The following is a 72,089-nucleotide window of genomic DNA, read 5'->3' as shown; positions in this document are numbered from 1 at the left end:
TAATACGGCAGGTAACCTGCCGAAACTCCGTTGGTCACATGGGTACCATAAGCAGCGTTTACAATGTTAATAGCGAGTTCACACAATATACAGGTTCCGAGATATTTGATTTGACGCTTCAACCCCGTTGACCTTTTAGCCCCGGTCTCCCCTATAACGTTTAGCAACGCTCCAGTATTTTTCTATAATGGCAATTTCTCCTTCTTCTTTTAGATCGTCGTAAGTGTGTTGAAGTAGATCTAATAAATATTTTACCTGTCATCATACAATAATTTTCTATGCTACTTTTTACTTGAAAGTTGATACGAGCTGTATCAACACACTGTATACGACACGCATTTGTTCAAATAAAGAATAATTCTTATCACTTACAAAATCCATGTTAAAGTGGAACGAGAAGTATGTTATCACGAAGTTAAAAAAGACGGTTGTGACAGAGAGATTTCAATAAACTAATTGCAGAATCGCATTTTGTGGTCGCAAAATGTTGTAAACCTAGGGAAATGATTTTGCTGAATTATTTGTATTAAAGGAATATTTTGCTTGTCACAAACTAGAAAAATTGAAATTATCAATTGCTTTTCTACGCGGAATAGTTGAACAAAAAAGCGCAATGTTATGTATAATCATACTTACATCACAGAGTAAGTATAGAATAAAAATATACAATACTATTTTAATATATATATACATATATATATATATATATATATGTATTATAATTATACATTTAAATTTAAATGTGAGACAAGTTGCTATCAATAGCAATGTGGTAATTAATTAATAATTAATACATTATTATTATTATTAAATAAGAACATTTCTCGTAAAAAACTACTAAAATATATTGACTTACTTGAAATATAATAAAACTTCCCAGAATTCCATAATGCAAAGTCAGTTGCAATTGAACAAGTTTGGATTGTTTATTAAGGCCACAAGCCAATCGCGAGCAAAAGAATCCGATTGAGACTAAAGTACCGATCCTTCGCGCTGATCATCTCTTCGAGCATCGAAACACATGTGACTGCGAAGACGTCGGGGACATTCCGTTTATCCCCTCTTTTCGACCGATCGATTGATATTCCTTCTTTAGCGTAATTTACCATTAAACTAATAGTAACCATTAAAGACATTATGAGGAAATTCAAACACTTACAATTTTGCAATTTTACCTTTGAAGAGGTCTATGATTAAGCGATCGATGCGACGCATAGGGGAATACAACAGGGGTCCGTTCCGTTTCACGCATATGCGCGCATTTTCTATAGTAAACGTTACGTATGCTATAGATAAATGCGCACATATGCGTGAAACGGAACGGACCCAGATGTCTTCTTCCCATAAAAATGAACAAAAAAGGACTTTCGTGAAGAGATGTTGTTTTCGGTTGTTGCTGGGACTTTACACATTTACACATTACTATATATCTATATGTTTGACGTTTAAAAGAGAGTAAGTTATCAATTTGAAATATATCGACACGTTTTTATCAAGTTCGTGTTGTCGCATGTCACAAGCAGATAATATCACAATAGAAATAGTTATATGTTTTGTACCTTTTTGTATTTTTCTTTACTGCACATACCATTCATGTCATTTATGAAAAGAACATTTTAAAAAATTGTAAATGCTAGTATATATGTATAAACTAAATTAGCATAAATTATTTTGTTATGGCTGACGCGTATCATTATAAACATTGCTTATAGAAAATTAATTATCGAAAATACAGTACAAAATTAATTGTTCTTATATTTTATATATTTAAAGAATGCGACATGTATACATACATTATTTTCATTTTTAAGTCCTTTTGCAAAAGCCTAACAAAGTAATATTTTGGATTAAATAATTTTTTTACAACACCTCCACGGAAAGTTCGACTTTCCATGCCTGTAGAAAGGGGCGAAAATGGCCAATTTCACGCCAGGGCTTACTTTCCTCCGTAGGGAAGAAAATTGATACTTTCCATCTGGTATAGCGGGCGGAAAGTATCAATTTTCTTCCGTAGGGAGGAAAGTAACCCCTGGCGTGAAATTGGCCACTCTCGCCCCTCTCTAAGCATGGAAGTCGAGCATTTCCGTAAAGGTGTTGTTGTGAAAAATATCGTGTGTACCTCGGGTCGAAAGCTTTTTCAGACTCGTGTGATTTGCCGCCCTCGCTTTCGGCTCGGGCGGCAAACTTCACACTCGTCTGAAAAACGCAACTTTCTCCCCTTGGTGCACAATATACTATTATTTTCCATGTTTTGCTTGAGCGAAATCTCCAGCTAAACTACATGTTCAAAAGTAAGGTTTTTTACTTTTTCAATAATATAAATAATATAATAAGTAATATATATATTGTTACATTTTAATTAATTATACATATACCATGCTATTAGATTCATTTTTTCAGTCTTTTTTATTGTATCGAATATATAACAGCAAAGTAAGATATCGAAGCCTTCACCAGCTGCAATAGATTATATCATTTAACCCACATTTATCGTATGCTATCTTAAGTAAATTCTGATATACGATATATATATTTTTTTTACCGTAGCGAAACATTCGAACGATCCGTCAAATAGTCCTTTGAGACTCAAAGTGAATTTTTTGGTGCCTCTTTGCAATAGAAACAGTATCGTTTTTTGTATGTATAATGTATAAGGGAGTCATATACCACTGAACGCTGTACCTGCGAAATTATACGAACAAAAATTGGGAGTTTGAAAAAGAAAAAAATATATTTAATAATAATAACAAGAATAATAATTAACACATACACTCTAATCATTCTATAAATATTATTTATAGGTAGATCTTATTTATTAAATAAGATATTTATCTTTATTTTTAATATAAATATGCACAAATTGCTTATGTGTACGCACATATAATATATATATAATATTCTATATAATAAAATTTTCTTACGCAGTAACAAATACGTAATTAGTATGATCAATAACGTTCTGCCCGGCATAGTTGGCTAGGAACATGTATAAAATACAAATTGTTACGAATAAAAAGGGAAATAATAATTCTTTGACATTATCTTGAGATGAACCAATCTGAGAAATCTAAAATACGATCATTATAGAGAGTAGGTATTACGGAGAAGAGAAAGAATTTTCTACCTACGTTTCATCTGTTATTCTTTACATGGTAAGTTATCTCATTATAACCGGAATTCTGACTCACACACATGTAATTGAAGAAAAAAAAACAGATTTATACGTAGAATTAATTATAAATATCAATTAATTAAAGTTATTAATAAAAGTACATTCTCTCTTGTTATAGAACTACATTATGGAATATTAAACACCCTTTCCAAATAAAGATTTATCGAGACTTACTACTTGGAAGAGATTAAGGCTCAAAGAGACCACTCCGACTGCTATTAGACAGAATAGCATTGTCTCAAATTTAGATACCAAGAGTTCAGACAATCTTTAAACACAAGTAAATATTATTATATGACTTATATGTATAATTCTTGCATACTAACTTCATAGCTTGCCGATGCATATCTATAGCACAAATTATCCCTTCGAATATGACTTTCTCATTCTTCTTACTAATGTTTTTCAGCATATTGATTCTCATTACACGTTCAATACGATAACTATAAATAACATATTTATCGAGTACATATACTTTCTTTGTTTTTACAAGATAAACTTTATTTTCAGATCCTTTTTTCGAAATATAACAATTCCTTTTGTTTAATTTATAATTTAAGGTAACAAACAGAATTTCTATTCATAATAATAATATAATTTCCTTTATAATTTGAATTTTTGTAATCATTTCTATATTTCTGGCATACCTGGAGATTCTAAACATTCCACATGTAAGTTGGAGATACACAATAAGCATTGTTCCCCTAGCTATTATTATAAACAGCCCTATGCAAAATGCTACGTTGATATGTAATAGAATTAAAGAGAAATATCTTTCTTGATCGACGAAGTATTCCGTTATGAATTGCATTTGACGTGCTTGAGAAACATTTATTGGCAAAACATCAAAAGTACTCGATAAAAATTCAGCAGCAGTAGAAGTAAATACACTGCAAACGCCAAATACTAAAGAATGTTCGAAAGTAACTTGTATAATTTTCTGTCATATAATATCTTAAAATATTGCTTTACGTATATGTATATTCTATCTCAAATTTTATATTTCATCAAACTCAATTATAATCGGCTTCTACTATTATTCAACTCATAATTCTACACGTTAAAATTTTATTCTTCATATTTAAATATCTTTAATCCAAAAATCATTATTTCTCTCCCAATATATATGTACAACATGTATTTTAATGGAGTGATGTATCATACATATGTGTGCAGATAAATTATTGTTATTTGTCAAGATTAATTTGTCTTCCACTGAAGTCTTAGCTTGCACGTATAAACAAGAAGAACTATAAGCAAATGCAAATCTAAAAATATTATCTTACTTGTAAGTACAGCCGTGTAACGTTTTCCATTATAGCCATACTTTTCCATGATAGTGTTTTCACATTTATCTTGTAGTTTATCGTATACATGCTGAAGTTGCGTCAATAAATTCTTTACCTGTCAATCCAGTAACTTTTATACCACCTTTGTGTATATTTTTTCAGAAAGATCGTTGAGTATAAAAATTTGTCACAGATATTAATTTAATCATGTATTGTAAAATGTTAACTTACAGCTTTCATGTTAAAAGCAAAAGAAATGTAGTTTATCATAAAGATAGCAAAGAAAAACGTGACAGACAGAATCTTGACGACGAGATCCGAAGTACATTTCGAAGTTAAAAATGCGGTGAACTGCAAGCAATAATTTCATTAAAATGCTTGTATTTGAAATTTGTTTTTTATACATTTTATAACTTCTAAATTATAGAATTGTTACTTTATATGTATATAATAATTTTACAAAAAAAAGGTAATAATAATTATGTACGTGATGTCTTGCAACTATTGTACAATATTTAAATAGAACAGAGATTTTAATATAAAAGACGAAAATTATAAAAATCAGAATTACAAGAATATTCAAAAAGTAAGCAATCAAAATCAGTAAATAGTATTTTTTAAATCTTAAGTGAAATTTTTTACTTAATATTAGTATTTTTTAAATTTTACAATATCAATTCTGATTACACGTGTACGCGCACCTATCATTAAATATCGATCTTCATACCTAAGGTAATATTGATTTTCTCTGTTCCGCTGACATACAATGTTGGTTTCTTATATACACTGCTTCTATGTACATGTATACATTTTAACAATCAGTTATACATTAGCAAGTTAATTATCAATGGCAGGGTTTACTCGTTTCATGCAAATTATTAAAAATTTTAGATTATTAAAAATTTAATTGTTTATTTAAAAACAATTATTAGATGTAGTGAATTATTAAATAATCTAATGTTTGTTTCTATTGAAAAAATAAAGTTAAAACGTATTTTGTTTTTGTCGAAAAGCAGAAATGAATATATACATATATTATTGTCCTTCCTAAATTTTTATTAAGTGGAAAAGATTTAAATCACACATATTCAATCAAATGTTTACATTTTCTGCAGCTAATCAATCTTCTTTTCTTTGTTTATCAAAATTACAAAATTTTGAATTTTATATTTGAATAGATGAATCTCACGGTAATCATCACGGGTAATCATCAATGCTTTGATCGCTTATAATTAACATTGATATTTCTAAGACTTCTTATAGAAATTGTACTCTTCAAAAGATACTGTTAGAGTGTTACACGATGAAGTGGAACATATTGTAACACAATTAATACATATAATTATTTTCTATTTTATATAAATTATGATATTAAATTATGTATATGATAATAAAAGATGTAATATAAATTATCTAAAAGTATAACTTATATCAAATATACAATTTATAACTTATCTAAAAGTAATAATATTTAAAAAAAGAAATATAGTCTTACTTGAAACAAAACAGCAGTCGTAAGAATAATCAGGAAGAAAATAAACCGAAAACGTACGAGTTTCGTTCGTTGATAAGGCCACAGCCCTACAGCGAGTAAGAGAATCTTATTAAGACTAAAGTATTGTGCTTCGATAGAGATCATTTCTTTGCGACCTCCAAAATAAGACTGCGAAGATATCGAAGGCATGATTACTCCCTCCTTTTTGCATTCATTAAACAGATATTCTATGGCTGCTCTCTTTTGGAATAAATTTTAACGCAATTTTCCTAATGTCGTTCGTACGCAAGACGGCACGAGACACTATCGTGAGATCGAAACATTCGCATTTTAATAATATTTCTCACAAAAGCTATGATTAAGTAATCGATTTAATACCAGTGAAATTCAGCAGATGTTCTATTTCTCATAACAAAATTACTCGTGAAAGAACTATTTCCGCGAGAACAATACAAGAGTGGCGCATGCGTATTTAGCACTTGAAATTCATGCCTTTACACGCTTTATTCCTGTTCGTGCAATCGTAAGAGTTTTATCTGCAAGGAGAATGTCCATCCCTTCAGTCTCAAGTATGTATTATTAAACGTTCAAGTTATTGTTCAAGGTAATATTATTCTCTTTTCCTTCTCTATCAAAGCGTAAGAATACGTATTTTATGTTCTTCATAACTCCACCGTCGTACCAACAAAAAACTTAAATTTAAAATCTTAAAAATATTTATGCTAATAATAATTATATTTATCTAAAAGTAATATGTTTCGACAAATATATTTCTAACAGAGATAATCAAGTTTAAACGCAATGCAATGTTAATTAAACAGTACAAAATAAAAATATTTTATTAAAATATTTAATCCAATGAGGGAATACAAGGTATTTAAATACAAAGTTTATATATGTATTTTTCAATAGAATAAAAGATTTAATCACAAAGAATTACAGAGATAGTACAAAATAAAAATATTTTATTAAAATACATAAATTTTTCTTGTAAAAAAACTTGGCGCTGCTAGACCTGGAAATTTTAAATAAATAAATAAACTTATCCTATACTTAATTATAAGCCGCATTATTCGCCGTCGTCGTGTGATATAAGCGATCAATTGGTTAATCAATGGAAAGAGAGATATCCGCATGTGTCCGTCTATAAATACGACTTATATGACTGACTAATTTGAATAGTTTTTTTTTACTAGTTTCGGACATATTAATTTAGTTTTTACTTACGTTTACTTTTTAAATTTTTATACTTCCAAACTTACTTTGTAAAAATTATCTGGTAAATTAAGTTGTAAAAGAAGTTAATGTCTAATAAAAACGAAATATTCATATTTATTTATATTTTTGTTATTTTCGAGCAGTTTTATTTTTTTTTATCTTTTTCATAATTCGACTTTTTGGGCGATGGTGTCATTTTTTGCTTGGAATAGTTTGGCGATATATTGCAAAAACTATATTAATAACATCATGAGTAAATACTTGGTATTTTATTCGCAACTGCATGTCTTCCAAGAATTTATTTAGAAATAGATCTTCTGTGATACTTTTTTTAGCCGCAGTTTTGAAAACAGAAATTAGTAATAATTAAGCATATAAACGTAAATTTATAAATTCAGTACTTGTTAGATATTGCAATAAATATTACTTATACTAATTAGTAACTTATGAATTTCTGTAAAATAGTGCGTCACAATTTTCTCAAATTATACAAATGCATTCGTTTAGGGGCAAGTAGGGGAATAGTGCGCACTTTAAGTGCTGTGACGACACGTATGTGTCAAAGTTTCAAAGCTCACGTCAATTCTAGATAATATAGATACATTTTATCCGAGCTCAAAGCTTCGCTTGAATGGAGGAAGCGAAAAAGAAACGCGCCCGTTTTCTTACCATTTTGAAGCGACAGGAGTTAAAGCTTGTAAGTGGGCAATTTTTATTTGCTACTGTAATTGGTATCCATCTAAAAAAAGACATTAAAAATGTAAAAAAAAGACGCCAAGTATACTTTAGACAAAATAATTTTATAAATAATATTGGACAAATAATGAAAATATATATTTAAAGAACACAAAAAATAAATATAATGGCATGAAAAAGAAGTAAAGTATTATTCCAAGTATATTTATTAGAGTAAGTAATATTTCGCAAGGTATGTATTTTGTGCGTGAAATTGAATTTGAAGGAATATAAGTACAATATTTTATAAACTATCTCTCAAAATTGCTGTAGACTCAATATAGGATGCATAAGACATTTAAAATGTATGAAATACAACGACATAATAAAATGAGAAGATATAAAATACAATAGATAGCGTAATGAAAGGCGCAGAAATTGAAAAGGGTTTAATTGCATCGACAATATAAGCACCAAATTATATGAGAAACAACAATCGAAGATGGACATAATGTCCAGCAGCATCCTTTACTTGTTGAAAAATTTAGTATCATATTTTTTCGAAACTAAGCAACTCATCAAAGCTATTACATGATTACAAATATTTAAAATAATGTCTGGTAGGAACTGAAAGACCTCCTCGTTGCAAATAATCAAAATATTTATCATTATAATAGCATAACCTTTATTTTTGCGAAGAATAGTTTTACATTGCTGACATTGTTGCTTTGAATAAATTTTATGTATAGCATGTGTACCAACCAGCAATGTAATTAAGCACTGCATTATTTTTTTGTATGCTTAAATAATCTTTAATTAAGACATGATTAAACTCATTTTCAGTTTCACAATGTTCTGGAATTTTATCAAATTCAATATCTGAGTTAATTATATCTTTAGCTGCGTTTGGCATTGTAAATTGCTGGGATGCGAGCTATAGCAGATGACGAGCGTGATCACGTAACCTTCGAGCAAACTGAGCATAAAGGTAAATCTCGAACGATTCAGAGCTGTCATTACGATAACTCACTTCAACCTCAACATAAAATTATGAATTTGCAAGAATTTGCCCTTTTTATTATATAATAAATGTTTATCATTAATTTTCAATATTTCTTAAAGATTGCTTTTTGGTAAAGATAAAAATCTTATCTTAAAAAACAAAAAAATAAATTATTTGGAAGTCAAATTAAAAAAAAATGTTACTAAGAATTAGCGCCAGGCTAGTGAATGCTTCACCGTTGTATTTTATAAATATAGCTAATTTATTGTAGACAGATGTTTTGTGAAATTTTCAGATATTTTAAAATACTTTAAGATAGAGAAAAATTGCGTCAAACGTGACAGATTCACGTTTGCACTGAAAAGGTACCGAAGAAATGTATGTATACGGAGAAGGGTTAAGCCGCTTACCTTCTACCGTCGCGATTGAAATGATTCGAGACGTAGTTCGAGCAAATTTTGCGTCAAGAGGCTAAACACTTGTTCGAGAACTTCTAAGTCTTTCGCTACATCAGTATCCGTTGCTATTAAAAAATCCATATACGCCACAACATTCTCGTCGTAATCAATCAAGCATGTCAATAACGTACATTTGAAAACGTGCGGGTATGTTTTCCAGATCAAACGGCATTTTTTAGTACTCGTATTCGTATTGATCCGACGCGAAGTATCGTCGCTTCACTATAAACGGCCGGTTGCTCTTTCTCTTCGACTGCTTCCTCGTCCATCCAAACCGAAGCGTCAAATTTTTAGAGGCGGTAAATTTTAGAAAGAATTTTAGAAAGAACGTTACCCGGGAAAAAATGATTAGATATAATCATATATAATTATATCTGGTATATATATAATTATATATAATTATATATGTTTTTATATGGGGTCATATCTAATTATACATGGCCACATGTGCAATCAGTGGTCCCACATACAACCAGATATAGCACCATATCTACTTGTATATAAATGTATATAATTTTATGTGAAGCCAGATATAATGATATGTGAGTAGTGCACTCTACATATAATTAGATATAGTATTATATACAACTATATATGCAGTCATATATAGCCAGATATATTAATGTGACTAATCTGGCGCTATATACAACCAGATATAGCACCATATCTAATCGTATATAAATGTATGTGAAGCCAGATATGATGATATGTGAGTACTGCACCCGACATATAACTAGATATAGTATTATATACAACTATATATGCAGTCATATATAGCCGGATATATTAATGTGACTAATCTTGTCCTATGTACAACCAGATATAGCACCATATCTAATCGTATATAAATGTATGTGAAGCCAGATAAAATGATATATGAGTAGTGCACCCTACATGTAACTAGATATAGCATTATATACAACTATATATGCAGTCATATATAGCCAGATATATTAATGTGACTAATTTGGCGCTATATACAACCAGATATAGCACCATATCTAATCGTATATAAATGTATGTGAAGCCAGATATAATGATATATAATGATATATGAGTAGTGCACCCTACATATAACTAGATATAGCATTATATACAACTATATATGAAGTCATATATAGCCAGATATATTAATGTGACTAATCTTGTCCTATGTACAACCAGATATAGCACTATATCTGTATAGATATAGATTCGCAAGTCATCATATATGCTGCAGATATTTAATCCTAAATTTAAAAATTTATTTGAATTGTTTTTATATATATTATAGATATTAAATTCAAAAATTCGTTACATAATATTATATAATTCAGTATTATAAAATAATATTGCAGGTCATGTGTGCGTATGGAACTTGCCCGGGAAAAAAAAATTATATATAATTATATATAAATATATATGATTATATATAATGCAATTATATATGAATTTTGTCTCTATATGATCATATATAATTATATATAATCATATATAATCATATATGACCATATATAGTCAATATATATTGGAAAAGAACTGTTAACTTTTCGATAATAAAGCATTGATAAATTAAGATGTATATTTTTTCAAAGGCTATAGAATCAAAAGTGAAATAATTTATTCCATATATTACAACTTGGCACTGCTTGACATGAGATAGTGCCGTGTCTCTTGATACCGTTTTTATACCACTGTCCGTCAAATTTTAAATACGAGAAACGAATCCTATCGAATATATATATTATATAAAAAGTTTCACATACATTTTGACATGATTATATATAAGTTCATATAATTTATATATAAAGTATATATATAAGAATTAAGCATTTATCCATGTAGATTATATATGATTATATATAACCATATATAAACTTAAATTCGGATTATCCGATAGGTGGCATCCGATAGGATTTATTTCTCGTATTTAAAATTTGACAAACAATGGTATAAGAATGGTATCAAGAGACACGGCAGTATCTCACGCCAAGCAGCGCCAAGTTATATGTAAATCATTTCACTTTTGATTCTAGCTTTTGAAAAAATATACACTAAATTTATCAATGCTTTATTCCTTAATCGAAGTTAACAGAATTCTTTTTTAATATATATAAAATATTTATTATGTTAGATATAATCACATATGATTATATATAAAATCGACATTAGATATAATTAGATATAAAAAATGAGCTGATAAAATTGTATATAATTGTATATAATTACATATAACCACATACAATTATATATAACCATATATGGTTATATAATTATATGTGGTTATATATAATTATATATAATTATATACAATTTTATCAGCTCATTTTTTATATCTAATTATATCTAATGTCGATTTTATATAATTATATGTGATTATATCTAATCATTTTTTCTCGGGTAGAGATAGAATAACGCTTGACTTTAAAAAATTTGATTCCATTTAATCTGGGATTTCAATCGCATTACAATTGGCTTTTTGACTTGAAATTTTAAATATATATTGCCAAACATTAATGTTGTATTTCGATTGCGCTTATGTATTGCAAGCACTAACTGCACAGCAGAACGTAGTTTTTCTACCATAAAGAGGGTAAAAAACTATCTACGCTTAACTATGCGACAAGGAAATAAATTCACTTTTTGTTCTTCACATTAAATTCGAAATTACCACGTGTTTAAATTACAATGACATTATTGATAAATTTTCTATATTAAAATGTAGAAAAAGAGTATTTTAACTTAATCTACTTATTACATTCTTCTATCTTTGAATTCTTGTTGTGTTTTTGTTTTTTTTTTGTTTTTCAGCCGAAATAAATAAAGGATTTCTTAAAATAAGATTTCGAAAAAATTAATTTAAGGAGGTTCGATGGCTTCACCGGAGGGAGTAGTGGGACGCGGGGGTTCTGGAAACAGCGCACTAGCGTTTGAAGTAGTGGGAATGAAGGGGATTGCTCTGATTGGTCGCCGCGTGTATAATGCGTGCTGCTGTTCACGTCGTTCACGACCGTGGCAGTCTAGCAGACGAAAAATCAAGCAATTTATGCTTTAATAATTAATTTTTCTACGAAATGTGCGGTAACCTTCCCCTTTCTTTCGCTCATTTATTTGTAAATTATTAAGTTACATGTGCATATTTTTTTTTCCTTATCATTTGCATTTTTTCTTGCACTTATTTCATTCTGAAGGTATATGCAATATGTCATTTCCCATAAAAACCTATGTTAAAAATGCAGCCAGTTTCATGAAATTTTAATATGTTGTTCTGGAATGCAAAATAGAATTATGTGAATTTTTTGGGAATTTTTCACCGTCCCGTTTTGAAAAAAATCTAATCTAAATCTAATCCAATTGTACTTTTTAAATTTTTGGAGTAGATTTTTTTCAAAACGGGACGGTGAAAAATTCCTAAAAAATTCCTAAAAAATAATTTTATTTTGCATTCCAGAACAACATATTAAAATTTCATGAAACTCTCTGCATTTTGTTGTAGCCATCGAACCTCCTTAAAAAATTCGGAATTTTGTAAAATTTTGATGGGCATTTGATAAAGAGTTAAGATTTGGAAATATGTAAATAATAATAATAACAATTTTAGCAATATTTTTCGACAACAATATTTATTGTCCCGATCGATGCTCTCACCGACCACCTCATCGGACAAGAGCGAGGCGGACACTTGTGGAGTCTCACTCGCAGAAAGTCGCATGGTATTTTTAGAAACATATCTTCCATATACATCCATCATCCATCTATACATCCTTCACACCGCATACGCTCAATAATAATAAAGCTAAAATATGAATACAATCTCCGAGCAAAACAAAAATAGAAGTTGGTAACATAAAACTTATTTGCCGAGAAGTACGTTTCGATTTACTTATCGTTAGTCTTCATCAGAACAGTCTTCATCAAACTGATAAAATTACATTACAAAAAATATAGAAAAATCAAGCAGAAATATAAAAATAGTCTCATAAACAAATAATTAAAATAATATGTCAGGAATAATATGTCAAACGCATGTCGAAACAGAAATAATGGCTGATAGTCAATTTTGAATACAGAAGTCAAACTTTACTGCAGCGATCAAAAGTGTGGTAACAAAATAGAATTACAAATCAATCGATAAAAGGTATAACAATTTTCGCCGTTGATAAAGCGTGAAAATGGAGTTCCATAATTTAAATAAATCCAGTGTGATGTGTAAACCGACTTATTGATCAATATGATAAAAGGATCAATATGATAAAAGGAAAGGATTCTAACAATTAGCCAATAGTTTCTGAATTACAGGCATTTGAAAATCTCCTACACAAGAACCGTTCGTACGTTTGTATACACGAGTTTGCATTTGTGTACCTACATCTGTGTATGAATGTCCGTGAATGTTTTGCCGGCAAAACATTCACACAGATGCGAGCAGATACACAAATACAAACTGGTTTTTCAGAGTTTAATTCTATCGTACACTACATGTAACAAGAGATTAATGAAGAAGCGTCCACCACATACATAAGTATCGCACAATCATTATAATATTCTATAGGTAAGGTATAAAACAAAACTAAAGGTGAGTTACCTTATTAGTATGCTATATCTTAGAAGCTATAACGTGAGAAATACGATTCAAACATAATATAAAACAATATTACCGAAATTTAATAAGTTCTGTTTTATTTTTTAGTACAATAACTGACCATAACTGACCTAACCGACGTGGATGCTTCACATCGCAAAGTATGAGAGGAAGGAAAATACCTCCGCGGAAGAATTCCTGCGATAAAATTCCGCAGATAGACGATGCCAAGCATCCAGATCTGTAAATTTGCAATTACACTACTCAATAAGAAATTACTTTTTTACGCACAAGAACGAGAAGAATCGTTTTCTATAATCGTTTTCTTTACCCCCGGTCTTCCCTTATTGCGCGGGAAATTAAAACTTCATCTTGTGGAAACTGGCAGACATGCGAAAACAAATCTCTTTTCTTTTATCGTGCCGCTGAAATCCCGCGCGTTCCTTCCAGGGTAGCGTAAACTTTTCCCTTAAGGCGGAAACGTGAAAAGTGAAAAGTTTCACGTAAATTCGTTATCATGTAACTCGATGAAACGTGGAGACGTAATCTCGTCAATAACAAAGAAGTTATTTACGCGGAATGGAAAAGTGAAATGTGAAATGTTTCACGTGATCGATTCCCAGAAGGAGAAATATGATCTAGAAATTAACTTCAACTTTAAATCCGTAAAAACATTTGTAAAAGATGCGTTAATTACTTACAAAATGATTGATCTCTCGGCAATCAAGAATTCAATGAAGAGGCGATGCTCAGTGTTAAATGGATTAATCCAGCTATCCTGCAAAGTTTTGAGATTATCGATACAAACTCTCTAGCACAGCTCTTGGAGTTTATCTATAGTACTTACGACCAGTTACTCTGTACGTGGATGCAATTCGGGCTTCAAACCTCAAATTACTTAAGAGTTTCCCTTAAATGCATGTACCTCGATCAACGTAAGCGCATCTTAAGATAAACGTCTTATTGAGAGCTTTAATCTGTATGTCTCGCGACAGCACGAAAGGGATTGCGAAGCTGATATGCAAATCTAAAGAAGGATTGCGGCCGGGCAAGTTGCGAGTCATCCGAAAATCTACGACGTCTCTTCTATTACGTTCTGAATCAAGTTTACAACACACTTGAATTGAGATTGATATTCGTACCGATAGACAGCCACTGCTATTATGTTAATTTCGCGAAGTTTAATTTGTAGCGAACATTACTTCGTCTGGCCATATAGAATAATATTTTTCCGTGTGCAGCCTTGTAAAAACTCTGACGATATGGATGATACAGACAGAGTTAATTTAAAGTATGTTTGCGACAGACCCTCTCATCAAGGAAACTTATTCCTGTTGCATTAAATTAAAATCTTTTCGCCGGCGGCGAGAATTTAAAAACACGCAGTTCTGATCCCCTTTTGAATTGCAGACCTGCCTGAGTCTGCAACTCTTAACAATCAGTTTCGTTTCGTTATCGTTCCTACATTGAACAGGTTTTTTTTTACCATATAATATCTGCACAACACATACACACACACACGACAATATAACAAAAAATGTTATTAAAAGTTACAGCCTGCAGGACTTTAAAACGTGTCTGGCGCTCTTCTATATAATAAACTTCGAATAAAAAATTTAAATATAAAACATCTTCTGCAGCGAGTATCTAATCCAATTGCAAGTAAACTTCATCCTTGTTTGTTTATGCTACCATGCACAATAAAGGGATACGTATTTTTTTATACGCGCCCAATCGCATGTTTAGGGGATAAAACATTCCTTTAAAAAAAATCGGTTTTTGTACCCAGAGAAACTTTATTTTAACGTAGATAAAATTTTAGCGCGGTAACTTATTTTTCTTTTTTTCCCAATCCCATCTTTCTTCTCCTTTACGGAAGACCTTCATTTGCGAGTTTGTATCGATATTCAGATAATTGTATTTTCCGCTTTGTGAATCGGTCACTGACAACCACAAATTTGTAATAGGCGTTGGATTCCTAAATCAGATTGAGAGTTAATCATTAATACGCGATACGTAATAAAATTAAAATGTCGCGAAAATTAAAAAAATACGTTTAAAATTCGAAAAAAAAAAAAGATATTCTCGTACCCTGTTTTAGCAAAATCTGTCCACATTTGCGTTAAACAATTTATCATCTTATAGTCTTCCGAATCAACTGCAGGTGCTGACAAGCCCAAATCTTTTATCATATAAGGATGAAATAAGTACGCCAATTCCTCAGCATGAGTCACACCTATAAAATATTATCATTTAACCGTTAATTAAATCCGTAAATTAATCTTCTAAATGCTTTAAAAGACAGATTACTTTTTAAATTAAATTATATAAAATAAAACCATTTTTGTTTCCTTAAAATCATACCTATAGATTTAAAAACTAAGAAATTTAGAAATATTTGGAGTTATTTTATGTTGTAATTGCGATATGTGTAATTACAACATAAAATGATATATACATACTCTCTAAAATTAAAAGTCGTTAGATAGTTTAATTTGAAGTAATTACAAGTTGTTAAATAGTTTTAAATGAATTAATGGCCGCATTCAGGAAACACAACTGTAGAGTGAGCGGTCAGTGATTCTTTAATATGATTGGTTCTTACCTTTGGTTCTTCTCTGGATCTAAGTGTAAGAACCAATCATAATGAGCGCTCACTCAACAGTTGTGTTTCCTGAACGCGGTCAATGATAATACCTGGGATCTGAACTTTAAATAATTTTCTCAAGGGATTAGTTTCACTCTCGTATGAAAATTGATACAGATACGTCGCTTTGTTATCATTATTATTCAACTTTGTCTGAATATCCACCACTTCCATTATGCCACGACAGACGAATTCGTCGCTGATAAAATCAACGTAATTCATTAGAGTTTCCTCTGACACTGCTTTGTCACCAAAATATAAAGATTTTAATTCTTCGATTGTGATTGATATTTTTGATAATGTAGATAAACATCTGGGCAATATAGTTTTCTTGAAATCGGAATTGATTGTTCCAAGATCCTCTTTGCTTATCTCTAAAATAATTTTAAAAACATTTTAGTATTATTTTCTATATATATAAGATTGTTGCGTGATAAGTAATGAATATTTAAAAAAATCTTTCTTTCAAGCTAAGAAAATAATTGATTTAAGCACATTTGCCAAAGAAAATATGTTGTCAAAACATTATTTAACATTTTTCATATAGTGTGATCTGATAAAAAAAATGCGACATGAGAGAGATACATATATTACATATACATATATTATACATAGATAATACGGCATATGAAAATATACATTTATCTCAACACGCTCTACGATAACGAAACTTAACTATAGACAAACGTACAATAAAGTTATCTTGGAACAAAAATGTTCTAGTAATTAATTATGATTCTTATATATGTGAATTCCAAAATTACGGATTAATAAAATTTACTAACTTTATATAGATATATGTACAATATATTATTCGTGAAAATTTTATTTAATTGTAAGCATTGACAGTGCATGTTTGCTAGGTCACCTAATACTAATATTATATTATTTTGAACACAACACATTGTATGAAAATTCGAAGCGATTAAAAATATACTTTATAGAGATAAAAATAAAACTCACGTCCGTTAAAGCTACTGCCTATCATAGCAGATCCCTCGCAACTCGTAAAACCTAAAAGAAATGGTACTTTAACCTTGCGGCACATAAACGTCTCTGGATCTTCCGGGAAAAATGGATTCGATGATTCGTGATCCAAAGAGGGTGTAAATATCAAGGGAGATTGTTTACGCTCCTGCGAAAAAAATATTATCAAAGAAAGTATTTTATTCGCATAGACTAAAAATAGTAGCGTGCATGCATACTAATTTATTGCACTCGTATAATTACGATTAAATGTTCAGATAATTACTGATTCCGTCAAGAGAAACTTCCGTTCAGTTTCTATAAGCTTTTTCGCATCGATTGTTTTGAGGAACTCGTAAGCGACTTTCGGATCTGCGGTCGCTTTTCCAAGTTTCTCGGCGAGCCGAAAACCTTTCTCCGAATGTAGTTGTTGTTCGGTAAAAGCCCAAGGACACCTTATGACGCCGCTTTGCGATATCGCTTTATGAAATAAACCTGTAAAACAGTCGTAACAAATTAATTCTATACATCTTGTCATCATATAATCTTTCTTCTTTTTTTTTTGTAATATACAAATTATTTTAGAATCAATTCAAGTTTTTTAAATCATTGAATCCTTAATCTTTGTTATTAATTTTACATTAATGCCTCGGAAATTTGTTAGTTATTTTATAAATTTTAATATTTTATTGATATGACTTTGTAATTAAAATTTGAATTATTTATTTAAAAACTACAAATAAATTTTTTAAAAAATATATCTTATTTGAAATTAACTGAAAGAGAAAAAGAGAATGAATTTATTATCTATTTAATAGATTTATAGAGTATTTATTTTCCATATCCAAACGTACTAGTGTTTGTATGTTTTTGTTAATGAAAAATCGCGGTTGAAAATTATGAATAAATTCATGTTTAAATGGGATAAGATTGGAAAATTCTTAATTATTGTGAGTGTATCGATAAGTCTACTATATCGACAAAATATATTATACCTTTAGCTAATGAAGACAGAGTGAGATAATGTACGAGGGCTCCACCAGCACTTTCACCGAAGATAGTGACATTTTCTGGGTCTCCACCGAATTTTGATATATTTTTCTGGACCCATTGTAACGCCATGATTATATCCTTCAGACCTTGATTACCCGTTGCCACTTTGTTGTTAAGGTTTAGGAAACCTGAAGTCATTAATGCATCTTTTTTTCATAAAGTCGATTTGTTTAAATTTAAAAAAAATGGTTACTTTATATCCCAAGGAAAAATCGCGCCATAACTTGTTTCTAGTACACTGATCGTATGAGCGGCAAATATAAATATTAGTCTTGTATACAAAAAGTAAATAACGTATTGTAAACGTGATATAAATAAATGTGGATTTAACTTTTTTTCTTTTATAAATTTATATTTTTGAAATGTTTAACTTTGGGAATGAAAGGTCTGTAAGAAATCAACATATCCAAGTGAAATAATCGTTAAAATAGATACAATATAACCATTTACTATTAAATGCCACAAAATGACATACAATGATTGTATACTGAAACGAATAACGTACCTAGAACGCCTAGTCTATAATTCAAGGTAACCAAAACTACGTCTTTTTGCACGATGTAATCGGGGCCATAGAAGAGTGCATCACCGGAACCCATAAAAAAGGTACCGCCGTGTATCCATACCATAACGGCACGTTTTTTCGAGGATTCAATTTTTGTTGTGTACACATTTAAATAGAGACAATCTTCATCGCCCTCAATTTCGCCTGTGAAATCATTCAATTGAACAGCGATATTTCCGTACTTTGAGGCGTCTCTACCACCGGACCATGGTTCCGCTAGCACTGGATCCTAAATACGTAAAATCCGTTCATATATAGAATTTTTCAAAATTTGTGCGCACCGTGCGATTCTCTGACAATGAGTCAGAAGAAACAACTTTTTCTTTACGTAAAATTGCGTTTGAGTAGTACTTCTTACATAAGAACAATTTAAAGCTAACGAATGAGCTGTAAGTTCCGCATGAATCAGGAACGGCCTGCACTGGATGTCTATGCTAGTTTATCTTTTTTTTGTGACTAATATCTTTAAACTTAATTACTAATTTATATTATCAACAAATTGTTTAACAAATTAAAAGATTAATTTATGTTACAAATAAATTGTTCGAAATCAGTTATTTCTTCGAACAATCGCGCATAAAAATTTGTTTATCGTAATCTTTAGTTTATTAAATTATTGTTCTAAATAATAGTATTTTATTATTATTATTTCATGTTTAAATATCGCACCTCAAGAAGAATACTGTCACAACTAAAAAAATTCATAATTTTAAACAAATCTAATTCAATTTCTGTGAATTGTGAGATAATTAACGCAATTACAATTATGATATTTTGTTGTAATAAAACTTATATTTTTTCTTGAAGAGGTCAGCTATGATTCACTTGTCAATTCGCTTACAGCGCTATTTATTCAAGAAATCACAACATAACTGGTTTACAAGAATAACGACACTTTAGCCCCATGCAGCGGATTTCGCATATAAACTTGTAACACTATTGTAGCACATAGGTAACATTTTGGGCGTACTTTTTATGGGCTTAACTCAAAATCGAAATTTTTTAAGTTGTGACAGTATTCTTCTCAGGGTGCGATATGTATAGATAAAGAAAAACCGATTGTACAATATAATAATTGCATGCATAACGCAACTGATAAATAGCTTTATCAGTGTCGTTTAATCGGATTTTTCTCTAAAAGAGTTGATTTTTCGTATTTTTCTAATCTTCTTACGGCATGATAAGCGATTAGTTGAGCCAAAACTAAAATTAATTAATATTTTATTTTATTATTTTATTTTTACATATGTATAGATAAAGAAAAAGAGATTATATAATAAAATTATATAATAATAAAAGACAAACAGATTATATAATAATTACATAATATACTTGATAAACAGAGATCGTTTATCGGTATCGTTTAATCATAATTTTCCCTAAAAGAGAGTTGTGACTTTTCGTATCTTTCTAATTTTCTTAAAGCGCGATAAGCGATCAGAGCTGCGATTCTGTAACTCCTTATGCAGTATCGTTACCGCTATATTGCTATATTCCCAAAGTTTTATTTATATCAAATAAGTATTACAATAGAAAAAGAGAAAACTCTGATTCAAGAGGTGGCAAGTAAATTTTCGAGCGTTTCAAAAAATCATATTAATGTTCTTCAGCTTGAGAAGTAAATCAAAGTGACGTATCATTAGTTAAAAGAAAAGTTTCTGTTACTATACGACATGTTATTTTGAGGAACAACAGTAATTTATTGTAATAAAATGACTGAAATCAAACGTATGTAGGGATGGGATTATGTTGGCTCATATCAAGGCACGCTTAGCTTGACTTGTTGTTACCGCGCGCGTGAGACCTGTGTGAGGATGTGATTTGCTATCTACAATGCTGATAGAAGCTAGATGTATATTTATATTAATATTTTAATTGTTTTTCTGCAACAGCATTTTGCTATTCGATCATTACAAAATAACTTTAAAAGATACAATCTTTATCAAAAAGTACATATCTGTTACTCGTTTTGTGTTTCTATTACGTTTTCATTAATTTAACATCGACTTTTGTCGTATAGCCAACTTACCCTACTATCGGGGCAAGTTGGCTACAATGCAGCATGTTCGTATTTCACTTATTACAAAGAAACTATACAGGAGCGTTCCTGGCATGAAAATGTAGAGCAAGGTTCTCTCTATTACATTAGTACTGTTTAATCATGATAATTAGTTATTTAAAAACTCAAATGCCGAAATTGTGAAAACGGTACCAACGAGCCCCGGTCTCCCCTACATAAACGACAGCATAACGAGTTGCAGACGAGAATCGCACTACAGTTAGACTAAAACTAAAATTAATTTATCTCTTTCTGAAAATGCATTCATAATAATAGAACTTTACGTACTTTGAATCTAAGTTCTCCAATTGGCGGTTTCGCATATGGTATTCCTCGAAAGGCGGTGTAGTAGTCACCGTAAACACCTTTTTCTACAATACCAATTAACTTTCCCTCGTGCATGCATATTTCGACTCTGCTGTTGTCCATGTTGGATACGCTGGAATACTGACGAGCGGACTGACAAACAGCGTATTTATTGATCTGTGTTGCGTAGATGTGTTTGTGAAAATATCAATAATTTCAAGAAACAAGTGAGATAAGTGAGATTAGAATCGAGCATGTTGATAAAGTTTTATTTATAGCCTACGCCGAAGATTAATATTTTACGTAATGCACGTCAGCACATAAACATATGATGCACATAAACTTGCATTATTCGTTTGTTATATTTTCAAAAAAGGTAAAAAGTAGCGCCAAGTTTTTTTTACAAGAAATATTTATTTTTTTTTAAATTAAATATTTTTATTTTGTACTGTTACTTCTTTAATTCTTTGTAATTAAAATGATTCTTTGTAATATTAAAAATTTGTTAAAGAGAATTAAGAAGCTATTACCACTTGAGTTAGAATAGGAAGACCCTTGAATAGGAACACAAAGATACCACTTGGGTTTTATTTTTTTAAAGTAGTTGCACAACAATTATTTTTCAAAGCAATATACATATTCTCTTTGCAATTGGCGGAATTTAATTAAAATTTCACATCTTTTTTGAAATACATGTCACTTGAATTAAGGGGTAACGCCACTCTAGAGTTCCAAAAAAAGCCAATTTTTGATAATTTTTTTTAGAAATACAATAATCATAAATGAAAATCGGTTTAATTCTATTTATTGCTCCTATAATTTCTGAGCTGGAACAAAAATTCAAAGATTTTTGAAAAATATATAAGATTTTCTATAGAAGTACGTATGGATTTTGCGATAAGTTGAACAAAACTTTTTTTATAAACAATTTTGTGCGAATTTTTTTTAGCGAAAAATGAAACATTTTTTTCCAACATGCACCATTCTTACAAAAAATGATATTTCGCAATTCCCATACGTATTTCTATAGAAAATCTTATATATTTTTCAAAAATCTTTGAATTTTTGTTCCAGCTCAGAAAATATAGGAGCTTCGATTCCGCCAGTTGGACGACTTCCGCAAAAAGGCACTTTGGATCAATGGCTCTGGCGCCGCCATTTTGTCAATAAAAAATTAATAAAAAATTTTTTTTAATACTTTAATATACAGATAATAAATAGAATTAAACCGATTTTCATTTATGATTATTGTATTTCTGAAAAAAATTATCAAAAATTGGCTTCTTTTTGGGACTCTAGAGTGGCGTTACCCCTTAAGTTAGGTAACATAATTTTGTGAAGAAGAAATGAAGCTACCACTTGGGTTGGATTTTTGAATTTACAAAATACATTGCGTGTAGGGGAGACCGGGGCTAAAACGTCTACGGGGTAAATACGTCTAATCAAATATCTCGGAACCTGTATATTGTGCGAACTCGCTATTAACATTGTAAACGCTGCTTATAGTACCCATGTGACCAACGGAGTTTCGGCAGGTTACCTGCCGTGTTATGATTTTTACGAGGGCAAACGTGTTTTTGAAAGGTGAAAGTTACATTTTCTGCGCGTGGAAATTTTGTAATATCTGCAATAATATTTGCTCTCCAAATCTCGAGATACGTGATTATAAAGAGTAATGCATGCTGAACACGAATCCAGTGTAGTTTTTTCATTATCGTTGATGTCTAATATTTCGTGGGCGATCAAACCTGAAACTTGTGTTTGGGGCTAATCGGTCAGTAAGCAGTCCGGGTGCATTTTCAAGGCATTTTCGGGCTCACTGCATATGGAATATGGATGAGACGAGAATTATAACCGTTCAGACACCGAATAGAGTCATCGGACGTCGAGGAGTGAAACAAGTCGGGCGAGTGACTTCTGCGGAAAGAGGAACCCTCGTAACTATTTTTTAATAATGTTTCGCATAAAAATTTTAAATAAATTTTTATATTTTTCTCTTAAAAAACAATTATTGCATGTATCCTATTATTTTTTAGGATTAGATGTACGTATATGTATTGAAAATGCAGTGCAGACTGTTATACCCCGGCATTTTTGAGATTTCAATTTTTCCACCGTTGTCGTTTTTGCTCTATACCGGTTAAACAAAGCGACGTAGACAAAAATTTCCTATATAAATTTTGTAGCTAAAGGTTCACTCTTTACAGTGGTATACCACATTTAACTACAATTATTTATTTTGTTGTTAAAAATCGGCACCGAAAAAAAACGGACTGTTTAGCCCCGGTCTCCCCTACTTGGGGCCTTTTTTACCTTTTTTGAAAAAGGTAATTTTGTACTGTTAGAATAATTCACAGTACAGAAAATAATTGCGCGCAATACTCTTCTTATGTAGTCCTTTTAAAATAATTATTAAATAAAATGTTTATGTAATTTTGAAAAATTTTATAAATATAGATATATTTATAAAATACAATCAATTATACGTTCCCATGTCTCGTCCGTATAACATGACTTTAGACTGTTCAGAAAAATATATGTGTACATCATGAAATTAATTTTAAACTGAACAAATTTCATCCGAGTCATTTTTCGATAGGATTGAATATTTTTAAGATATTAACGTTTTAAAAAAAGTAGAGTTACTGAAAAAAATTCAATTTCTTACAAAAATTATTATATACTGTCGGAAATATGTTGATCGAGGCCTAAACAAAAAAAAACACGTGTCTTCTCTTCTTCAGTATACCTTTCGAAAAAAGAATTATCAAAATTATTGGAGTAGATCAGGGCATGCAAATTTACGCCAGAATACTTCATATATACAGAGAGTAAAAATACTTATATTTGCGTTCCTCTTTTTCATTTTCATGTCACCATATTTTAATCATTTCTTTATCTTCTTTCTTATGTTTTTGGCATTTTCAAGCTACGCTTCCTTCTAAATAAGACTTTTGTAAATTATTATTATGATTTAAAGAAAACCAGTCGCGTATTGTAAAAATTTGATTGCTTGAAACTCATAATAAAATCATAACTTTTTAAACCTGACGGTCAAATAATAGTTTATCCATATTTCTAAAGAATTACATCTAAATCCAAAAAATGTTTTAAAATCCGTTTAATACTTAAAATTTCTTTACTTATAGTATTCTGTGCATACACTTATAATTTTTTCTAAAAAAAATACATATAAAAAGTATAATGGTAAATATGCATATTAGGTCAAACCTCACCGATGACCTTGACCTTGACATATGTTGTCAAGGTCACCCTCCTGAATGACCTTCAGAAGGTTTTAGCTGGCGGTCATTGTTTATTAAAAAGTTATTAACAAAAAAAGTTTAGAAAATATAGCAGCTATTTTGAGTATTGGAAGGCATAAATGACTAATATATATGTCGAAATAGTTCACGCATACTTTCCACGCGAAACGAGGTGCCACATGGGTTCGTAACGCGCTTTACACAAACTCGTTTATATATATTATATGTAAAATATTTGAAAATTACGTACAAAACTTATTTGACTTATACATATATGTAATTTTTTCTATATACTTATGTAATATACGCAAATGTATTAAGATAATATTTAAATAATTTAACGCAAACATCTTGTTGCGGCTCTGTGCCCTTTCGTTATATATATTTGATTTCTAATCAATTGAGCTTATCACGATTATTAATATTTAAATAATTATCTTTTTCTTGAAATATATTTTTTAAATTAATAAACAATAAAACATTGTAATACTCGATTGAAAAAGAGAAGGAGAAAAAAAGAAAAAGGAGAAGAAAGCAAAAAAGAGAATGTATGTAATAGAAAATTAAGATTAAAATGATTATAATGTTATATGTACAGAAGTATATTAACATATACATGACATCATTAAATTAAATAATTCATCATTAAACATCATTAAATTAATATATTCTAGGACAGTAGAATGTTTACTTATCATTAAAATAGCGATAAAATTGATTAATTAAAAACAGTGATAAAATTAATTAATTAAAAATTGTTTTTTTTTGGTCAAATAAAATGAATTTTTGTAAACAACTACACTCTCGTTAAAGTACAAATAAAGTATTTATCAACGATCCTCTTTTCATTACATAGATATTTTAATTGTTTTTATTATTTATTACTTTGCACATAAAATTTATTTTGAGATATAATAGAGAAGCATGTAATAGGAATAGCATGTGATTTACTGATAATACAAGCATGCGATAATACAATATGACAGATGTAATGCAATATTCAAAATACACATAAAAAATGACATTATTAATAATATAATCCAAAAATTTTAATAATGCGAGATTATATGCAATCGTCCAAAATACGTATACTAACACGAATTTTACTAGACCTAGCTGTTGCTCATATACTGATAAATGACGATAAATTAAATCATATTTTTAATTGTTAATTTGCTATTTGATTTGCAATTTATCAAGTTCTATTGTATGTAACCAAAAAAGTTAATAAATTTATTTATTATGTTTCTCAATCGTTCAAGTATTGGAGAATTCTACAAAGTTTTCTACAAAAATGTGCAATGCATGATAAGAAGCTAAGCTTTAAGATAAGCCAATAATGAAATTAATAAGATAAACCGCGATAAAAACTGGCCAAAAGAACAAATCGATTGATGATATTCGCAATACTAATTCTCGAAAAAGATGTGAAAAGAGTTAACCGTTTTAGAATAGCTATCAGCGAGAAAAGCGGAGCTCTCACACATCTCGAGAAATGTCATTATGTTATTAACAATGCTATGTGTTTTTCAATGTAAAAAGCATATGCTTCTTCTAATGATATATTATAACAGAAAAGATTAATCTATTATTATAAGTAATTTTAATCTTAATCCTCCGAAAGGATATAAAGAATCAACCAAGAAGAAATATTCTATTTGCAGTATTGGCTTAGGGTTTTCGTTTCTCATGACATCAATCGGAACAATATATGATATATTTACATATCAAAAATGTGAAAAGAAAAATGAGATGAATAAAACTGGTAATGGTAAGTGTCATATCTAAAACTTATAGAAATAATTTCCATTACAACAGATTATTTACCGTTTTTATTAGCTACGATTTTCTACAAATCAAGTCTTCGACTTCAGTGTTAAAATTATTAACAATTCGCAATCAGCTATTACTTTAAGTAATTAATAATTAATTATAAAATATTTTGTAGCTACATCTTGTGCTACATATGGCTTATTCGTGTGTATAGAATTCCCTCTTGTTTAATATTGATCTTACTTAATTAAAGCATTTTGATTTTTGTATTATTACTATAAAGACATCGAATTATGATTTAGGTGTGGAAAACGTGTCCAAGGAAATAGGAATGAAAATAAATTTGTCTTCATATCGGAAAAGTAAAATTGGAGAAATATTAATATGTTTCTCCGCTTATACAAATACGGGAAAAATATTTAGCACAAAATTAGACGCCGGCACAATACCCGTCATTCACGGCTTAAAATTTCTAAGCATGTGTTCGATAATCATAATACATAGTCTACATTTTACATTGAATTCTCTTGGCAAGTAATTTATAATAAATTTGTAAAATAAATATTTTTGGCTTTGTTTTTTTATTGTTTAATACGCATAACCAAAATTTCTTTATGTTCACAGACAATAAAGTATGGTTGTGGAGATACATTGAGAGTCATATTTACTTATTCGACATTGGATTAATAGCAGTTGATATTTTTTTTCTTTCAAGCGGATGTTTAGTGACTTATATGTATTTGCGAGATAAGACGAACCAAGTACTAAAACCGATTTTTTGCGGAGAAAAATTAATTGAATTCTTTATTCATCTGATACAAAGATTTATTCGGTAAGTATTTATTATTGTGATGTGTTTGAAGAACGTAGAAAACAATACAAACAACAAAATAAAATTATTGCAGTAATAAACAAAATAAGAGAATATGTTACAAAGAAATTTGAATATTGATTTCAATGTAAACTAAATAATAACTTTCCTTTTTTACACGCGGCTGTAATAAAATTTTTCTTTTTAAGGCTGACACCGGCTTACATGATTATGTAAGGAATAGCGCAATTAAGCTCGGCTTGGTTCGTTAAAACATCGCAATTTTACATGTACGAAAAGTCACACGAAACTTGTTCGAAATATTGGTGGAGAAATCTTCTGTACATAAATAATTTCTTTGGAATGGATACAATGGTACGAACACGTTTGATAAGATCAATTTAAAATTATACTTGGAGACGCATAAAACATTTCTAAAATTTGTATTGCATTACAGTGCATGAGTTGGAGTTGGTATCTAGCTAATGATATGCAATTCTATGTAATTACTACGGCGCTGTTGATATTGTCGACTACGTATGTTAACCAACTATTATAGGCTGCATGATTCCTTTTATTGGGCCTTGTTTTAATAAAATATCAGTATTCTATCACTGATAGTATAGTATTAGTAAAATAATACATTCTTGCAACTTTACTTTATGCCATGAGTATTTCTTTGAAATCCTTTTGCAACTTGAACAACTTGAATCGCGCAAACGGAAGAGAGCAGCGTAATGCCACATATAGTGCTCAGCATCTCGTGGGTAGAGTTGGTTTTCCTTGGCGTGTTCACATCGGGCATCGTTGACTATCGAACCGTAAAAAGCATGAAACTAGTTGCTGTTATCCACTAAGCATGCAGAATGTTAGCAGTATGCCGGCGGTTCAATAACAGATTCGATCAGGATATTGAAACAGATAGGCATTAATTGCTATCCGTATTAAATTTGTGCAGATATGATATAATGATCAGGATAACGAAATCGAGATTAATTGTTCCTTTTAATTATTTAAATTCGCATCAAGTTATTAATATAATATTTTCGTTTGATTTGTATCTATTAAAGTATAGTGAATGGTTTTATTACTCTATTATAGTAATTTATTTAAAATTATTTAAACGCGAAACAGCAAATTTTATTATAAATCTTATCAAAATTTATTAGTTTTATGCGATTCTTATCGCAATTCTGCCGATATTAAATACGATAGATCATACATCAAATTTGTTGCTTTTCTGTTAGCAAAATTTTATAGAAGATATTTTACAGTCTGCTTTCGATGATTTTGGCTTGACAATCTAAGTATATGGCTTTTATTGTTTCTCGTTTACTAAAAATTCTTAGTTTCCAACTTTTTGGTCTTTGGTTATTATTATATGACATATAGGAAAATTGTCCTTCCTTTGCCAATCTATATTTTATAAATCTTGACTTTTTTGAAACTTTGAATTTATTAAATAAAAAAGAAAACATATACCATCGTCTCCATTCCTTTTGCAGATGGTTCATTATGTGTCTGCGTCAGCGTTAACGTCTCAAGCTCATCAAACGCCACTAAATTCTAGAAATAATCCGGATCTCTTCGGGCAACTTCTCCGAAGAGCTGGCGGCATGGGGGACATCCGTGATTGTCCGGTAAGCTAACCGAGCGTATTTTATAAATCTTTGGTCAAATTTGTGACGAACGTGTTAAGCCTCGCGCGTTCTGCCGCGTTTTGTCATCAATTTCGTGGTAGCCCACTCATAACACGTTGTATTTTAAATAAGGTTACGTAGAACTGACTCATTCGAATACGAGTTTTATGAATACATTCTATCCACGAATTTACATCCGGTTCTATACTTTCTCTCGAAAATGGAACGCCAACGCAGGAAAGAAGAATAATCTTTATTTAAAAATATCTTTAATTTCAACGTGGAAATTACAGATTATATTGCGTTAAACGAAGAAAATTCACTTGAATGAAGTCATTTATATAGTTTAATCAAGAAAAAAATTGAAATTCTTATAAGAAGATTATAGATAAGTTTTGATTTGACATTTCTTTTTTTTCTGTAAAGTCGATCAAAATGTGATCGTGAAATTATTATCATTGTTTCAAGATTTGATAATAATATTACAATAGAAATATATTTCTCTTCGTTTGTTATTCTCAGAGTTCTTGCGGTGCGAAAATTCAAATCTGTCGGACCTTGATGAATCGATCGGAAATAGTTTCCGTCGGCGTCGTCTGGGACAGCGAACGACCGTCGTTGGAGCATATCATGGATGTTTTTGCGACCGTGGGCACGTCCCTTCGACTAAGTGACGTCTTCCATAGCGTGGTAGACTCACGATGGGGCGCCTCCACCGTGCATAATCTCGTAGGAGTTGTTACCTATTACGGGAAACATTATTCTACGTTCTTTTTCCATACGAAATTGAAGGTCAGTGTTACCTTCGTATCACCAAGGTAGTTTTGCTACATCGACTCCAGCTTTGTAGCACGACTTAACATGGCGATAAAACAAATCCTTAGGTGTAGATCTATTTCGACGATGCCACCGTCAAGGAAATTGGACCCCGGTGGGAGCAAGTCGTGGAAAAGTGTAGGAGAGGTCGTTATCAGCCTTTGCTACTCCTGTACGCGACGCCCGCCGGTACTCCGGTTAATACCGAGAACGCCCCAAAGACTATTATCCCTTTTCCGAATAATAATGGCCTAAAGACATCCCCAAAGAATAGCGTTCGCCGTTCCATTACTCCTAGTCCTGAGAAGCCATCCATCAATAGCACTGCCAGACGTGCCATTACACCTAATCCTGACAGTCCGCCACATCTCTATTATACACTCAACGAACCGTTTACAGTGATTACCAGAATCTCACAGACATCCAGAATAATATATTCGGCAATCAGGTATGTCGTGTTCGATTAATATTTATAAATTATTTTTTACATCTTTCTTTTACTGCAGCAAACGTGTTGACTTCGCATTTAATTTTTTGACATGAAAATAATATGACACAGGGCGTAGACGCGGTTGATGGTGAAATAGAATCGAAGTACATTAGCCGTCGCACCGTGGAAAATGTAATGCAGCAACAGAAGAAGCAGCAGATGCAATTGACGCGTAGCTTAAGCGTGGGATCGGCGCCGCAAGACGGTATCAGCATCCCTGACCATATGAACGTGCCTCGAAGACGAGTTTCCAGTAATTGGTCCGGCGATCGAAACAGCGCGTCGTCGAGTTCGTCACCACGATGGACAACACGTATCTGTATATTGTTAATAAAATGCAGAGAACCTCCTCGGGCGTACCGAAAAGACCCATCAGCAAATCTGGGGAGCTCTCGAGCAGCAGCGGTCATTACGACGCTGGTTACGACTCGTATTCTTTGTCTTCCACTGACAGTCTTCCACTTCAGCAGGGTTTAAAGCACAACTTACAGGTAAATAAGAAAATATTAACAAAATTAAGAGAATAACGACAAGGATTTTGATTGTAAACTTCTAAATATCTAAATTTCTCAATCGTTACCACAAGATGTTTGTGTGTGCGTACTCTTTTGTAATTTGGATATCATTTCTTACTAGCTTGCTCAAACACCGGAGGGTTACCAACCTTCTTCCGGCGACGATTGCGAACGATTATGTAAAGAAACGGACGCGTTGCTGGATAAATCTCGTGCCGCCGAAGATGCTGGCGATATTAACACAGCCGTCGCATTGTGTAGTGCGGCCAGCAACAAAGCCAGAGCTGCGATGGACGCTCCGTATAATTATCCTTACACAATCACGATAGCAAGAATGAAACACAATACTTGCGTCATGAGAACGAGGAGTTTACATAGGCGAATGCTGCAGGAACAAGTTACTGTTAACGGTGACAAAGAGGGTAAGGAATCGAGATATCGATTACTCTGACACATGCAGAATAAATAAAAATACATATTTTACACATTGCGTTCTTTTTCTTTATAGATGGGGCACCTGAAGGAAGACGCTCGCGAGAGAATAGTAAATCGAGCCAACATTCAAGGCAAAGTTCGCGAGATAAAGGCAATCACTCTCGACAAAATAGTCGGGAACTTCTCGTGAACGCACCAACAGTGGTGGTAGATAAACCTACCACGAAGAGTATCGAGATTTACGCTACTTTGCCGAAGAAGAAGACTCTACGTACTAAAGCGACAGCGATGAACGTCATCGAGGACGAAGAATTCATGCTGTATGATCGCCCAACGCAAAGAATCGGCTTGTTTAGCCGTACGAAACGTTGCGAACACGATAAGAAAGATAAGAAACGCGCGAGGAGCGAAGAGAGGAACAAGAATGTGTCAAAGGATTTTTCGATAGCACCATCTAGATTGTCACCGTCTCCAAAAGGGGTAAAGATCGAGAAGCCAAAAGAAACCAAGATTAACGCAACTGTCGTCAGAAATACATCAAAATTACTCATGGACGGATTGATCAAGAGGAAGAACAGAAGTATGCCAGATTTGCGAGAAGGGCAGGATGGCCAGGCAAATGTGAATACGGAAAGATCATCCGCCTTACCGAAACAGTCGGTAGACGATTCCAGCGTTGGTCTAAAAGGCAATGATGTAAGTCAAACACTGAGTGGTTACTTATCGGAGGGACACCTGGAGTTCGCCGGCAACAATGGATCTGGAAATACTAGCAATCCAAATCTCGAAAGAAGCCGTTTGATGAGAAAGAGCTTCCACGGCAGCGCCGGCAAAGTGTTACACGTGGCAAAAGTGCCTCCGCCCCCTCCGCTCAGGACCACTTCTCAGCTTAGCAAGTCTAAGTGTTCGGGCGAAGTGCACAATGAGCAGCAATCCGACAAAGCTGCATACCCTTTGCCGGATAATAGGTGCGTGCCGAATTCGTCGCAGGAACAAAACAACGTTTATTGGAATCACATGAACACGAGCAACTCGACTAACGTGACGAACAGGAACTCAGATTATGCTGATTACTCCTCGGAATCGCATTCGCTCCCTTTTCTACCGTCTTACAATGAACAGAATACCAATATTTCTGGAGCGTGTCAAATAAATTACAACAACAAGCCTAGGATTCAAGATGACGTCATACAATACGCTAACGGTATACTCTACGAGCCGACCTTCGTTGTCACTCGCGCAGACGTGCACAATGAGCAGAGTCCGCCTAAACAACAATTTCAGCCGGATTCCTTACCACCTTATCCCGAAAACGGCAATATTTCGCATTTGCGGCAACCGAGCGAGGAGTTTCCACCACCGCCGTATCCATCAATCCATTCGGTGTCGCACTCAAGACAAACCAGTGAGGATTTCCCACCGCCGCCGCCACCGATCGATGACCCGACTCCTCTTCAAGAGACTCAACAGCATCAAGCTTCCGTTCAACCGCAACAGCAACGCGCACAGCAATTCGAAGCGCAGCAAATTGGCAGCCTGTTGGCGCAGTTGCAAAACAAAAGGGAGCAGATCTCAACTGACGATTCGAATAAAGAGAAACGAGCGCAAGAGCACGAGGACGAGGAGAAATCCTCGAGCGAAACGTGGTTGAGAGAGCTACAAGCTAAACAGGCCAAGAGGAAAATGAAGAGTCAAGTACCTTCAAATCAAGACATTCCAAAAGTTAGAACTCCGTCGATGCCGACGATTCCAGGACCGACTATCGCCGTCCAGCATTCGCAGCAGCAATTTTATCCGCCTAATCAGTCGCCGAGTCCGCAAGGCAGAGCGGGCCAACCATTGCCGCAGTATCAGCCACCGTCTAATTCACTAGCCTATCAACAGCAGCAGCAGCAGCAGCAGCAGCAGCAGCAACAAAACGCGCAGAACTATCAGCAGAGACATGACAACTACCAGCGACAATTATCATCTCAGAAGGTAGAGCAACAAGGTTCCATGGTGTCCAATCAAACGTATCCCAAGACTCTGCAGAACGGCCAGATACAGCCGAATGTGAAATATCCGGCCTATCAACATCCTCCGCTTTCCAAACAGATGCACTTCGCGATGTCCACTGCGAAGGTCGTTCCGATGGTGATGCAGCCACCTCTGCAAACGCCAACAGGCATCGCGACTACCGTGAGAGCACACGTTACACCCTGCAATCTCTGTCGGAAGAGAAATGTACTTGAGCCAACGCTGTATTGCACGGATTGCGATTTTTACATGTCGCGTTTCCGACCAACTAACAAAACCACTTGAGTTGGTCCGTGTGAATACAATTAAAAGATTTGCCGGTTTCATCGAATGTTGATCCTCTCCGACGAAGAAATAGTGTCGTCCTCTTCGTGATGAATCAATTAATTACCGTATCCAAAAAGTAACAACTATAGTTATTGATGTTCACAAAAATCCAAAATGTTTGTATTTTCTATAACCGCGTTGTGTTACAATTTAAGCGATTTGCGATGCGTGCAGTCGTAAGAATAATGCAACACCGAAATCTATTTAGCCATGTCTCGGAAAATTAGGTATAAAATTAAATATACAGTATTAATAACTTTTTAGATGACATTCGATGAAGTACCGAAATATATATATGATTTATATTATTTTGTATAAATATTAGATGACTTTCGATTAAAGACCCTCATTGTGCAGCTACTAGTTATGCTCGTGTATAATTGTATCGATAGAGCCGTATTTTCTATAATTTATATTATTTGTAAAAAAATTGTACTTAATCCCATCATTTTAGACATATTTCGACGTGCTTAATGAATTAGGTTATTATTGTAACAGGCGTGAGACTCTAACATAACATTAAACCATCCGCTAAACATTTGTATTTTATAAAATATTTCATCAATGTATTTAAATTGCGACGTTATATTCATACCTGCGGTACATATTTTTATTTGTATATAGGTAAATGTCATCACGTTTCTCTCTTAAGATCAGCACAACCAATAATTCATTTTGTCAATTATAGTTGAGTTGAGCGAACTACATTTTCCGTTTTTGTGTAACTGCATAATCTATTTTATTGCAGAGATGAGAAGTTAGAATTGTGATACTAGCCATGCTACATAGAATTTTAGAAACTCGTTAGGATATAGAAACTGTATTGCAAATTATGAGAGAAGAATTAAGTAGGAAAGAGGTGAAACTTGATTTCTGAGAATGCGTGGAGTTTATTTTATGTTAACAATCTTTAAAGTTACGTTTTGTGTATTAACATGTGTATCAAATGTATCGCGTTACATTGTATTACTTTACTTACTTTTAAGCGCTAGATCAATGTACAAATATTCGATTTTATACTTTTTGTATGAGTATTTTGTTTTAAAAATACTTTACTTTTACTGTGACATTAATAAAGTCCCCTTGAGATATATTATCAAGTTGACTTTTTTTCAATCACTGAATCAAATTGATAATGAAAGAATGTACTACGAGTATCAGTAAAGCATAGTTACAAAATTAAACTGACCATATAAAGCGCAAGATTTAAATACTACATACATAAATATAAAAATAAAAAAGATAGATTGATAGACAGAGAAAGAGAGATGGATAGATAGACGTTTTTTGGTGCGCGTCCGTGCTACATCTGCAAATGTAGTAGTGTTATATGTATAACAATTTAATTTTATTTAATCTGGTACTATTATCATTTCAGTTTGTCAAAAATGCATAAGACATGAACCTCAATCTAAACGTTGAACGGGGGTCGAATAATTAGAAATAGAGCGACACGGCTTAAAATTACCAAGATTCAAATTATACGTTATTTATCATACTATATATAATACTATGCAGTACAAACACACGGTACCATAAATACCTTTCCACGTAAAGATAGCCGCGTCCGAGTCAAACAGCAAAATAGCTGATGTTATTAACTATTATTTGTGCCTACAATATTTACATTTAGGAAAGACTCGCATGTTTCTCTTCAACCTTCATCGTTCCGAATATTTTCCTTGGCGTAGTCAGTACATGTCACATTTAGTAAGACATTCTCCGTGATATTATAGTGCGGATATAATGGCAGCTCAAATACTTTATATTAATAACATTTTAGAGGTTTGCAGTGAATTACACAATAGTATATATTGCAATTGTTGTAATAAATTGTTTAATAAAGGTGTAGTACATTTAGAAGCACACTTGTTCCATATACATAAAATATTTACCATGGAAGGCAATTTTATATGGAAAGACGAAACCGATGGCTCGCCATGGCGACATTTCACACACGAATGGAAGTATATTGCAAATTGCAAAATTTGTAGAAGAGATATTTGTGTATATCATAAGTGCCAGTTACAGAGGCATCTAAATGGACATATAAAAATGATGGATAAAATACGAGAAGAAATTAATAGGTGTAGTGGACTATCGCAACACTTCACAGTCGACACGGAAAATTTTAAAACAAACTGCAAACATTGCAGTTGGTTTATTGACACTTTTGATGGAAGAATGCAATTTCAGACAAAAACAGAGCAATTAAAATTTCATCAGGCTAAGTGTCGTAATATAAACGAGCACTCTGAATCTGATGGAGGAACTGGTCATTATAACGTAGATGCAACGATACAACAACCTGTAACTGCAGAAAATTATGCGTCCACAAGTTTTCATAATGATAGACATGAGCGAGGTTCTGAAAATCAAGAAGATCAGCAGAGGTACATGTCACAAATATTAGTGTTTTTCTTTAGTAATCAAGGCAAAACTTCCGTAAACATCCGTGTTCCAATTTAGGTCAAACTTTGTAAATAGACTCCTTTTAGATAAATAAATAAGACATATACCAAAAATATTTAAAAAGTTGCTGAACTTTTAAGTCGCGAAAAATCCTTTTGGTATACGTCTTTTTTTATCTAAAAGGAACCTATTCACAAAGTTTCACCTAAATCGGAGCATGCACGTTTTCGGAAGAATAGCCGTAATTAATATATTTTATTACATATTTTAATATAACTAACATTAGAAAATTACATATTTAACATTTAGAAATAACAAATTATATAAAATTTGAATACAATATTTAACGTATTATTTTATAAATTATTATAATTACTTGTGTTAAATAAAATTACAACAATTTTAAACAATTTTATATCAATTTCTGTTAACTCAGATATGCTGTTATTTATATATTATCTACATATTCAGTAATCGGTATAAATACTTTCATAAACAAGTAACTGTGCAAGTATTATGGAATCTAAGTAGTAATTTTATAGATATTCCATTTTAAGAAATATAAATAATATAAGTCACAGTTCTGGTTTAATAATCAAATAATATACATGAGAGCAATATCATTGTAATTCTAATGACATTCGTACTCTTTCGATTTTTAATTACTCTGTGTATAAATATACAGATCTAATCATAGCGGACAACAAGGATCTAGGATGCCTAATGAAATCTGGAAGCCATATGAATGATTAATGTAACATCAGCAACTGTTGTGATTTGGATAATAGAATATATCAAACAAGCGCATTTGACGAATAATTAGTAATATCGCTTTACGTTACGTAACAACAAAATGCGATCTCTTATTAATTAGACATTAACTTCTTTATAAATGTCAAATTTACTAATCGTTTTAATAATTACTTACTAGTAAATCTGATATCGCCGTGTAACTGAGCTCTTATTACATGCTCTTTTATAGTTTTTATATTAATATGTAAATTTATTCATGTGCTGTATAACGTCGTATGTAATGTACACATATGTATTAGAGTTAGAATTTGTACACATAAAGTAGAATTGTAAAACATATCCGGATACTAAAATATAGAAATTATTCGAAATAGTTATTTTTGCTTATTGCTAGTCAAATTCTAGCGTTCAAATTGTTTGAATAATTCTAGTATTAGTAATCTAATTTTATAATCCCGATTGTATTTATAATTCTGGTCAACATATAGTATTGATTCTATGCAAAATAAATTCCTATACAATTTTTATAAATAATTTTGCTGGTTATATTAAATATTATTGTAATGTAATTATTGTGCAAAGTTGACACACGGTTAAATATTTTGTTTATATTTGTTTAAAAATTGATAAATGGAAATAAACACCGTAAGATAGCTAATGTAAAATGACACATTTTTGTTAATAAAGTGATAGACATTTGAGAAAAAATAACGGCTTACAAACCTGTTTGATCCACAATTAGTCAAAGATTATATTAATTGATTATAATATATGATATACCTACATATTCTCCTTATCTCTGTTATCCATTACCTTCATTTTTTGTATTAATCGACGAAGAATCAATCGTTCTAAACAAATAATACTTTATGAATATTTAAAAATTTTAATGTGCGGGTCTATTCTAACATTAGCAATCGCTCTTTATAATTGATACCTCATGATTTTGAGAAATTTGGGTATTACAAACGTTTATGCGAAATTCTCAGTTGTATTTGAACTCAGAATTAAATTTGCTAATATTAATCATAAAATTTATAAAATTAATTTATTCATATATACATTCTATACATGCAATTAACAAACTAATAACTTTGTAAAAATTATGGCGATTAATAAGTGATGTAACAACATAATTTGTACGATATTTTAAAGTGAATGTACGAAATAAATACGAAATTGTGTATGAGAGATCGTTATTAAATTTGCTGGAAGTAATCACCAATTAATTTGTTTTGTTACTCATTTTCTTACTCTAATTATCTTCTCAGATCTTACAATAGTTTTCCGCTTCCATATACAATTACGGATTCATATTCCTGTTGCATGTATATCATTGAGAAATTATTATTCCTTTTTTTTTAATATAAAAAAATGCTAAATGCTAAACTTAGGTTAAATATGTTTTACATTAAATAAAGAAATATACAACATAATTATAACGGAATAGTATTTAAATATTTAAATACTATTTTTTCATTTTATAACATTGTAACAAATGTAGATAAACACAATTGTCAGTATGAAGTAATTCTTAGCAGTAAGTGTTCGCATAAGCTTGCATACATTAAAATTGTCTTTTGCCTTTTTGTCAGTACAATCTTATTACAATAATTATGATAAAATTTATTATAGTAAATATTGATGCTTTTTAATTTGAGTTGGAAATATTGATTTGATAACACATAAGCTGTTAACATTATTGGTATCCGCTAATGTGTATATGAGTCTCAGGGTGGAACTTACTCAGTGTCAGTGTTTAGCTCTGATTCTGTATGCGTGTGTCAGCAGAGATAAGGACCCCACGGTTCGTCACTTCTGCAGTATTTTTCTGCTTTTTCTTCTTTTGTGTAAAATATGGCTGAAATAGTGGCCCAAACGGCCACATCTCTACTTACATACACATATATACACACGATAAGCAAAATCCGATCAGTAATCTGCCCGTGGTGTTCATCGAGTAAAGCTAATGCAGGCGGTAACTGAACTAGAATGTATATAGGCAATTTTGACACGCCGTAACTCTGTGAAGATAAATAGTACGGACCTCATTTTCCTTAATTTGCTAGTCCGTATTTTACGATGGTTAGCATGACATTTGTGAAAAAAAATTATTCCACTCTGTTGAATGCGTCAAATTATGTAATTTTTTTCAGAAACAAAGTACGTCCACTACCAAAGTACTTTGGAAGAGATGGCGGGAGAAGGAAAAAATAAATTCAAAATCTAACAAATGCTATTTAAAGTACAGACTTATCTTTTAAAATAAAATACAATTTTTTTTCAAATACGACATTTTTCCCGGAAATATATGCTTATTAGCAGTTGCGCAACATTTTGATATGAATTGAATGTTGCGATAATTTTGTTGACTATGGTATTTAGCAATAATATTACAATTATTTAAAGTAAATAAACAAATAAATCTAATTTATGTAAAATTCTGATTATTTAAATTCGGTGTTTCAAAGTTAGAATCAATTAAAGTTAACCAAGAAAGTGCGTAAATTTCGCGCACTCATATTAGTAGAGGAAAGTCCCCTATTATGAGATAGGCTTCTAATATGCGACAGCAAGGTTTCTGCTAAACTAATAGGCCCTATCTGTTGGTTCCACTATGAACTTATTATCCTTGGGATAAAACCTATTTAGTGGAAAATTCATTGTTTGATCGTGCGTGTAGTCGTTGCAGAGAAAGAAATTGTGAAATTGGATGTTGTCAAGTGCCATGGATATGAGTTTTTAAACCTTGTTTATTATATAATTAATAAATATTTGGCAATAAGTTCTGCATGCAGCGATAGAGTAAGGTCGTATTAATAGGAAAATACGGGATATGTTGAGTTGTTCAATTGTAGAGATTAGATTTGGTGATCGCGAAACCGCAAGGCGTGGTGCTCGTAACATGAGATACTCAGGGTACTCCTGGGTTGCTGGAGTATGAAAGTTATTGTATAGTAATAAAAGAAGAGAAAATACCATATTAACGTTAAGGGGAGGTTTATACGAATTTATAAGACTGTGCTGACCTTGATTTGAGGGGGAAGAGTGGAGGGGGAAGATTAGGTACAATATTGAGTATAAGTGGGTTTACGATTGTTGCAAATATGCTTCTCCATTACATTTGTCTTTCAAAAACTTTAAATAAAGTTTTTTAATTGCAATATGATGTATTTTGCACTTTATTAACGATTTCGCGGGGTCTCTCATATTAGGAGCACACTTTTTCGATTTTTTTGAAAACTTATTTTTTACATTTTTCTAATTTTCAGAAAAATCAATATTTAAATTAAATTTTACATTTCAGCATCTTAAAGCTTATTAAATTCCCTTCATAATGACCTACTATATTTTTCAATTCTGCCCATAAACTTCCGGCAATCACACAAAATAGATGTGGTATCTCATAATCGGGGTCTTTCCTCTACTTACATCAATATCAATCGCTTTCATATTACAAATTCTATATTTTTAAATTACATAGATATATATTATATGTTTGTAATACTAATTCTTATATAATCTACGATACATTGATTAATACAGAGGAAAAGTAAAAAAAAAAGGTATTTAAATCATACAATTTTATACCAATCTTTACTACTAACTATAACTGTAACATTTCAGTTTGTCAAAAATGCATAAAACATGAATCTCAATCTAAACGTTGAACGGGATTCGAATAATTAGAAATAGAGCGACACGGCTTAAAATTACCAAGATTCAAATTATACGCTATTTATCATACTATATATAATATTATGCACTACATACACACGGTACCATAAATACCTTTCCACGTAAAGATAGCCGCGTCCGAGTCAAACAGCAAAATAGCTGATGTTATTAACTATTATTTGTGTCTACAATATTTACATTTAGGAAAGACTCGCATGTTTCTCTTCAACCTTCATCGTTTCGAATATTTTTCTTGACGTAGTCAGTAAATGTCACATTTAGTAAGACATTCTCCGTGATATAGTGCGGATATAATGGCAGCTCAAATACTTTATATTAATAACATTTTGGAGGTTTGCAGTAAAATACCCTTAAAAAGAGGTATATATTGCTATTGTTGTGAGAAACCTCTTAATAGAAGTGAACTATATGTAGAAGCACACTTGTTCCATATGCATAATATATTTACCGAGGAAGGCAACTTTATATGGAAAGACGAAACTTTATATGGCTCGCCATGGCGATATTTCACACACGCACAGAAGTATATTGCAAATTGCAGAATTTGTAGAAGAGATGTTTCTGTATATTATAAGAGCAATTTAGAGAATCATCTGAATATACATATAAAAGAGATGGATAAAATACGAGAAAAAATTAATGGGTGTAGCGGACTATCGCAACACTTCACAGTCGACACGGAAAATTTTAAAACAAACTGCAAACATTGCAGTTGGTCTATTGACACATTTAATGGAAGAATGCAATGTGAAAAGCAATTAAAATTTCATCAGGCTAAGTGTCGTAATATAAACGAGCACTCTGAATCTGATGGAGGAACTGGTCATTATAACGTAGTTGCAACGATACAACAACCTGTAACTGCAGAAAATTATGCGTCCACAAGTTTTCATAATGATAGACATGAGCGACGTTCTGAAAATCAAGAAGATCAGCAGAGGTAAATGTCACAAATATTAGTATTTTTCCTTAGTAATTAAGGCAAAACTTCCGAAGACATCCGTGCTCCAATTTAGGTCAAACTTTGTAAATAGGTTCCTTTTAGATAAATAAAAGAGATATATACCAAAAATATTTAAAAAGTTGCTTAACTTTTGAGTCGCGAAAAATTCTTTTGGTATATGCCTTTTTTATCTAAAAGGAACTTATTCACAAAGTTTCACCTAAATCGGAGCACGGATGTTTTCGGAAGAATAGCCGTAATTAATATATTTTATTATATATTCTAGTATAACTAACATTAGAAAATTACATATTTAACATTTAAAAATAACAAATTATATAAAATGAGCTCTCCTTGAATATTACCCAATATTTAACGTATCATTTTATAAATTATTATAATTACTTGAGTTAAATAAAATTATAACAATTCTAAAAAATTTTACATCAGTTTCTGTTAACTCAGATATGCTGTTATTTATATATTATCTACATATTCAGTAATCGGTATAAATATTTTCATAAACGAGTGTAACTGCGCAAGTATTATGGAATCTAAATAGTAATTTTATAGATATTCCATTTTAAGAAATATAAATAATATAAGTCACAGTTTTGGTTTAATAATCAAATAATATACATGAGAGCAATATCATTGTAATTCTAATGACATTCGTACTCTTTCGATTTTTAATTACTCTGTGTATAAATATACAGATCTAATCATAGCGGACAACAAGGATCTAGGACGCCTTTCGAAATCTCGAAGCCATCTAACATATAACCCCTGCAAGTGTTGTGATTTGGATAATAGAATATATCAAACAAGCGCATTTGACGAATAATTAGTAAGATCGCTTTACGTTACGTAACAACAAAATGCGATCTTTTATTAATTTGACATTAACTTCTTTATAAATGTATAATTTACTAATCGTTTTAATAATTACTTACTAGTAAATCTGATATCGCCGTGTAACTGAGCTCTCATTATATGCTCTTTTATAGTCTTTATATTATTATGTAAATGTATTCATGTGCTGTATAACGTCGTATGTAATGTACACATTTGTATTAGAGTTATAATTTGTACACACAACGTAGAGAATTGTAAAACATATCCGGATACTAAAATATAGAAATTAATCGAAATAGTTATTTTTGCATATTGTTAGTCAACTTCCAGTGTTCAAATTATTTGAATAATTCTAGTATTAGTAATTTAATTTTATAATCCCGATTGTATTTATAATTCTAATTAACATATAGTATTGATTCTATGCAAAATAAATTACTATAAAATTTTTATAAATAATTTTTCCGGTTATATTAAATATTATTGAAATGTAATTATTACAAAGTTGACACACGGTTAGATATTTTGTTTGTATTTGTTCAGAAATTGATTAATGGAAATAAACACCGTAAGATAGATAATGTAGAATAACACATTTTTGTTAATAAAGTCATAGACATTTGAGAAAAAATAACGGCTTACAAACCTATTTGATCCACAATTAGTCAAAGACATATTAATTGATTATAATATATGATATACCTACATATTCTCCTTAGCCCTGTTATTTATTACCTTTATTTTTTGTATTAATCGACGAAGAATCAATCGTTCTAAGCAAATAATACTTTATGAATAATTAAAAATTTTAATGTACGGGTCTATTGTACATATCGATGTATATTCTGCACGAGTATATTGAGCTTTGAAACTAATATTAATCAAATTTGAAATACCCATTCTGTCGCGGCAAAATCCCTGCTTCGAAGTAGTGGACAGACCAGATTATAAGAAAACTGCAATTCATTCTTTTCTGTTGCAATTATTTCCATTCTTCTGGTTTTTCTTCAAGGGAAGAGACGAAACGTTATTTGTTCGATGGCAATAATCATTTGACACGCAGGTAATCAGTGACAAAGAATAGTACACGTCAAACTTGATTTGGCATCTGTGGGAAAATAATCTCTTTCTCGCCGAGAATAAATGTTATTTGTCATTAGCAACTCGTCTTTCGTCCTTTCAGAAAACATTCGCTTTTGTTTCTTCTGTAACTATCTAATATTTATAAATTTCGCAATTAAACTGACTTTACTCGATAAATAATGAAAAGAATATTTATACATGTTATCTGCTATTTAAGGAAGTAACGGTTATTATATCTCATATTTATATTTATTTCCGAATTTGTGTTCTACATCTTATATAATTTTCATTTTAAAGATTTTTATACTGATTTTATTTTTCTAGATGTTGATAAAATTTTACATCAATTAATATTTGTTTAGTTTTTTTATAATTCTGCTTCATTAAAAAAAATTTGAATTAATTTAATCTTAAATTATTTTAAACATTTACGAATTGCCTCAATAGATACGTATAATTATTGTTTGTAATAATAATTTTCATGTACATACATGTTTATATCCAAACGTTAAAAACGGACTCACAATCAAACGATTTACAAACAAAATACACTTAGGCCGGTATTCATAGTCGGTTTTTATTTCAAGACCGTGACAAATGTGTGTGCACGTCTAATCGCGAATTTATTTGCATAAATTGTTTTTCAGACATGAGTTTAGATGAAAATAATTGAATGTTTAACAATTTCTGTTCTCATTATTTCCAACGATTGTTTTACTTAATTCCAAATTTTTATACTTTTTAAATACACGATAAACAATGTATGTTTAGTTTCAGACAATAAAAAATAAGTTCCAGATCAAATTGTGTCGATCAGGCAAAGTGTCAAGTTTGCCCCGGCATTTTTCAATTTGAAAATTTGTCTTTGCGTCACTTTTCCTTTCCTGGGGGCAAAACTAACAGTGAGAACTAGTTTTGCATATGTATCATTTATCCATATGTTGTTCATCAAATGTTAAACAAAGATAAATGATGCATTATACGCATCATGCATGAAACGGAATGCACCTCTAGTAAAAACTGTTAACACATTTTAACAAACTTATTTTTCGGTCAGAGCTAGTTTTCTGTTAGACTGAACTGGCCATTGTTATTTCTGCAGAATTGACTATAGTTAATACTATAAGTATTGACGAATTGCCTTTGATAAAACTAGTTTTGACTAGTTAAATCGGGTATTCTCGGGTACTCGGATTCTAACGGTAACATAGATAAGAATAATAAAAAATAAGTTTTTTTTAAATATATTTATTGAAAATGCAGATATGGCACATGTTACATTAAAATAAAATAAAATAAAATAAATTGAATTGAATTGAATTAAAATCGGTTTAACTAAATTAACGATAATATTTACACTAATAGAATTTATTCATTCAATTTATGTTGCAATAAACTGTAATCTACACGTGTGATTACAATTTCTTCAATTTATTCTCAAGGCCTTTAATTATGAAAATATTCAGCGATTTACAATGAGATAACATGTTTTTATTCTTAAAAAAAACCATGTAAGAGATTTATTGCGCTTAAGAAGTTTTTTTCGTTTTGTAATGTTTTTGTTATAAAAACATGATGTTTAAGTATTGGAAGTATTGGAAATAATTTTTAATTATAACTTGTTAACTGGATGATATTTTATATTTATATAGATTTTCTAAATAAAATCAACTCTCTAAATACTTACTTTATTAAATTGTTTTTAAAAGTTTGTGATGACGATATAGGCCGGTATTCATAGTCGGATCTTATATTTAAGACCGTACAATATTAAGTACAATCTTAAGATATTATGAAACAGAGCCGTATTAGCATCTTAAGACATTTCTTAAGATGGTTTTGAAATAAGATTCGACTATATGAATACCGGGTATAAACTTCCACGAAAGAAAAGAGTCGTGGAGTTCATGGACGTAACATAAAATTATATAGTCTTTTATAAAAAGTATAATACAATATAAAAAACATATTAATATAATATATTATAATAAAAATATATTTTAATCTCTTATACTGTATGTTATAACGTATAAATTAAGCATTACTGATTTTTTGTGTATAAAGTTAAAATACGAGTATTTAATACAAAAAAGATTTCTTAGTTATATTAATAAAATTTTCTTATATGTGTATTATATATTATATGAATTGTGTAATAATCTTATCATGTTTATTTAAGAAAAGCCTTTCAACTACCTACGCATTTATTTTGCAATAGATATAGATACATATAATAAAACTTATGTTTAGTAAAATTAAGATTATATTACGTTCGACATTTGTCTATTCATTTTATTCTGTTTATTAATAACTTTTTAATAAGCAGTTAGCGACGATTTGAAGATCATTTAAGATCATAAACTTGATAAGATATGCCACGCTTTAAGAAGGGTGGTACATCTCCTTAAGGTGAATATTTAATAGAAGAAAAATAATATGTGTAAAGAAATGTGTAAAAATTATGTGAATACTTTTATAAATATAATCCAGATGATCCAAACGATAGCAAAGACAAATAGAGTTTTGAAGGTTTGGTGTATCCAGTAAAGTCTGAAATTTATAATTGTATCGTTTAATAAAAATTAAAATAGAATTAAGATAAAATTAACCGAATATTAGAGGAGACATTTGTTAATTCCACTCTACAATATCGTAAGAGTATGCTGTAAGATGTAAGACATAAGAAGTAAAAATTGACCAACTACGGTCGATTATTCTTGAACTGTAAAAATCCCATTAGTCAATAGCTGTTTACGTCTTACTGCATACTCTTATGGTTATTATGACGAATCTTTACCGTTTATCTCTAATACGACTGATTTCTAAAGTACTGTCATCTTCGTTGAGTATAAAAAAGCGTACGCCTTTGTAATGATTAACAAAATAATTCATCCAGTCAAATTTCTTCATGTAAAATTTAAATAATTGCTGATCCTGCTCATTCAGACGATTCCACATCGCTTCAACGTTGTCATAGGAATAACTCCATCGCCTTGTAAGAAAGGGTGCATGTTCGTAGGATATATTATGAATCTTTCTATATAATTTCCACATTCTAAAAGACATATGAATTTATTATAATCTTTTGTTTTACATAATTTTGTTTTTAAGCATCCATTTATATTTCTGCAGTACCTCGGACGACGATTCATGCAAATGCTTATTGTGTCCACTAGTAAAGCCGGAAGCAAGTGACCGAGCCAAATGCAAATTCTATATAGCATTTTTTGTTGTAACATTATTACAAAGGGCCTCCATTGAGCTTTGGGCAAGGGATATGTCTTCGTTATGTCGGCGATTTTATAGAACCATTCACCTATAGTAGGCGCGTCAGCCGGCGGTACGAAATTATAAATTAACATGTCTTTGCCTCTCCTACAAGATAAAGAAGCTACTTAAGGATATTTGAGCCGTAATGTTTCTTATGTAATGTAATGTTATGTTTCTTCATGCATCGAAATGATAAATAATTATGCGCTGATGTACACAATGTGTAATTAGGTCAATATTTTTATTTTAATATTCACTCTGATACTATGTATTTTAAAGTCAGCCCTGTATATTGTGTTACATTGAAATAGTTTTGCATATCTAATACAGTAAATAATTTTATGGCAATCATAATTTAAGAATAATTATTTTTATCGCTATCAAATACGCGTGGAGCAGATGAGAATGTATTAAGAATGTATCTGAATAATTCATTGGAATAATAATTTTGCTCGTAAAAAAGAGATTTTGCGTCATGACGATTGTATCTATAATAATTACCTGAATTGAATAAAAACATCCCACGCGCTTGCAATTAAAGCGTTTCCGGTAAGATCAACGGGAACAAAATTTGCAGGGATGTAATAATTGCATAACATGAATCTTTGAAAACCACTCGATATAGACACCGTTGTCCCTATTTCCCCTAAAAAGTTGTTGTTCCATCCGACGAGCGGTTCATTAGCGGTAGATGTAACTGAAAAATGTGTTTATTATTTCTTTTTACTAATCCGCAGAAATTTGCGCACAAATATAACTATTATCACGATTTTTTGTTACTATCGCAAAATATTATTTCTGCGAATTATGCTTACATTAATTTATTTAATAGAAATATTACACTTATGTAATAGAAATATATCCTTTGAAGTTTATAACGTGTATTAGAAATACGTATATTCAGATTTAATCTTGATACTTAACATTTTATGGAAGACAGCGTTTAAAATATTAAAAACAATATTGTTGTGATAATAATGAGAAAAAAAGTTTACATTGCATTTATTAATTTCATCGATGCTGTAATCTAGATCGGATAATTGTATAAGCATAAGCGATTAAAAGTAATAAACTCTCGAATAAAAAGAAAACTGTTACATTAAAGTCTTATATATTATAAATTATAAATGGTATAATTAATCTACTTATGGCAGGCCGAAATATTCCAATTGGTAAATCTCCGCCTTCATCTCTGAGAAGCCCTTCCGCAATCGCTTTCGTGAATGTATATGTATTCGGCCATTGTGAGATAATTCTGCCAAAATGATTATTTAAGTTTCTACATTGATGTATTTAATTAATTTATTATATCGAGGACGGAAGAAATACACACTTGGCTTTCTTTTCCTCCATTGTGTTTTCGGATAAGATATGTGTAAGCGTAATAAGATCTTTGTAATTAATAGGATAAGTGTAAACATGTTCTTCGATATGTTTCATGCAGAAATTCGCATATATGGTTGACACATAGATAAATGACTGTAAGATAAATGTCAATGAATAAAGATTGCGGAATAAAATGTCGATTAAATTTATTCCATCAACCTATTTGTGATGGACATTTGTGTGAAAATTAATAACATTTTAATTATTTTTACTATTCGCATGTTTACTCTTAGAAGGAAGAATTACCTTTAAGTTTGGCATAAGTTTGGCGATGCGCAAAATGGTATCGGTAGCGTAAATATTTGTTTGTATTTGAGATTTGATTTTTTCCTGAAAGCGTACATTAGCTGCAAGGTGAAAAATTATGGATACCTGAAATAAATATTCCGTTTCACTATAACATTTGAAATATTTAGAAAGAGAATAATAGAGAGAAAGCTTATTTAATGGCTACTTTAATGGTTGTAATTAGATTTACATAAAATATGTAGCCTTTGAGCTATATGTGTGTACGTATATACGTATACGTGTATACGTGTGTGTACAGGATAAATTTTTATGCGTCGAGATATATAATATAGGCGAGAAAGTAACAAGAATAATTAGAATTATTTACCTTATATATTAAAATGTTCCTATCATTTTCCGACAAACTTAAGTTCTCGCAATCGAGATTGCCTACGATTGGCACGACTTTTTTACGGAAATTAGGTACTTCCTTTTTCATACGGTCATAAAGCTGCAGATTATATATTTATATAGCAAAATGTTTCACGAATACATCATGGTTATTCGATATCGCTTTCTCTGCACTCACCGAACTCTCAAACATTTCGTCCAGTCGACTTTCGGGACTCTTGTCTTTTTTCGACCGTATTAATAAGTACATCGTGGAAATGTCGGGGCAACTTCGTAATAGTTTCTCGATTAAGATCTGTCCGAGAAATCCGGTACACCCTAACAAAATAAAGCTGTATGCATTCTACTTTGTGTAAAAAGATATCTTGAAAACTATATTTCAATGTGTATTAAAGAATTATTATTAATTAAAAAATTAATGTTTAGCAAGTTTATGAACAATAACTTAAAAAATAATTTGCTGTTAAATTACGCATGACTTACAAATATTATATTTTTATATACACTTTCTGCCCCCTACAAAGTATATGCATATATAAAAGAATTATTTACATTCAGTATAACAGAAAAGAGACAATAATGAAACTTGGTACATTGGTTAGATGTTTATTTTTAAAGTTTATTTTTAAGATTTTTTAACAGTGAACAAGAGTATACTGTTTATAGAAATACATTAATTATTCATTCTAATAAATTTTCTATTAATAATAAAAGTTAATAATGCATTTCGTATAGTTATACTGTCACAACATAAAGATCAACGTATTGATCATCTTAATATTATCTTTACCATAAAGAGAAGATATTTCTATGATAGAAAGAGAAAGAGACATTTAGTAGCCTTAATTCGTAAAATTAATATTTTACTTTATTAAATACATTGCACTTCTATATAATAAATACCTGTAATAAATATTGATTGTCCGGCGTAAAACCTTTGTATCGGTGTTCTGTGTGCTTCAATTTCCATGTTTTATTCAATGTGTGAAGTTAATATAGAGATTAACAAATAGATACCACTCAATATCCTAATTTTCTAGATCGAATGTCCGTTTCACTTGATGTTGCTTCGAAGACTGACGGTTGTCAGGAAGGAAGCTTGTCTATATATATACTCGCGCCTCTTATTGTTTGAGAAGGACAGATACTTTCTTTCAATTTTTAAACCTGAGTAAATGTAATATTGTAGTTGGCACACAGATAACATTTTATTAGAATAAGTGACGCTATTTTTATTGTACGTTGGTTGTAATTATTCATATTTTTAATTTAAATTCTTGAGACAATATTTGTCAAGCTATCTCTAATTATCTTTCGATTGTTAAATAATCGACTCCAGTTAAATAATTTGAAATATCTGTACATTGGGCACTGATGATGACCATATTAAATGTCGAAATGTTTGTTTTTATTACTAATTTATAATATATCTTAAGCACTAAAATCCAGCTCTGTTTGCTATCCTGGTCCTCTCAATTTGTTATTAATAAATTGTATTAATAAATTTTTAAATATTGTTATATTATAATCTAGTTTTTAAGCTTATCATGTAATATAATTTTTAATAAATCTTATATAATCAATAAACGTTATCTTTTCTGGATGGAATTCGGGAAAATAATTTTTATTGATAAATTGGCACGATTCTTCACGGAAACTTTTTTGTGGTACTTTGTACAACTTTTTGTGGTTTTTCTTTTGCGGAAATTTTTTTGTGGTTTTTCTTTTTTCACTCGATCGTAAAGCTGCCAATCCGGGTATGTAATAAATGTATCATATCCTTCAACTTCTTGAACTCTTCTGAATAATTATAAGCAATGATATATGAGTGTGCATCTTGATACACTGAGAAAAAGAAAGTTGAAATATTCAGAAACAAATGTTACTTGTAATGTTTTCTTCGATATGTGTTAGTAATAAAAAAATTTGACTATGATGACAGAAATATACATTTCTGTGAAATATGCCTAGTTTTTCTTATTAATTGTAAAAAAATTTTTGTTCATTTCTTGCTGGAATAATAAATCTACTTGTGCAAAGTGCAAACTTATATTTTTTATACAATATTTAGTTATAATAACATTGACCTTTATAGACAAGTGACATTTATTTCTAGAAACTAAATTTATGTTTTGGAAACAAATACTTCCAGCTTACTAATTCGTATTGCATCATGCAATATGACTGATGACTAGTGGCTGTGTGTTGTCGTTCTGTGGTGACTGTCTGTGATTCATGTTGAGTGTACAATGTAGTTGCTTTAAGTGTAGTTGCTTTAAGTTAAACTGTTAGTTCAAAAAATGGAAGACAAAGTGAAACAAATCTTAGACACATTAATTACATTTACAACGATAGAGTCATAATCTAATAAATAAGTTTGCAACATACAGTCTGTTTGATAAGAGCGTGTCCGGTGAAACTCTTACATGAAAACCGTTAGATAGAAAGTACCAACGGGACAGAGGAATCCTTCCCTTAAGATACTTTGCATGAGAAGGTCTAAGGTATATGTAAATAAGTGGGTGAATCGCTACTTAAAAATGAAAAACGTCGATGTCTTACTGGAACGTGGCTCTACGCAGAAAATGACGAACAAAGAGGACAAACTGGTCCTACGGATGTTTGCGAACAATCCTGGTTTATCGTTGCGAGGCGGACAAGCGGCATTACAGCAAAAAGGTATAAATATATTATGTAACACAATAAGAAGACGTCTACGTGTCTATAATGTGAAATATCAAAGTTGGAAAAATTAGCGAGGAAAGAAGACCCTGTTGAGCTTGACTCTAGTCTGGCACTGTAAGGAGACATGAGAGGTGTAGCATAAGTGGGAGGTGGCAATATCGCCGGTGAAATACCACTATTTTCATCGTTTCCTTACTTACTCGGTTAGGCGGAGCGCGTGCCCCGAGGGCTTCGTGCCCCGGCGGTCACGGTTCTAGAGCCAAGTGTCAGAGTGGCGTGAGGCCTCGCGGCCGATCGCCGTTAATACTCCCGCGTGATCCGATTCGAGGACCCGAAATATCGGAGTCGTCTTTGTACCGCATGGAAACAAGAAAATGACGTTGACCTACTGGATTGGCCATCACAGTCACCGAATGCGAATCCTATCGAAAACGTTTGGGCAGTGATAAAGCTTAAACTTCCGAAAGAAAATTTGGAAGGTCAAACAGTTAGTTCGACAAATTCGATTGATCTGGAGATCTTTATCTAAAAAATATGCTAGAAAATTGGTAAAAAGTATGCCTCGGAGATGCCAGGCAATTATTGACAATGAAGGCGACTGGACAAATTATTAATAATGAAGCATCACAATTCTAATCAAGTAGTATGTGCATGTGAATTGTTTTTAAATTTATTACAATAAATTGTTTTCGAGTTATGTAGGACACGCTCTTATCAAAGACTTATCAAAGGCAAGACTGTACATTTACAACGATGGAGCCAGAATCTAATAAATAAGTTTGCAACATAATCTTTAATATCTTACTCATCAAAGCAAAGTGACGTCTTTCAATACAGATAAACTTTTGCTTTTCTGCTTTATTGGCTGAGAATCAATGTTCTTGATGTGTTAACATTAAGAGGGATCACTTTGCTCTGATGAGTAAGATCTTAGTAATTCTACGTAAAATTGAGTGTTCAAAATGTAGAAACGTATTGTATTTTCAAACTGAAAATTAGTATTTAATATTTCATCGTACTAAGAAATATTATAAATTAGTTCATAAACAAAAGCGACAAAAAAATAATATGTAACTTTGTGTTATCTGCATTACATGGAACCCAAGGAGCGCCAATGCGCGTATAATGCGCTTTGAATGTACATTAAACTTTGCATTAAATGCGGATATTTGTCCCGCATTATATGCGCATTTAATGCATATTATGGAAGCGCATATCAAAATGTGCACCTACGCTCATTGACCGAGAAGCCCAATCGGACAACTAGTGAACTCTGTACTATATTGGAATTTTTCTTCGTGCTTAGCTTTTAAGCATTGCTGTGAGCATATTCCAGTATAGCTATCACAGAAGAAAAGAATATTCTTATTTAGAGAATATCTTTATTTTTGACATGATAAATGTCGTTTATTTAATATTCCATTTTGTTTAAAATTCAATTTATATAAAATTTAAAAACTTAAATAAAATGTTTCATAATGAGTATTCATTATGAATTCTGAAGGGAAGCTCTCATTTCAATATTTTATAAAACCTGTCATTTATAAATTGAATGCTCAATTTGCATTAATTTCGTATTTGAATGCGCGCATTTTGAACACACAATTAATGTGGTTTTGAAGCCAATGCAATTGTACGCGCATTAAAAGCACGTTACGCGCATTGGCGCTTCTTGGGAACTTGATTACTGATATGTGCGTGTATAGACAGTACACATAGGCGGGGATGGACCTCGATTCGCGTGGAAAGTTGAAAAACCGAACCGCCTGCCTCTCCCCCACTTACATTTGTACTGTCTACATACACATATCAGCAAATTACTTCCCTTAGTATTGATACAAAAAATATCAAAATTCAGAAAAGACTAGTCTGAATAATTACCAACACTTTTAACTGTCCTAACTCACAAGGAACTACCACAACTGTCCGGCTCCGATTTGAATTTCCTTTAAGTATGTTGTTAAACACAAAAATCCAACAGACACGTATTTTTTTATAGGGGCCCTAATTCATCTTTAGGGGGTGAAACACCCCTTCGAAAAAATCGGTTTTTCTCTTTTGGGCCGAATATCTCCGAAACTATACGAGATAGAAAACTTTTCCAAAATGGAAATTAAATGGCTTCAAAAGTACTTTGAAATAATGACAAAATAATTTTTTTATTTCTTTTATTTTTAAATATACCCCCGCCACCAATACATTTTTTTCAAAATTTTAAAAATTTTTTATCACCAAATAAGAGGTTATTTTTTTACGAATTCAACCATATATGATAAAGTTATGTTACGATAAACCATTTTCAAGAATTAATTACAAACGCCTCCGTATAGACGCTATCCATGCTCATCCGTACTATGTGCGTAAGTAATTATTGTCGAAACAATAAGATATATAAAAAATATTGTAAGTAAAATTTTTATAGTTTTCTATATGCTTTATAATTGTATATATGTATATAATATATATTTAGGTTTTCTAAAAATGTAATAATTTTTAAAATACTCCCAGCCTTGTTATTATTTCTTTGACATTTACGTTTTTCTATAAATAAAGATTATAGACAATTTTATTCAAAATTCATTCACTTATAATAAAATTATTTTATAAGATTGAATCTTTGAGAAATGAGCAAAAAAATCACTATATATTTATGTCGCAGCGCTACACTTTGTATTTTTCACTCATTATACACATTACAATAATGATATTCGACACGGAAAAAAAGACTTGGTTGAGATAAGAGAAAAAATGGTCGCTTCGACCAAGTCTTGGCGAACCATTTTTTCTCTTATCTCAACCAAGTCTTTTTTTCTGTGGACGAAAAAATGTTTCAAGCATAATGAATTCTTGCACCAAGAACATCTTACTGCAGCTATATTATCACAACCTTCGATATCACATGTTGTTGAACAGTCATACAAACTAAATTGTACTGGATTTTCAAATTCTTCTGGTCTTTCGTTCGTATAACCACTTTTAAACCACGAATATTTAAATAAGTTGTGATATCGTGGGGATGACAATTGATTATGTATCAGAGATTGCAATTTTATTATATTATTTCGTTCATGCAAATTTATATTACTTTCCAATAGTAAAACAGTATCTGAAAACCTTTTAGCAAAATTTTTCCAAATTCTAAATCCATAAACATCTAATGGTTGTATTTTTCCTGTAGTGCCTTTCGGTATTATCATAGTAGTAATAGATTTTCTTGGAGGTATTAAATCCGAAATGACATTAGGGCAATGCCCAGTCCAGGAATCGATAAGAAGAACGCTACTAGAACCAATGTTTGGAAAATAAGCTTCTTCTAACCACATTTTAAAATGATCTGTAAGAAATATAAATGTTAATTTAATAGCTCTTTTATAACTCTTATTAGATTGTTAAATAAAATATAAAATAGTTATAAACGGAAGTATATACCTCTGATGTCAGTTTACCAGATTTTGATGCTTTTACAATAACATTTGTTGGTTTAAACAAGTTTTCTTCTACTCTTGGTCCAAATCTACCAGTAACTTCTTTTAATACAATAAATAAAGGTGACAGCAATTTGCCATTACAGGATATTATTGGTTGTATCGTGTATGAATGGGTTGTTGACGATACAGATTGCACGACACGTTCTACTGTCTTTACTCCTTGGTTATCCAATGATCTGCCAGAATGAATTTCCAATTGGAAACCACTTTGATCTGAATTATAAATATTTTCAGATCCAAACTGTTCAATAAGAGGTTTTACTGTTTCCAGAAATTCATTAGCTGTTTTTTGCAAATCAACAGAATCTTCCAATGTTTTTCTAGTGACAACAACAGCTGCAGTAAATTTATCATGTGTAACTTGGGAGATGTAAGATAATTTATCTGTACGACTTCCACCTGATTCTATTTGTTCTTCCCATCGCCTTAACTGGCGTTCAGATGAAACTCTTTTAAAATGGTGTTGCACTAATTTTAGAGAACGATTCTTTTTCTTGCCGTCATTTCTTGCATTAGTGTCCCAATTTCGCCAATACTCAACAGCTCGTCTTTTATAAAAACTGTCAAAATTTTCATTATCATTTGAACATTAAGGATGAGAATTTAAATTATCTTCACTCCATGCTTCGTCGCCATCTTCAATTATTTCAAAAGTATGTAATTTATAAGGTTCTTGATAACCGAGATATTTTTCTTCCGTTACTTTCAACCCATTATAATGAAAAAATGCCATCCAGCAATAATTTTTGTATGTTTTCTTTTAATTCTACTTCTGCTTCAGTTACTGGCGTTTCTGTTACATATATTGAATTTATTGACACCAATAAAAGTCTAACAACATTAAGCGGATTGATAATCATTTCCAAAGATGTTAAACTTTGTTTTCTATTATATAAAAACGGTTTAACACATTGCACAGATATGGTTATAACAATAAGACTGTACTGACTGTGAATATAAGACTGCTACATGAAACTATTTATACTGTCCACTTATCTTGAATGTACACGTAAACTTATATCTTATCTTATCATACGGTATATAATTCATTTTAAAAATATTATACTTATCTCAAAAGTACATTGGATTGCTCAAAAATGTCATTTTTCAAAAATGTGTGATGTCACGATTCTGATATGAGAAACGTGTGATATGTCACGATTCTGATAAAAGATATCTCATAATTGAAGATGACGAAGAAGCACGGAGTGATAGATAATTTAAATTCTTATCCTCAACGTTCAAATAATAATGCAGATTTTGACAGTTCTTATAAAAGACGAGCTGTTGAGTATTGGCGAAATTGGGGCACTAATGAAAGAAATGACGGCGAGAAAAAGAATCGTTCTCTAATAGTAATACAAAATAAATTAGAAGTTTCATCTGAACGTCAGTTAAGGCGATGAGAAGAACGATTACAATGAGGTAGAAGTCGTATTGAGGGTATTTTAAAAATTATTACATTTTTAGAAAACCTAAATATATAAAAATAAAAGAAAAACGGGCTATCAGGGTCGAACGCAGATTTTGGTGCGTGATGTCAATCATTAGATTTATTCTTCTAAATACAATGGTCCGTACGTTTCGGCTCCATTCGAGCCATCCTCAGCAATAACAATAGAAGAATAAATCTAATGATTGACATCACGCACCAAAATCTGCGTTCGACCCTGATAGCCGGTTTTTCTTTTATTTTGGAATTTCGAGGGTCTACTATTAATTGACCTAAATATATATTATATAGGTACATATATACAATTATAAAGCATATAGAAAACTATAAAAATTTTACTTACAACATTTTTTATATATCTTATTGTTTCGACAATAATTACTTACGCACATAGTACGGATGAGCATGGATAGCGTATATACGGAGGCGTTTGTAATTAATTCTTGAAAATGGTTTATCGTAACATAACTTTATCATATATGGTTGAATTCGTAAAAAAATAACCTCTTATTTGGTGATAAAAAATTTTTAAAATTTTGAAAAAAATGTATTGGTGGCGGGGGTATATTTAAAAATAAAAGAAATAAAAAAATTATTTTGTCATTATTTCAAAGTACTTTTGAAGCCATTTAATTTCCATTTTGGAAAAGTTTTCTATCTCGTATAGTTTCGGAGATATTCGGCCCGAAAGAGAAAAACCGATTTTTTCGAAAGGGTGTTTCACCCCCTAAAGATGAATTAGGGCCCCTATAAAAAAATACGTGTCTGTTGGATTTTTGTGTTTAACAACATACTTAAAGGAAATTCAAATCGGAGCCGGACAGTTGTGGTAGTTCCTTGTAAGCAATGTATAGCAAAATTTTTTTTAGCAATTTTATACCTGAAGGAATTAACACTCTTTAAATATATACTATTAAATTTGCTTGAAAATTTTAATTAATTGTTGAAAATTGCTTTTGAAAAAATTGTGTCGAGTTTGCCCCGGTCTCCCCTAAATATTGTAAATATAGTAAATATTGCTTTTTATAATTTGAGTTGGAAATATTGATTTGATAACACATAAGCTGTTAATATTATTGGTATCCGCATATATGTATATGAGTCTCAGGGTGGAGCTTACTCAGTGTCAGTGTTTAGCTCTGATTCTGTATGCGTGTGTCAGCAGAGATAAGGACCCCACGGTTTGTCACTTCTGCAGTATTTTTCTGCTTTTTTTGTGTGTAAAATATGGCTGAAATAATGGCCCAAACGGCCATATCTCTACTTACATACACACATACACACACGATAAGCAAAATTCGATCATTAATCTGCCCGTGGTGTTCGTCGAGTAAAGTTAATGCAGGCGGTAACTGAAGTAGAATGTAGAATGCATATAGGTAACTTTGACACGCCGTAACTCTGTGAAGATAAATAGTACGGACCTCATTTTCCTTAATTTGCAAGTAAACGTCCGTATTTTATGATGGTTAGCATGACATTTGCGAAAAAAAATTATTCCACTCTGTTGAGTGCGTCAAATTATGTAATTTTTTTCAGAAACAAAGTACGTCCACTACCAAAGTACTTTGGAAGAGATGGCGGGAGAAGGAAAAAATAAATTCAAAATTTAACAAATGTTGTTTATAGTACAAAGTACTTATCTTTTAAAATAAAATTCAATTTTTTTTCAAATACGACAATTTTCCCGGAAATATATGCTCATTTGCAGTTGCGCAACATTTTGATATGAATTGAATGTTGCGATAATTTTATTGATTATTGTATTTAATAATAATATTACAATTATTTAAGGTAAATAAACAAATAAATCTAATTTATGTAAAATTCTGATTATTTAAATTCGGTGTTTTAAAGTTAGAATCAATTAAAGTTAACCAAGATAGTGCGTAAATTTCACGCACTAATATTAGTACTTACATCAATATCAATCGCTTTCATATTACAAATTCTATATTTTTAAATTACACAGATATATATTATATGTTTGTAACACTAACTCTTATGTAATCTACAATACATTGATTAATACAGAGGAAAAGTAAAAAGAAAGGTATTTAATTCATACAATTTTATACCAATCTTTACTACCAACTATAACTGTAACATTTCAGTTTGTCAAAAACGCATAAAACATAAATCTCAATTTAAACGTTGAACGAGGGTCGAATAATTAGAAATAAAGCGACACGAGTTAAATTACCAAGATTCAAATTAAGCGTTATTTATCATACTATATATAATACTATGCGTATTAAATGTATTGTAAAGGTTTGTGAAGTATGTAAAGGTTTTTGGGAACGTTTTTACTAAAAAAACGCCTTCCAACCCCGGAAGAGGAGTGAATAAAGATAACTGATTGATTGATATATAATACTATGCAGTACATACACACGGTACCATAAATACCTTTCCACGTGAAGATAGCCGCGTCCGAGTCAAACAACAAAATAGCTGATGTTATTAACTATTGTTTGTGTCTACAATATTTACATTTAGAAAAGATTCGCATGTTTCTCTTCAACCTTCATCAAACGGTTGTTTCGAATATTTTCGTTGGCGTAGTCAGTACATGTCACATTTAGTAAGACATTCTCCGTGATATAGTGCGGATATAATGGCAGCTCAAATTAAAGATCACATTAAAGAAATTTGGGAAATTTGCAGTAAATTACCCAATTGCAATGATATACAGTGCCATTATTGTGAAAAACTCTTTCAAAGTAAAAGTGAACTATATGTAGAAGCACACTTGTTCCATATACATAATATATTTACCACGGAAGGCAACTTTATATGGAAAGACGAAACCAAGGGCTCGCCATGGCGATATTTCACACACGAAAGTGATATACAGAAGTATATTCCGAATTGCATAATTTGTGGAAGAGATGTTTGTGTATATCGTACTTACGATTTAGAGAGGCATCTGAACAGACATATAAAAGTAATGGATAAAAGACGAGAAGAAATTAATAGCTGTAGCGGACTATCGCAATACTTCACAGTCGACACGGAAAATTATAAAATAAACTGCAAACATTGCAGTTGGTCTATTAACACATTTGATGGAAGAGTGAAATTTACAGAGCAATTAAAATTTCATCAGGTTGAGTGTCGTAATATAAAGGGACACTCAGAATCTGATGGAGGAACTGGTCATTATAACGTAGATGCAACGATACAACAACCTGTAACTGCAGAAAATTATGCGTCCACAAGTTTTCATAATGATAGACATGGGTGAGGTTCTGAAAATCAAGAAGATCAGCAGAGGTAAATGTCACAAATATTAGTATTTTTCCTTAGTAATTGTGGCAAAACTTCCGAAAACGTCCGTCGCGAAAAATCCTTTTGGTATATGTCTTTTCTTATTTAAAATGAACCTATTCACAAAGTTTCACCTAAATTGGAGCACGGACGTTTTCGGAAGAATAGCCGTAATTAATATATTTTATTACATATTTCAGTATAACTAACATTAGAAAATTACATATTTAACATTTAGAAATAACAAATTATATATAATTTGAATGCAATATTTAACGTATTATTTTATAAATTATTATAATTACTTGAGTTAAATAAAATTAAAACTATTCTAAACAATTTTACATCAATTTCTGTTAACTCAGATATGCTGTTAATTATATATTATCTACATATTCAGTAATCGGTATAAATACTTTTATAAATGAGTAACTGCGCAGGTATTATGGAATCTAAATAGTAATTCTATATAGATATTCCATTTTAAGAAAGATAAATAATATAAGTCACACTTTTGGTTTAATAATCAAATAATATACATGAAAGCAATATCATTGTAATTCTAATGACATTTGTACTCATTCAATTTTTAATTACTCTGTGTATAAATATACAGATCTAATCATAGCGGACAACAAGGATCTAGGACGCCTTACCATATCTGGAAGCCATATAGCATGTAACACCAGCAACTGTTTTGATTTGGATAATAGAATATATCAAACAAGCGCATATTTGACGAATAATTAGTAAGATCGCTTTACATTACGTAACAACAAAATGCGATCTCTTATTAATTAGACATTAACTTCTTTATAAATGTATAACTTACTAATCGTTTTAATAATTACTTACTAGTAAATCTGATATCACCGTATAACTGAGCTCTTTTTTTATATGCTCTCTTATACTCTTTATATTAATATGTAAATTTATTCATGTGCTATATAACGTCGTATGTAATGTACACATTTGTATTAGAGTTATAATTTGTACACACAAAGTAGAATTGTAAAACATATCCGGACACTAAAATATAGAAATTATTCGAAATTGTTATTTTTGCTTATTGTTAGTCAACTTCTAGCGTTCAAATTATTTGAATAATTCTAGTATTAGTAATCTAATTTTATATAATCTCGATCGTATTTATAATTCTAATCAACATATAGTATTGATTCTATGCAAAATAAATTTCTATACAATTTTTATAAATAATTTTGCTGGTTATATTAAATATTATTGTAATGTAATTATTACAAAGTTGACACACGGTTAAATATTTTGTTTATATTTGTTCAAAAATTGATAAATGGAAATAAACACCGTAAGATAGATAATGTAAAATAACACATTTTTGTTAATAAAGTGATAGACATTTGAGAAAAAACGGCTTACAAACCTGTTTGATCCACAATTAGTCGAAGATTATATTAATTGTCAATGATTATAACATATAGTATACCTACATATTTTCCTTATCCTTGTTATCTATTACCTTCATTTTTTGTATTAATCGACGATGAATCAATCGTTTTAAACAAATAATACTTTATGAATAATTAAAAATTTTAATGTCTATTCTAACATTAGCAATCGCTCTTTATAATTGATACTTCATGATTTTGAGAAATTTGGGTATTACAAACGTTTATGCGAAATTCTCAGTTGTATTTGAACTCAGAATTAAATTTGCTGATATTAATCATAAAATTTATAAAATTAATTTATTCATATATACATTCTCTACATGCAATTAACAAACTAATAATTTTGTAATAATTATGGCAATTAATAAGTGATGTAACAACATAATTTGTACGATATTGTAAAGTAAATTTACGAAATAAATACGAAATTGTGTATCAGAGATCGTTATTAAATTTGCTGGAAGTAATCACCAATTAATTTGTTTTGTTACTCATTTTCTTACTCTAATTATCTTCTCAGATCTTACAATATTTTTCTGCTTCCATATACAATTACGGATTCATATTCCTGTTGCATGTACATCATTGAAAAATTATTATTTTTTTTAATAAAAAATGTGCTAAATGCTAAACTTACATTAAATATGTTTTACATTAAATAAGAAAATATGCAACATAATTATAACGGAACATTTAAATATTTAAATACTATTTTTTTATTTTAGGGTAAATTGAGGAGAGACGCCACCCCATTCTCGTTAAAGTGGCAATAAAAATTAAGTATTTGAATAAAATAAAACAATTTATAACATATTGTAACAAATGTAGATAAACACAATTGTCAATATGAAGTAATTCTTAGCAGTAAGTGTTAGCATAAGCTTGCATACATTAAAATTGTCTTTTGCCTTTTTGTCAGTACAATCTTATTACAATAATTATAATAACAATTATTATAGTAAATATTGATGCTTTTTAATTTGTGTTGGAAATATTGATTTGATAACACATAAGCGGTTAACATTATTGGTATCTGCATATATATAAGTCTCAGCGCGTGAAGCTTACTCAATGTCAATGTTTCTTAACAAGCTCGTATACTCGCTATAATATACAGTTACAAATATAATTAATGTATTATTATTAATTACATATCTCTGACATATTATTTCTTCCAATAAAATTGAATACTTCACTATCGCGGATATGTTAACTTTAAAACGTACGTATTTTATTGCCAAGCTAAGATACTATTTTTTTATGTACGGTAATAGTAAGGAAATATTTCTTATCATTATTAGAATATAATATCACAAAGTTATTTCACATATTTCACATAACCCATTTATTTTTTTATTTTTTTTATTTTTTTTATTTTTTATTTTTTATTTTTTATTTACATTTACTTTTATTCAAAAGCTATCATATGCTATTTACATTATATTTTTTATTTACATTTATTTTTTTTCAAAAGCGCAGATTACATCTCTTATCTCTAAAGTAGGTGCATGTGCGTGATCGGCGAGGCTGAACCGGATTTACCTTAATAACCCTACCGTTTTGTTCATTGAATTTGAACGTCAAAATTTTATTGTATTTTACAGGTTGCCGTTTTACAGGTTTTACATTTAATTTCGCAAGACGGAGCCTACGTCCTCCGTTCGTCATAGCTATTGGTTGCCATGCTTCAGACACCGTGTGTGCCGACCGGAGAGACCGATTGTCCAACATGCCAAAATCATGTTGGATATTTCACGAGGCAGCTGTTTAATGATATCCAATTTTTTTCAAATACATCAAAATATGACAAAATTCTCCTAAAGGCTTCCATTGCTCCTGATCTGTGACCTGTAGCCTTCGAAAAACTAAAGGATAATGATAGCTCCGCAGTCGATGCTGCTATTTATACTCCTTTCCCTCTCCCCTTATTGGTCGAGAGAAATTTCAAATCAAATGACGTGACGTGGCTACCCCGAAAATGGCGCGTTCTAATTGGCTGCCCTCCCCCCACCCCACCCTCACCTCCCCCCCCGCCATGACGGAGAAATAATTTTCTCTCCGGCACTCGTACCGATCATACATCACGAGCAATGGAAGCCTTTAGGAAAATTGTTGGGTATTTTGATATAGATATTCATACAAAAGAGATTCGATATATCAAATAGCTGCCTTTTGAAATATTTTGAAATATCCAGCATGATTTTTGACATGTTCGATGTGACCGATCTCTGCGGTCGGTTTCGAAGATTTCTGAAAGATGGAAAACGATATGTAGTATACTATTTCTAGATTTATATATGCATGCTTCCACCAAGTGTCTCACATTTCGACATAGAATGTCCGTGCTTAAAATGATCATGATCAAAGACAAATCTCCGTTAATTAAAGTCGGCGATACAAATATTTTAAGCACGGACATTCAGTACTCCGATCGCTCGGAACATTTCTCACCATTGAGCAGGACGATGTGAAAGCCATGGTAAATTATTAATTTTGATTAGAACCTCCTCATTCTATTACTCGTTTCCGAGCGTGGTGACTTCTCTTCATATACATGTGTTACGCACGTAGATTATACACATTGTATATGGGACCTACAGTTTAACGCCGATTCCGAACGGCTATATTTTTTAGAGAAGTTCTCTTGGCAAGACATACTCTCGGTGGTTTGCCATTGCCTTCCGAGAGGAGAACGATATAATTTTTCTAGCTTCTACCGGGAATAGAACCCGGGACCTTCGGCTCAATAGACCAGTGCGCTGTCTACTAGGCCACGCTCGTTCTCGGAAAACGATATATATATATGGATAAACTAAGACCCAGGCTTTGGGTTAAGAAACCAAACGTAATACAACCTGTAAAATACACTAGAATTTTGACGTTCAAAATAAATGAAACGGCAGGGCTATTAAGGTAGACCTAGATCGTCTTCGCCGATTACGCACATAGGCTACCTCAAAGAAAAGAGAGGCAAAGTATCAGAAGCATACGGGCGAAGTAATATTCGCTTTTGAATATTGTGATAAAAAATAATTGTAAACACACACACAGAGAGCTTATATTTGCGATATAATTAAATGTTTTGAATGTCGCATACCTGTACGGTAGTCCCTGGTCTAACATGGTCTAACCCTGGTCTTAATTAATGTGTTCATGGATGGTTAATAATGTTAATGAATATTTTAAGAATAAAAGACTTGTTGAGATAGACTTTCACTTATAAAATAAGAATCAATTAATTAAAATGAATTAACATTTATATATTTACACATATCATATTATAGCATTTCTCTTTCCCTTTCTCTCTCCCTCTTTGTTGCTTTATCTCTTTTTCCTATTTTTTACATTGCAACATTGAATGTGAGCACAAATATTCTTACTATCAGGTTAATAAGTTATAATGTTATAACGCCGAGCAGAAGTTTCAATATTCAGTACAAATCGAAAACTAATTTTGTTAATACTTTCGATAGGGCAAGATTGCGAGATTTCAGGATTAATATTGTACAAAATTACCTTTTTAGAAAGTTAAAAAAACGCTAAATACGCGTGCAATATTTTATTAAACAACTCAATATTTATTTAAACCTCCAAACTTATTAAATCCGACTTATCTCATAGAATCTTACATAATTGTAAATCTTATTATTAAATCGGACTATTAAATCTAGTCGAAGCACAAATGTATTAATCAGATATTTATCGTAAAACGAACGGTTCGTCACTTCTGCAGTATTCTTCTTCTTCTTCTTTGTGTAAAATATGGCGTCGAGCGGCTGGAATAGTCGCCCATACGGCCATATCTCTGCTGACACTCACATACGCACATACACACACGATGAGCAAAATCCGATCAGCAACTGCTCTTCGGGTAAGAATAATGCAGGCGGTGATTGAACAAGAATGCATAGGTAACTTTGACACGCCGTAACTCTGCGAAAATAAATTTTACGGACCTCATCTTTCTTAATTTGCAAGTAAACGTCCGTATTTTATGATGATTAGTATGACATTTGAGAAAAGGATTTATTCCACCCCGTAGAGTGTGTCAAATTACGTAATATTTTGGAAACAAAGTACGTCATCCTTACTTTTGAAGAGAAGGCAGGGGGGGGGAGAATAAATTCAAAATCTAACGAATGCTACTAAAGTCATTATCCTTCAAAATAAAAAAAAAACAATTTTATACAATTTTATATAAATTTCTACTGCTAACTATAAGTGATGTTTTAGTTTGTCATAAAAATGCATTAAACATGAATCTCAATCTAAATATTGAACTATGGGGATCGAATAATTAGAAATAGAACGACACGGCTTAAAATTACCAAGATTTAAATATTTTGCGTTTTATTTATCATACTATACATAATATTATACAGTACATACACACGGTGCCATAAATGCCTTCCCATTTGCATATAGCCGCGTCCGAGTCAAACAATAAATAGTTGTTATTAGCAATTGTTCGTGTGTACAATATTTACATTTAGAAAAGATTTACATGTTCCTTTTCAACCTTCGTCAAACAGATTTTTTGAATATTTTTCTTAGCGTAGTCAGTTTATCACATTTAGAAAGATGTGCTTTGTGATATAGTGCGGATATAATGGCAGCGGAAGAATAGAAACGGAAGCAAGAGAAGAGAACAATTTGACATTTTCTTATAATTTGGTTCCGCCCAATGCATCTACGAAGTACCTTGTGGGTATGTCTGATTTGATTAATCGTAGTTTCAATTAAAGCTCAATGTACTCACGCAGAATGTGTACCAAGGCATTATCTGTGATATTTTCATATTTCAAAAATAGCTCTGAGATATATGGAGAAATAACAATATTTCAATCGTTCGAATGTTATTTAAATAGTGAATATTAAAAATAATTTTTGCGATAGCGGGACATTACGTATATTCTGTGAAGCAAAAAATCACAATTTTGTGTTTTATTTTATTATACGATCAAGTTTTGAAGAACTTCCTGAACTGGTGCACATCAGTAATGCAATTAAGTTAGAGTGAGACAAGTATAATTTTTGTTTCATTTTAACTTATTGCACGAATGTGCACCAGTTCAGGGATTTCTTCGAAAAAGAATAGACGTCATAGATGGTATATGCATATAGCTTCTAGAACATTCTCACGCATGTCTCAAAGACGTCATAAACACGGTCAAAAGACATGGTGAAAAGTAGGAATTTTAAATGTCTTTATCTAAAATGTCTTTATCATTAAAAGAAAACGTTTCTATAATAGTTTTTTAAACGTTATTTTATCGGAAAAGAAACGTTCCATCGAACGTTTTTCGAATGGACATTTTTACTCATGAGAAACGTTTCTAGAGAGCGGTTATAAAACGTGAACACCCATTGTAACAATGGTGCAACGGCAAATTGCGTTTATTCTCTGCATCTGTACGAACTTAGCTGCGTTATTCTGCGTCTCTGCACATACTCAAGAATTTAATAGTGCTCATATTCAGGCATTGCCTGCTTATGCCATTGCTTCGAAAGCTGATCTTCTGAACTCAACGTCATGCGGAAAGGAGTTGAAAAATTTTCGAGACGCTGTCAATCAACGAATACTGTGGAGCTTGAAAGGTACGTAAAATTTTAAATTATGACTGAATCGCTATTAACTCCATTTACTCCAATCTAAAATCTAGACAGCTAGTAAAAAAGACATACCACCCATCTTTAGCCTGTATAGCATATTTATATTGATCAATTATACAATTCCATTTAAATTAAATATATTAATTAATATCGTTTAATCTTAAATAAATAATAATATTTATGAAAATATTAGTGTAATAAATTAAGATATCGCATTTGTGCTTATTGTATTGTATATTCTTTATTTAAGGTGTTATTAAAACCGAATATCTTCTATTATATATATGTATACAAAAATGAATTTTGATCTTACAATCTGGAAAATTTCTCGAAAAATCGTTTTACAAGCTTCAGTTATTCAAGTGTCCCTACAAAAAATCTAATCTATAATCGTTCCTTATTCTCTCGATCCCTCTCAATCCCTCTCTCATTCTTTCTCACACAAACACACGCAAGCATACACGTTCACACATGATTAAACATATAAAGATTACGAGGGGAGTTTGATATGTCAGTGACTTTGACAAGATATGGCGCTCAAATCACAGTTTATTTTCATTTTTGAAATTTGCCTATCTTATTTAAGTATACACACAAAATTTCAAGTAGCTCTGTCAAATAGAAATTTGACCGTGTTTGAAAGCAGATAAGTTTGTGTTTCTTTGCTACAATGAAAAAAATGAATTTTGCGTGCTGATAAAACACTACTTTTTACGGGGAAAAACCATTAAGGGAGCTGAAGCAAAGCTAAAAAATAATTATGGGGACTACGCTCCGTCGCATGGAACGGTTCACATCAAGTGAACGAGGAGACAAACGCTAAAACAAACGCCTATTTTGCAGAGTTTGAGAAATCGTATTTTTTTGAAGGCTTAAAGAAGTTGGAAAACCGTTGGGCAAAGTGTATCGAGCTAAAAGGAGACTATGTTAAAAAGTAAATTGAATTTTGTGTAAAAAGAAAATTCTTTTATTTCAAAGTCACTGACTTATCGAACTACCCTCGTATATTCTTATATTGTTTTGCATAATTAATGTAAACAATGAATGATTAATTAATAAATAATAAGTAAAAATTAGTCATTTATTGTCTTTGCATAAGTAGTAACATTGTAATTTTTATTTTATTTTTAGTATTAGATTCCAGTGGTAGCTTTGAACCGGGTTTCCTTTACGGAAATAATTATTGTCTGGGCAGTCGTAGTCAGTGTCTTGATACGATGAATACGGTTCCTTTACAGATCTCACAGCAGAAAATATTAAATAACATGCATTATCGCGATCCGCGAAAGGAATTTCCACTTTTCCAAATGAATTATTTTGTAGTTCATTTTAGACACAACAGTACTATTCATTATCACATAAATATGTTTAACGAGAGAGAGAGAGAGAGAGAGGTAAGTATATAAAATCTTTATGTGATAAAGGATGCGTTCGACATTTAAATATATACAGAAAGTTATATCTTAGAATGTGATTACGCTCGGACTCTGTTTACCAGCATCGTGCACTATAAATAATTTGAGCTTTATTTTGGAAAGAATATTTCGTGACAGAGTTATCTTTGATGATCTCTACTCCGCGGACTTTCAGCTAATCGAGGTTAAAGATCTAAATAATAACAAAAGGCAACCCAATAGTGTGTTACGTTTCATCTGGTACGTCTCAAGAAATATATAAATTGTAATTACTCCACAATATACATGCACAACAATAATATATTATAACAGAAAAGATTAATCTATTATTATAAGTAATTTTAATCTTAATCCTCCGAAAGAATATAAAAGAATCAACCAAGAAATATTCTATTTGCAGTGTTGGCTTAGGGTTTTCGTTTCTCATGACATCAATCGGAACAATATATGATATATTTACATATCAAAAACGTGAAAAGAAAAATGAGATGAATAAAACTGGTAATGGTAAGTGTCATATCTAAAACTTATAGAAATAATTTCCATTACAACAGATTATTTACTGTTTTTATTAGCTACAATTTTCTACAAATCAAGTCTTCGACTTCAGTGTTAAAATTATTAACAATTCGCAATCAGCTATTACTTTAAGTAATTAATAATTAATTATAAAATATTTTGTAGCTACATCTTGTGCTACATATGGCTTATTCGTGTGTATAGAATTCCCTCTTGTTTAATATTGATCTTATACTTAATTAAAGCATTTTTGTATTATTACCATAAAGACATCGAATTATGATTTAGGTGTGGAAAACGTGTCCAAAGAAATAGGAATGAAAATAAATTTGTCTTCATATCGGAAAAGTAAAATTGGAGAAATATTAATATGTTTCTCCGCTTACACAAATACGGGAAAAATATTTAGCACAAAATTAGACGCCGGCACAATACCCGTCATTCACGGCTTAAAATTTCTAAGCATGTGTTCGATAATCATAATACATAGTCTACATTTTACATTGAATTCTCTTGGCAAGTAATTTATAATAAATTTGTAAAATAAATATTTTTGGCTTTGTTCTTTTATTGTTTAATACGCATAACCAAAATTTCTTTATGTTTACAGACAATAAAGTATGGTTGTGGAGATACATTGAGAGTTATATTTACTTATTCGACATTGGATTAATAGCAGTTGATATTTTTTTTCTTTTAAGCGGATGTTTAGTGACTTATATGTATTTGCGAAATACGACGAACCAAGTACTAAAACCGATTTTTTGCGGAGAAAAATTAATTGAATTCTTTATTCATCTGATAAAAAGATTTATTCGGTAAGTATTTATTATTGTGATGTGTTTGAAGAACATAGAAAACAATACAAACAACAAAATAAAATTATTGCAGTAATAAACAAAATAAAAGAATACTTATGTTACAAAGAAATTTGAATATTGATTTTGATGTAAACTAAATAATAACTTTCTTTTTTTACACGCGGCTGTAATAAAATTTTTCTTTTTAAGGCTGACACCGGCTTACATGATTATGTTAGGAATAGCGCAATTAAGCTCGGCTTGGTTCGTTAAAACATCGCAATTTTACATCTACGAAAAGTCACACGAAACTTGTGCGAAATATTGGTGGAGAAATCTTCTGTACATAAATAATTTCTTTGGAATGGATACAATGGTACGAACACGTTTGATAAGATCAATTTAAAATTATACTTGGAGACGCATAAAACATTTCTAAAATTTGTATTCCATTACAGTGCATGAGTTGGAGTTGGTATCTAGCTAATGATATGCAATTCTATGTAATTACTACGGCGCTGTTGTTATTGTCGACTACGTATGTTAACCAACTATTATAGGCTGCATGATTCCTTTTATTGGGCCTTGTTTTAATAAAATATCAGTATTCTATCACTGATAGTATAGTATTAGTAAAATAATACATTCTTGCAACTTTACTTTATGCCATGAGTATTTCTTTGAAATCCTTTTGCAACTTGAACAACTTGAATCGCGCAAACGGAAGAGAGCAGCGTAATGCCACATATAGTGCTCAGCATCTCGTGGGTGGAGTTGGTTTTCCTTGGCGTGTTCACATCGGGCATCGTTGACCAGCGAACCGTAAAGAGCATGAAACTAGTTGCTGTTATCCACTAAGCATGCAGAATGTTAGCAGTATGCCGGCGGTTCAATAACAGATTCGATCAGGATATTGAAACAGATAGGCATTAATTGCACCCGTATTAAATTTGTGCAGATATGATATAATGATCAGGATAACGAAATCGAGATTAATTGTTCCTTTTAATTATTTAAATTCGCATCAAGTTATTAATATAATATTTTCGTTTGATTTGTATCTATTAAAGTATAGTGAATGGTTTTATTACTCTATTATAGTAATTTATTTAAAATTATTTAAACGCGAAACAGCAAATTTTATTATAAATCTTATCAAAATTTATTAGTTTTATGCGATTCTTATCGCAATTCTGCCGATATTAAATACGATAGATCATACATCAAATTTGTTGCTTTTCTGTTAGCAAAATTTTATAGAAGATATTTTACAGTCTGCTTTCGATGATTTTGGCTTGACAATCTGAGTATATAACTTTTATTGCTTCTCGTTTACTAAAAATTCTTAGTTTCCAACTTTTTGGTCTTTGGTTATTATTATATGACATATAGGAAAATTGTCCTTCCTTTGCCAATCTATATTTTATAAATCTTGACTTTTTTGAAACTTTGAATTTATTAAATAAAAAAGAAAACATATACCATCGTCTCCATTCCTTTTGCAGATGGTTCATTATGTGTCTGCGTCAGCGTTAACGTCTCAAGCTCATCAAACGCCACTAAATTCTAGAAATAATCCGGATCTCTTCGGGCAACTTCTCCGAAGAGCTGGCGGCATGGGGGACATCCGTGATTGTCCGGTAAGCTAACCGAGCGTATTTTATAAATCTTTGGTCAAATTTGTGACGAACGTGTTAAGCCTCGCGCGTTCTGCCGCGTTTTGTCATCAATTTCGTGGTAGCCCACTCATAACACGTTGTATTTTAAATAAGGTTACGTAGAACTGACTCATTCGAATACGAGTTTTATGAATACATTCTATCCACGAATTTACATCCGGTTCTATACTTTCTCTCGAAAATGGAACGCCAACGCAGGAAAGAAGAATATTCTTGATTTAAAAATATCTTTAATTTCAACGTGGAAATTACAGATTATACTGCGTTAAACGAAGAAAATTCACTTGAATGAAGTCATTTATATAGTTTAATCAAGAAAAAAATTGAAATTCTTATAAGAAGATTATAGATAAGTTTTAATTTGACATTTTTTTTTTTCTGTAAAGTCGATCAAAATGTGATCGTGAAATTATTATCATTGTTTCAAGATTTGATAATAATATTACAATAGAAATATATTTCTCTTCGTTTGTTATTTTCAGCGTTCTTGCGGTGCGAAAATTCAAATCTGTCGGACTTTGATGAATCGACCGGAAATAGTTTCCGTCGGCGTCGTCTGGGACAGCGAACGACCGTCGTTGGAGCATATCATGGACGTTTTTGCGACCGTGGGCACGTCCCTTCGACTAAGTGACGTCTTCCATAGCGTGGTAGACTCACGATGGGGCGCCTCCACCGTGCATAATCTCGTAGGAGTTGTTACCTATTACGGGAAACATTATTCTACGTTCTTCTTCCATACGAAATTGAAGGTCAGTGTTACCTTCGTATCACCAAGGTAGTTTTGCTACAGCGACTCCAGCTTTGTAGCACGACTTAACATGGCGATAAAACAAATCCTTAGGTGTGGATCTATTTCGACGATGCCACCGTCAAGGAAATTGGACCTCGGTGGGAGCAAGTCGTGGAAAAGTGTAGGAGAGGTCGTTATCAGCCTTTGCTACTCCTGTACGCGACGCCCGCCGGTACTCCGGTTAATACCGAGAACGCCCCAAAGACTATTATCCCTTTTCCGAATGATAATGGCCTAAAGACATCCCCAAAGAATAGCGTTCGCCGTTCTATTACTCCTAGTCCTGAGAAGCCATCCATCAATAGCACTGCCAGACGTGCCATCACACCTAATCCTGACAGTCCGCCA

General features: G+C 31.2%; 5 protein-coding genes, 1 long non-coding RNA gene and 2 pseudogenes across 11 annotated transcripts in view; 4 read left to right on the top strand and 4 right to left on the bottom strand.

Annotated features, from left to right (window-relative positions):
* Positions 1-2,327: 2,327 nt before the first annotated feature.
* On the bottom strand, positions 2,328-6,150 carry LOC139784014 (uncharacterized; annotated as a pseudogene).
* Positions 6,151-12,893: 6,743 nt separating this feature from the next.
* On the bottom strand, positions 12,894-21,617 carry LOC139784013 (juvenile hormone esterase-like). Of its 6 annotated transcripts, none has more exons than XR_011721447.1 (10): positions 21,450-21,617; positions 19,043-19,331; positions 18,480-18,665; positions 17,771-17,979; positions 17,482-17,653; positions 16,569-16,892; positions 15,963-16,107; positions 14,719-15,849; positions 14,573-14,649; positions 12,894-14,509 (listed from the first exon to the last, which is right to left on the bottom strand). XR_011721447.1 is itself a non-coding variant. In XM_071723186.1 (8 exons), the coding sequence occupies exons 1-8, from the start codon at positions 21,588-21,590 to the stop codon at positions 15,690-15,692; spliced, it is 1,626 nt and encodes a 541-aa protein (XP_071579287.1). In that variant the 5' UTR covers positions 21,591-21,616; the 3' UTR covers positions 12,894-15,689. The 6 variants fall into 6 exon arrangements, 1 of the variants encoding a protein (XP_071579287.1); XR_011721448.1 differs by having other exon boundaries at positions 12,894-14,339; XR_011721444.1 differs by having other exon boundaries at positions 14,573-15,849.
* A 4,259-nt stretch (positions 21,618-25,876) lies between these two features.
* Positions 25,877-27,892, top strand: LOC139784017 (uncharacterized). Its single transcript, XR_011721449.1, has 4 exons — positions 25,877-26,504; positions 26,809-27,338; positions 27,527-27,692; positions 27,775-27,892. It is a non-coding gene; the product is annotated as an uncharacterized lncRNA (long non-coding RNA).
* A 790-nt stretch (positions 27,893-28,682) lies between these two features.
* LOC139784015 (uncharacterized) lies at positions 28,683-34,652 on the top strand (annotated as a pseudogene).
* An 11,037-nt stretch (positions 34,653-45,689) lies between these two features.
* On the bottom strand, positions 45,690-49,608 carry LOC139784008 (putative fatty acyl-CoA reductase CG5065). The gene is made up of 10 exons (XM_071723181.1): positions 49,500-49,608; positions 48,775-48,914; positions 48,574-48,696; positions 48,204-48,329; positions 47,905-48,050; positions 47,717-47,826; positions 47,073-47,268; positions 46,437-46,676; positions 46,099-46,356; positions 45,690-45,851 (listed from the first exon to the last, which is right to left on the bottom strand). The coding sequence occupies exons 1-10, from the start codon at positions 49,564-49,566 to the stop codon at positions 45,761-45,763; spliced, it is 1,497 nt and encodes a 498-aa protein (XP_071579282.1). The 5' UTR covers positions 49,567-49,608; the 3' UTR covers positions 45,690-45,760.
* A 2,908-nt stretch (positions 49,609-52,516) lies between these two features.
* On the bottom strand, positions 52,517-55,352 carry LOC139784012 (uncharacterized; the record flags this gene model as incomplete). Its single annotated transcript, XM_071723184.1, has 3 exons — positions 52,517-52,600; positions 54,059-54,613; positions 54,711-55,352. Coding segments are annotated over 3 exons (1,281 nt in total), but the record flags the coding sequence as incomplete, so codon positions are not given.
* A 10,913-nt stretch (positions 55,353-66,265) lies between these two features.
* Positions 66,266-68,993, top strand: LOC139784010 (nose resistant to fluoxetine protein 6-like). Its single transcript, XM_071723182.1, has 5 exons — positions 66,266-66,520; positions 67,667-67,929; positions 68,003-68,190; positions 68,351-68,457; positions 68,758-68,993. The coding sequence occupies exons 1-5, from the start codon at positions 66,298-66,300 to the stop codon at positions 68,991-68,993; spliced, it is 1,017 nt and encodes a 338-aa protein (XP_071579283.1). The 5' UTR covers positions 66,266-66,297.
* A 1,781-nt stretch (positions 68,994-70,774) lies between these two features.
* The window catches only part of LOC139784011 (uncharacterized), a 7,355-nt gene continuing 6,040 nt past the window's right edge, over positions 70,775-72,089 (top strand). Inside the window, 3 exon segments of the mRNA XM_071723183.1 lie at positions 70,775-70,909; positions 71,431-71,700; positions 71,793-72,089. The exon segment at positions 71,793-72,089 is cut by the window's right edge and continues 78 nt beyond it. Of these exon segments, the coding sequence (XP_071579284.1) occupies positions 70,775-70,909; positions 71,431-71,700; positions 71,793-72,089 (702 nt within the window).

This window comes from Temnothorax nylanderi, unplaced genomic scaffold (assembly GCF_030848795.1).
Source record: "Temnothorax nylanderi isolate EJ_2023f unplaced genomic scaffold, tnyl_v1.0 TNYL_tig0571_pilon, whole genome shotgun sequence".
Classification (NCBI taxonomy): domain Eukaryota; kingdom Metazoa; phylum Arthropoda; class Insecta; order Hymenoptera; family Formicidae; genus Temnothorax; species Temnothorax nylanderi.
Note: the sequence above shows the minus strand (reverse complement) of the source record. Positions and strands in the feature narration are given on the sequence as shown.

What these genes read in the sequence shown, in the direction of transcription:
- LOC139784010 (XM_071723182.1), top strand. Translation starts at nt 66,298, where the DNA reads ATGGTGCAACGGCAAATTGCGTTTATTCTCTGCATCTGTACGAACTTA. An exon ending in AATACTGTGGAGCTTGAAAG is followed by an intron (nt 66,521 to 67,666) that starts GTACGTAAAATT and finishes TTTTATTTTTAG; the next exon opens with TATTAGATTCCAGTGGTAGC. An exon ending in GATGAATAAAACTGGTAATG is followed by an intron (nt 68,458 to 68,757) that starts GTAAGTGTCATA and finishes ATTATGATTTAG; the next exon opens with GTGTGGAAAACGTGTCCAAA.
- LOC139784008 (XM_071723181.1), bottom strand. Translation starts at nt 49,566, where the DNA reads ATGGAAATTGAAGCACACAGAACACCGATACAAAGGTTTTACGCCGGA. An exon ending in ACAATCAATATTTATTACAG is followed by an intron (nt 48,915 to 49,499) that starts GTATTTATTATA and finishes TTATTTTGTTAG; the next exon opens with GGTGTACCGGATTTCTCGGA. An exon ending in GGAACATTTTAATATATAAG is followed by an intron (nt 48,330 to 48,573) that starts GTAAATAATTCT and finishes TATTTATTTCAG; the next exon opens with GTATCCATAATTTTTCACCT.
- LOC139784013 (XM_071723186.1), bottom strand. Translation starts at nt 21,590, where the DNA reads ATGGACAACAGCAGAGTCGAAATATGCATGCACGAGGGAAAGTTAATT. An exon ending in TCTGTCTTCATTAGCTAAAG is followed by an intron (nt 17,980 to 18,479) that starts GTATAATATATT and finishes ACTGTTTTACAG; the next exon opens with GTTTATTTCATAAAGCGATA. An exon ending in AGTTTCTCTTGACGGAATCA is followed by an intron (nt 17,654 to 17,770) that starts GTAATTATCTGA and finishes TTTTTTTCGCAG; the next exon opens with GAGCGTAAACAATCTCCCTT.